The 72,089-nt window shown below is 43.1% G+C and overlaps 1 protein-coding gene across 3 annotated transcripts; it reads right to left on the reverse strand.

Moving 5' to 3' along the window:
• Window positions 1–30,667: 30,667 nt before the first annotated feature.
• vegfaa (vascular endothelial growth factor Aa) lies at window positions 30,668–44,371 on the reverse strand. 3 transcript variants are annotated; one of them, XM_020656175.3, is made up of 7 exons: window positions 43,738–44,371; window positions 42,106–42,148; window positions 39,959–40,155; window positions 39,523–39,599; window positions 39,397–39,429; window positions 36,217–36,348; window positions 30,668–33,575 (listed from the first exon to the last, which is right to left on the reverse strand). In XM_020656175.3, exons 1-7 carry the CDS (start codon window positions 43,798–43,800, stop codon window positions 33,554–33,556), a joined length of 567 nt encoding a protein of 188 aa, XP_020511831.1. In that variant the 5' UTR covers window positions 43,801–44,371; the 3' UTR covers window positions 30,668–33,553. The 3 variants fall into 3 exon arrangements, with proteins under 3 accessions (XP_020511831.1, XP_020511833.1, XP_065814067.1); XM_020656177.3 differs by lacking the exon at window positions 36,217–36,348 and having other exon boundaries at window positions 43,738–44,368; XM_065957995.1 differs by lacking the exon at window positions 30,668–33,575 and having other exon boundaries at window positions 36,334–36,348; window positions 39,393–39,429; window positions 43,738–44,369.
• Between the last annotated feature and the right edge of the window lie 27,718 nt (window positions 44,372–72,089).

A 72,089-nucleotide genomic window follows, 5' to 3' on the forward strand; every position in this document is an offset into this window, starting at 1 on the left:
CACTGAATGTGATTCTGTTTTCCATTTCAGTAAATCTGCTCCACCTGTTGCTCTGTCTGTGTGTACTTTGGCAGTCCTCTGCCGTGGAACAAACAGGACTCCATGTTAATGGAGGCATTAGTCTCCTTGGATCAACATGACGAGCACATTCATCTTTCTGCTGTCCTGGAAACTAATACGCTATCAGTTATTCTGGGCTGCAAATAGCCTGTAATAAGCAGGAAATGAAGCATGTCTGATTAGTGGGACAGGACGCCCCTGAGCCAACCTCAGACCACAGACTGACCAGACTGTGCCCACGTGGTCGATAATGTCTGTAAGAGACGGAGGTGACAGTGTGTGAAGATTCAAGAGATCTTTAACACACAACTATTTAACTACACAATTATAAATCAAGTGAATAAAACAATGAATATTGAAACAGCTCGTGAAACACATTGAACTCTTTTCATTAAGTCCCAGGTCTAAATGCAGTCCTTAAAAATGAAAAAAAATAAATGTTTAAAATTAGATTGATCATCAAGTTGAGCTTTAAAAATAAAAGTGACACACAAAAATTGATTTACATTTTAACTGACATTTCAAGGACAATTTATGTTACAGTGATGATTTTTTTTGCTCTGTTCAATGACTCCTACGCCTCCATTAGAGACAAGACAGTGGATCGAGTTGGAATCAGGGAGAGAGAGAGTGGGGACTGACATGCGGCAAAGGAACCACAGGTCAGATTCCAATCCGTGTGTTCCCATTTTGAGGACTACAGCCTCTATGCATCGCTTTCTCGTGAAGTCTCCTGTTTGTTAAATGAATAAAATGTTAAATTGCCAATATGTCTTGTTTTTTCAGACTTAAATCATCCAATCCACTAAACGACACCAAACAAGAGTCAACAGCAGAATAAGATGTTTGGGATTGGCAGAGAAGATTTGACGAGTTTTTAATTGGCGCAACCCGCATACTCAGCTCTGCTGCTCATCACACAAATGCATGTTCCTTAAAAATGTGGCACCATTTAAAAGGGGCATAAACAGGCTTTCCAACAGTATAACATTTATGGCCAAGAAGCATTGTAACAACAAAGAAATAACCTACCAAACACAAATTTCCTTACTTTTTGTGCAATGTTTATAAGGCAATTCTTGGTCTGCCTCCTCACTCTCTGTGTTTTTATCATGCAGAAAAGTACTGGACAGTATTCTTTGCGTTCTCAGGACCTCTTTATGTTCTCTCACACAGAAACTGGGAAAAGGGCTTTTGGGTGTTCTGCATCCTCAGCCTGGAATCTGTTGCATAATGACCTAAAACTCAAGGAGCTGGTGTCCTTAAATGTTTTTAAATCTAAAATGAAAGACATAGAAGCAGATTCTACAGGATGTCGATGTTTTTATATGTTTAACTCATAGATGGTTGTATTTTAATGCAAAATTAAGTATTTTGTAAAACTGTCTGCAACTTTGTATTTTTGCTGCTTCCTGTCTTGGCCAGGTCTCCCCTGAAAAAGAGGTTCTTAATCTGAATGGGACCAACCTGGTTAAATAAAAGTTTTAAAAAAAATTACAGCAGTTTAAGGAAGACTGACCTCTGTGATATTGTTTCCGTGAGCATGACTTCATGTATGATGATTGACAGCTCATGTGGAGACAGACTGTTCATCTGGTCTCCACATTTGACCTTCTGTGTAGTTGATTCCACTGACCAAAAATATGACATGTTGAGGATGATTTAATATGATTCTTTTTAGGTTAATGGCTCTCTCATGCAGGGTTTTCTGTCTTTATATAATCTTTGTCCTTTGCTTCTATTTCAAAACCTGTTGGATCAATTTCAAAACACATTCTAGTCAAAGAAGGACTGTCGAAAAAAAATATATTTCAACAGCAAAAAACGGGCAACTCCAGTTTAAAGTGGCAGATTGTAGTTTTATAACTGTTAGTATAAAACATAGAGGTAAATGAGGTTCAGAATAGCAGAAGTGAAACACATTTCTTCTCATCAGAAAAAAAACCCTAACACAGCTTTAATGTTACAGTCCAGTTTGTGCTGACACGTCAGTCGTTAGATCTTTGTGGGGCGGTTATGATGACTGAACTCAAAGCGTTAAAGCGCTTGATGTGGATCAGTCGACCTCCATCATGGTTCCTGTCAGAGCGGAAACACCTGCAACACAAATGGCTGCTGTCAAACCGAGGACATGATGTCAGGAAGGGCAGCGTTGAACATTCAGATTTAACAAAAACATTTATTCAACGGGATGAGGGGGGGATAAACAACATGTCCATTCTGACCCCCACCCCCCAGCAGGTCTGTCCAGTGACTATGACAGGGGACATGGTGTGTGTGGGAATATATAGTACATGTCAGCAAATTTTACCCACGCTGGGAGAGAATACGTTGCCCCTGCTGGTGTGGGTAAGCAACTGGGTAAGCATGTGTAATCATACAATAGGGAGTCTGTGTGTGTGTGTGTGTGTGTGTGTGTGTGTGTGTGTGTGTGTGTGTGTGTGTGTGTGTGTCTGTCAGATTGATGGACCCTGGCTCCAGCGCTGCCCTCTCTAAACGATGTGTTTCCCTGCCAAAAGCAGCATGTCAGCCTGTATCAGATGTCCGTCCTCCCTGTGTTTCCCAGACATCATGTGGAGCTGCTGGCTATAAATGGACGCTGTTCAGCACATCGGTTTGCAGCGGTAAAGATTCAGGCCACACAGTAAAGGTAAAAACTGTTGGCATGGCTGCTGGTATGATCACCTCCTCGTATTTGATCCTGAATGATTAGCTTTGATGCTAAACAAAGACTGACCTCGAGGGTCTGCAGTACTCTCTGTCTCTTTATCACCTTTCCTGATGACCATCACACGGCCCTCATATGGCTGCAAATAAGGCAATGAAGATCTTCACAAAGCATGTGATGACATGTGTCCCCCAACAGTCATGTTGGAAGCCCACTGCTATAAACAACAGCTTACAGCATATAGACATCAAGGAGCTTTAATTTACAATAATCATAAACATTTAATGACATTTAATATTACAAAAGGTAAGGTCTAGAAATGCTCTTTTGTAAATAGTTTTGAGATAACATTTGTTGTGAATTGGTGCTATACAAATAAAGATTGATTGATTGAAACATGGCTGCAAGGTGGTGCAGGAGGTTGCCTCACAGTGAGGAGGTTCCTGGTTCGAATCCCTGTCAGACAGGGCCTCTCTGTGTGGAGTTTGCATGTTTTCCCCTGCCTCTCGCCCAAAGGCCGCTGAGATCGGCTCCAGCCCCCGCCACCCCAAATGGGAAAAAGCGGTAAAGAAATGGATGGATGGATGATTGAAACATTCAGTGTTATGCAGATGATATTCAGTTGTACTTACCAAAAAAGCCAGACATAACCAATCATTAAACTAAACATAAAGCATGAATTAAGGATATTAAATTCTGGTTCCAGATTCAGGTTGTTTCCCTCTGGGAAGGCATTTAATGTTAGTGGTGCAAAAACTCCTATATTAGAAATGATGTTTAAACTTGGCTACGATTGAACTTACATAACTGGTCATCAGGACAAATGTTCAGCTAGGCATAAACTCAACTTCATAGTTCAGCCTTCTGGCCTAGTAAGTCATTTTTTTTTACTCTCTAGTTCTACTTTTGGTGTTTACCAAGTACTATGAATAATATCCATTTGTGAGATTCACTAAATGCTCCACTTACAACATGATACAATCATAGAATGTAAATAATAGTGGATGAAGCCTGAGTTGGTTTCTGAAGCGTGTTTTGGAAGCCTATCGGTTGTCTTTTTGGAATTGCTGACTCTATCAAACTTTCAGCCAACTTTACAACTGGCAAAGATCTGCAACTGAGACATGCCTAAGCTTCTTGACAAACCACAACAACGTGGCCGCTTGCAGTCAGATCTGTCACACCCCTAATTATGCTAAACAGACATTTTAATATAGGGTGTGTGTGTGACTTCTGGGTCTTTCGGAGCCGACCTCAAGTACACACTTGAGGAACATCAGTGTTTTTGCAATTCAGCATTGGCTTCATGTTTCAATTCCACTTGGATACGATACAATATGATAAGAAGCGATACACTTAAACATCACCTTGGGAATATTTGTCTTGAACTCCAGTTCTGCTCACTTTTAGCTGCTTCCTCAGTAGAATAAAAACATTTTAAAAAGTATTTGGATAAATAGCTAAGATAAAAATAACACATGAAAATCACTTGGTGCTATTAGTGTATATCTAGTAGGCGCAGAGAACTCAACCAACACACTGTAAAGGTTATCCCGACAGCAGGTAAAACAAGAAATAAGAAATAAACGGACATGAGTCATGTAAAAATCAATACAGTGAACAGTTAATAACCCTGCAAATCTACAAAACAGAAGAAGAGTCAAAGTGAACACTGAAGAGAGCACAGTATGTGATCCAGTGTTTATAGACTGGTGAATTGAAAAACCACATGGAGAATCTTGGGTTGATTACCTGGTTAAATAAAAAATGAAAAAAACAGTTGCAGAAAACCTCAACGGGAGCTGCAGTGATTCCTGAATTTGAATGCACCCCACCATCGATAAAACATCCTGCTAGGGTTCTGAAGCCATTTTTGCATATGCACCCCTGAAAATTACTACAAAATTTCCAGCATGCCCCTGAACTCTCTTCTTTTATTGGAAGAAATAAATATTTCAAATCAATCCCATAATGTCAGAGTTATAACTTTGTCTCATGTATTTCTTTGGTAATTATTGACTTTTGGTTGTTATACCTTATCAGGAGGTGGAAGTAGTCCACAGCAGATTAATAATTAATTTAAAATAAATATATTCAATGTTAAATGATGGGAACTAACTTGTTTAAAAGTGCAAAGAAAATGAGGATTGATTGATTTACTGAGTGATTGATATATTGATTGATATTGTGTTATCAGTCGACTTTAATTTCAGCTACTACAAAGCAGTTTGACACAGAAAGCAGTGATGCTCTTGCAAAGCGCCTGAAAAATGTTGAACTACTAATGCTGCTATTTGCGTTGCTTGCAGCAAACCAGATATCATGAATAAAATACCTAGGCCAGCTAAAAATACTGAAAATAAAGGATGGAACATTGAGCAGCGGCAACAGCCATGAGCAGAACATGAGCAGAGAAATGATTATTCCACATGTCAGAAAAAGAGCCTTCACATTTGGACAGACACACAGGAACCACTGCAGACAAATTATTAAGTTTACATCCAAACACTGAGATCCACACATAAGAACTATTATCAAGCGGTCCAACAAAGACAATAAAAGTCGTCTGATGAAACTGTGTGAACGTCAGTAACGTTATGTTCTGAATGACCACGACGAGGCTTGTTAAGTTCACATTGATCTTGATGGTTGATTAATGATTTTTGATGAATAAAGATTTGATAGCAGAAAGAACTCCTTTAAAGAAGGACTCGTCTAACTTTGTATTGAAAGAAAAAGGAAGACACGGCCCAAGCAGCTTGTACTGGATCATTAATCCAAAGAGGACATTTTAACCACATCCATTAGATGATTCATGCTGTGGTGACTCAACACTTAAGACAATTCATGCTTATTAAATTGATTTAAGATCCATGACTTCAAAGGGCTGAATCAATCCGTCTCTGTGAAAGTTGATGGGTCTCAAATACTAATTTAAGGTTAGTGAGTTAAACTGAGTTTTCAGTATGTTGATAGTGATTCACTTCTTACCCGAGTAGAGCAACATGGTAACTTGTGCTTAGCACTTATCCCACTCTGGAGCAGGTTCTGTTGGGGGTAAGAGATCATTTTGTAGAAAAAAACATCAGCTGACCGATCAAGAGTTGTTACCAATCACTTTTTATCTGTGCTTACTGATATCATGTCATAACAGAGACTCAAAAGAAAACTCCGGAGCCTTGCAGTTATTGTACCCATGTGTGGGAAAACAAGTCAAAGGTCAAAGTCTGAGGTACCTTTATTGTCCACACAGGCAAATTGGTTTGCAGCTGGATACATACAAATACAAAACATTAATAGAAAATCCCCAAACAAGCTCTACCTTTCTAAGAGCACCGTAAAGATTATCGAACATCTAGTGAAAAGTGCAAAAAAATGTAACTGCTCTACAACAAACAAACAAAAAGCGGCAGGTACAAAGGAGACTCAATGCTTTTTCCCCTTCACCTCAGGCACTCTCCTTAACCTGAGGGTAGAAGAGTGTATTGAGACAGTGATCTGGTCACTGCAGGAGAGAAGTTGCCTTTCTTTTTATGCTTTTAAGAGAATGGACACTGGAAAGTGTCAGAAACCCAGGCAGAGAGCGAGTGAGGAACGACCTACAGGAAAGGAGTACCAGGCCGGATTCAAACCCCAGCCGTCTTCTCTTGAGGACTTAAGCCTCTGTTCATGGGGCACGCACACTCACCTGTGCGCGCTGAGCTCGCCGCCGAGTAGGGCGCAGAGCAAAAGGGGAGAGCGCACACGAGCAAAAAGGTAGGTGACCGAAACAAAAGTCGGGGAAAGTAACTTCTGCCACAGCACTATGTTGGCCTATGTGTGTCCACTATTGAGAAAAAAGCCCTGACGAGCAGCACAGAAAAAGAGGGTGTGTGTTGATGAAGTCCTCAGAGCACATCAGGATGTGGGAGAGTTTAGGCTCGTCCGGGAGCTGCAGTGCTGAAACGACTGCTTTACGAGCTTTTGACACACATTACTGCTCTGTTTTAAACACAAACTGTTTTTCAAAACAAGAGCTTTTCTGGCCGATGTCCCGGTAGAACTTTAAACTAGAGCTCAGAAAAGTGAGACACCGTTTGTTGTGATCTGAGCTACCCTCCTATTGGACGCGCGGAGGTGACGTCGGGGAGCGCTGCGCTCAAGTAGAAAATGTTTCAACATTGCGCAAGAACGGCAAATGGGACCCTGCGCTGCGCTCCACTCAGCGCTCTTGCGGCGGGCAAAACAATACACAATGAACAGGCTTGACAGCGGCGTGCAGCGCCCACCGCATCTGAAAGACCCTTTAGGCTACCATCGCCCTAAGAAGTAGCCTTTCTGACCACCTGCCTGCTGTAGAGGTCAATAAGATGGACTTGATTCCTCCTACAAATATCGCTTGAAAGTTTTTTCTGTGTTTGTTTTCATTTTTTTCAGATCCATGGAGTTCCTTTTGGTAGCGTCAGGGTTGCAGCTAATGATGGTTCATGTTGAACTCACATGTTCTCACATGTTGACATTGTTGTCCTCTGTGATGGTTCAGGTTAATGTTGTTGTCGTCTGCGATCACACACATGATAAAGTGTGTGTTGTTATTGGTCAGTGTTGCGTCAGTGCAGTGACCCCCCCCCCCCCCTCTCCTGAGTTTACTGGCAGACGTCAGAGATGTTTTCCGTGGTCAGCTGGCCAGCGACCTCACAGAGCGTGTGATTCCCATACAGCTCTGAGAATAGGACCCTGCCCCCCCACCCCCCCCCACCCCCCATATAAACATCCCAGGAGGTCACAGAGGGGTGGACCACACCGCCACTGTGTGCACTGGCACTGACTCTGTTTGTGTGTTTGTTCTATGTTCTCTTAGTATTGCAGGTTTTCTTCCTCCACCTTGTCAAACAGGGTCCTGGGTTTAAATCCCGGAGAGGACAGGGCCTCTCTGAGGGGAGTTAGCTTGTTCCTCTTGTGCTGGCTTCCTTCACGAAGTCATGGGTTCATGTCTTCCTATAACAGAGAATTAATTTCTTCCGAGGGGATCAAGTGAAACATTTGATTTGATTTAAAATGTCATGTTTATTCATGTCCATAAAGCGCAGCAAACATCAAGTGTATACACGTTATATAAATTATTCTTCTGTCCGGTTTGTTGACAACATGTGGAAGAGTTTATTGAGCCTGCTCTGTGAGGAAGACGATTTGCATATTGTTCCTTTGCACCATGCCCTGTTCACATCAGGTCAAACACACTCCTTCTCAACACACTTTACACAAACATACATATTCATATGCACACACACACACACACACACACACACACACTCAGCTGGTGCAGGATGTGGAACATTACCCTTTAGGTAAGGCTCAGCTTTATAGACAGTCCTGGTTCTGGATACATCTGGATCTACCTGAGGAGGTTAGAGAGTCTGGTCTCAGCGAGGAAGTCTGTAATCGTTGATTTAGCTCAGACACCCATCAATTCTACAATTCACTTAGCAGACACTTTTATCCAAAGCAACGTACATCAGAGAGTAAGAACAACACAAGCAAGGATCTAGAAAAAAGGGAACAATGTCAGTAAGAGCAAACGATCAGCTTTGAGTCTGATTGGACACACAGGTGCTGACAGGAAGTGACCAGAGGCAAAGCACAACATTGAGGGCAGTTCTTGAGAGCTCTAATCAGTATAGAAACCATCTTATAAGTCGTCGTTATCAAACAAAAACCATCGTCATTACCATCATCATCATCAATAATATGGAGACCATCATCATTAAGTTAGTAGGTATTCATGAAAGAGCTGGGTCTTTAGCTTTTTCTTAAAGGTGCAGAGGGACTCTGCAGATCACATGGAGTTTGGAAGTTCATTCCACCACCGGGGGGCGACATCTAGTCAGAGACTTAGGACCCTGTTGTGAAGGTTGGATCAGACGCCTTTCATTGGCAGAGCGTAGTGGCCGGGGGGGGGGGGGGAGTGTAGACCTGGATCAGAAAGTTAAAGTAAGGAGGAGCCGAGTTTTAAATTTGATGGGTCAGAGGGTCAGAGTACCTGACCGCCCTGTAGTCTGTGGTTAGAGTCCTGAAAAAGGGACCAACTGATGACTGGTCCTTTCTGAAAAGTCACAGTTCAGTATGGAGTGTAGACTTTTCAGTCGGGGGTTTCAGTAGGCTGAACCCTTGTGGTCATTCAGTGGGCATTTTTTGGGTCCACCTCAGTAGACTGAACATTTTAGCATGTATGCTAACTTCCTGGTTTTGTGCAGTATGGTTTGGATGCACCCTTTCAGGAAATGAATTGTATTTGGGGCTGTATAAAACAACACATCTTAGCATTGGGATCCATCAAGTTACCTGTAAGCAGAACAAGTTTTGCCAAAGACTGATAACATGAATAATAATGAAATAACTCTAAAATAAGAGTAACATCAGGACAGGCTCGTATAAAAGGATGTCCTAGAAAGAGATTTTAAACTGACTCAGCTGACCTCATGTTCTCTGGCATAGAAAAAGCTCTCCTTTAGTTTTCAGTCTGGTATTTGGAATGACCAGAGGACCTTTGCCTGAGGATCTCAGTGTACGCGTCGGCTCATACAGCGCTAAAAGGTCAGAGATGTAGCTTGGAGTAAAGCCATGGAGAGCTTTTAAAAGTAAAGATGCTGAAACTGGAGTGACGTCATGATGTCAGGTAGCGTCTGGAGTCAGGCAGGTAAAAAGAGATAAAAGTCAAATTGTCTGTGTCTTTAAAAGTTCAAATAGATCGACATACCTGAAATGAGATAAACATTCTGAGTAGCACATCGGTTTAGGGCTGACAGTTGGTTGTGGATCACTTTACTCTTGATGTTATTTCAGGAAAGGAGTGTATTAAGTAACAAACGTTAGGGGCTTGAGGTGAGCCGAGTCGTCTTGTTTGTTATGTCATTGCTCAAAGTTATCAGAGTAACTCCCCCTCCCTAAAGGTCAAACTGTCGGTCCTGGGGGGGGGACAGGTCCTTCTCCATTGCTGCTCCCACCCTCTGGAACTCCTCAAAACACATTTGAGACCCCCTCACACTCACCTCCTTCAAGAAATCCCTCAAAAACTCACCTCTTCAACATACAACCACTAACTCCCACCTCCTTACATCACTTCTTCATTGTACTGTTCAAGTCGTTTTTCTTTTTTTGGGGGGGGCTTTTTGTGCCTTTAATGGAGATATAGGACAGTGGATAGAGTTGGAAATCAGGGAGAAAGCCGCCCGCTTTGAGGACTACTAACCACTGAGCCACCAGCGCCCCGTCAATGCATCTTTGAGTATCCAGAAAAGCGCTTTATGTAAAACCACTTTATTATTATTATTATTATTATTATTATAATAGACGCTCCATGTGAGTATCTCTGAGCATGCTCAGTGGTGATCCTTTAGGTGCTGCTGATGACATCACACAGGTTACTTCTGTTCGTCAGGTGGGATTGTTCCTCTGACCCAAGGTGACTCCTGTGGATTCCCCTCAGGTCAGCGCTCACGCTGTCCCGTGACGTCCCGCTGCTCTCTATATTTAAACTACACACACACACACACACTCCACATGACACACTCTGTACCTGCCTCATGACACACACACACACATACGCACACTGTGTACCTGCCTGTGTTGTTCCTCTGAATGATGACCTCATTGTGTTTAGATGTGACCTCTAAACAGTGTTAGGACTAACCTGTAACTCCACTACTATTATTAGTTACTCTCCAGACTGAATAATTCCATTACAGTCACTGACATTTAGAAGCCCTCGTTACTCGTTGCTTTGTGTGAAACAGCCGACAACAAGCGGGCGATGTTAACGTCAGCACAGCAGCATCCTGGGAGAACGCAGCGGGCTGTAAACAAACACAGGCAGGTGATCATTCAGACGTCAGCTTTCTGTCTCTGAAATACCAACATTATTTTTTCCTGCTCGAGTTAAACAACAAGAATATAGATAGACAGACTCTTTTTTATTTTCATTGTATAAATGCCAACAAAGTTCCAACAGAACTTTGTTGGCAGCGATCCTGAACAGCAGCATTAACAAAAACAGTTCACTACTAAAGTAACGCTCAAGGGACTTAATTTAGAATATACAACCATTAAATGTGGAGTTTTTATCAGAGGATTAAAAAAAGGACAATGAGTTCACAGCGGAAAACAACAAAGAGCATGACAGATACTTTGTCTCTTATATTGAGTCATTTTAGTCAGACATGAAACTCTGGATTTCTCCATAATGAAGGCTGTACGGTACGGATGGCCAGTGTGACCGCGCCCTGAGGGGTGCGTGTAGGTGACTCACCCCAAAGATCCTCGTACGTGCCGCGACCAGCTCACTCGGACAGCCCCGTCCACAGAGTCACTCGGGTACGATCTCCTCCGCCAGCCCTCTCTTTCGTTACTTCAGATTCAGTCTCTCAGGTGTCTGCGTCCTCACGTCTCCCCCGTGACGTCTCTTTGACTCAAAACCAATTTCCACCAGCTCCTCCGCAGGTGCTGCTAATGAAGGTTACAGAGACAGAGCCACCACACCCCTCCCCCCCCCCCAGGTGTGTCATCAGTACTGACCCTGCTTCTCCTCCTACCAACCACACCTACCGCTAAAGACGCTGAAGTGAATCCTCCTCCTAACGCATTATCATAACATTAATCATCAATAACAAACTTCAGGAAAACAAATACCAGATTATGATTTTAAAGAGGTGCACAATGACTCTTGTAAATGTTGGGCCATGAAGGATAAACTGCATTGATGTTTGGTTAGCTGGGGAAAGAAGGACGCATTTGAAGAAAGCCTTTGAAATGGGAACGCCGTTGATGCAGCTTTTACATTTGGACATGTTGAAAAGTGAAATGTTTACAGTGGATGGTCAAAAAAGCATCAGGGTCATTAATTGCAAAGACAGTTTTTGCCTTTATCATTGCTAAGTGGAATTGGATTTCATCGCAGTGTAGACTAAGAGTGGTAAAGAACATGACGAGCAGAAGCAGCTTCATTACGTGCATGAAGATCGAACCTGTCGCTCAGCAATCACAGGATTTAAAAAGTCATCCCCCATGTCCTCGCTGATGAGGAATTTTGCATTATATTTCCTGCTGCATTCACACATCAGCTCAATTCGGCAAATCCGTTTGCATCCATACATGCTAACAACATTTGCAGGAGTTTTCTGCATGTGCAAAAAGACCAAGAATGTCCTGGATGAGAGTTTTTAGGTCAGGTTATGTGATTTCTGATGGCTGCTCCAGCTGAAGATTTTCTCACAGTTATATTAAGGCACAAAGTTAAACATAGACCTCACCAACACACACACACACACACACACACACACACACACACACACACACACACACACACACACACCTTCACTAACACACACACACACACACATCCCTCTGAGGAGCTGATAGAGTGTCAGCGAGTGCATCGCCTCATCATGCTCTGATCTCACATTACAAACCGACCGACGCTTCAGAGGTTATCATTGGGCAGAACATGACACACATACGCACGCCACACCGATGCAACATTTTCAGCGAATGTCACAAACCAATTTTTTTTAAAAACCTTCTAGGCTGTGTCATCATTTTTCTTATTCCCTTACATACAAGTGTGGAAAGTTACGTTGCTTGTCGGGGGTCCCTGATTGTAAGTGTGTGTTTTCTGTTCCTCAGGTTTGTGAGTGTGGGGTTCTTGGTGTGTCCTAGTTTTCCTCTCCTCCCTTTGCCCTCTGTCTCTCTTTCACTCTCAGCACTCCCTGCCCAGATCTCCAATCAGCACGCCCGTCCTGCCAGCGAGCACTCACTCATCTCCAGCATGAACCCTGCTCTGACTGGCAGTCCCTGCAGGATTGCCGTGTGTCATGTGGTTTGTGTATGCACTGCCTGTCGAGCTCCAGTTTAGCCTTTTTTCCCCCTGCCTGTATAACCTGTTTGTTTTGCCTGCCTGCCCCCCCTTGACTTACACCTGCCTGCCTGCCTACTTCCTTCCTCACTTGCATCCCTGCCCTGCCTGCTTTTTCTGGAGATCTTACCTCTTGTTTGTCTGCATCTGGAGTCATTATTTCACCATTTGATTTCATCAATGTCATTTTTCATTTGCAGGAAGCAAAGTAAGGACCGAGACCGTCCAATTTTCAAGCTCTGTGTCCCATAAAATATCTATAGAGCACTAATGTGTCCCGGTCTGGAACAGTCCCTGTCCCGGTTTTAACCAACCAGAACAATACACCACAAAACTGATTTGTCTGTACATATGGAGTTCATATCTTAACTTAAATTGGGGAGCAGGATCAGACCTATACAACACCTTCAATCACCTGACAAGACTACTACCACAGAGCGGTCTCACTCCTGAACACACTCCTCCCCCCCCCCCCCCACTGACTCTCTGCATCACAGGCATCACAGAAGCCCCCACCGTCCCTTCCTCCTCCACCTTCTGACTCTCTGCACCACACTGAAGCTCCCAATCCCTGGACTCAGAGCCCCCCCCCCCCGACTCTCAAAATACCCACTGGAGTCCTGTATAACTAAGTGCAATATATTTATTCTATACCTGTCACCTGCAAATTAATTGTATATTGTATACTATATCGTATTATTTAATTGTATTTCTTATTTGAATATTTGGTTTTAGTATTTGTATATTTGTATATTTCTGATATTAGGCATCTACAGGCTTGCTCCAACAATATTTCGTTGTACTTGTACAGTGACAATAAAGATATCTTATCTTATCTTATCTTATACCGAGTCCCACTCCACCCTGCTTGTCTCAGTTTTTTCGCCCCACCCTCCCTTCCTCTCATCAGTTCTCCCTCCTTCCTCATCCCTTCATCTTGTTTGTCTAATTCCCGGCACAGTCCGGGTCCGTGATCAGCTCGGGCAGAAGGAACCCCCATCCTGAGTCTCGCTCTGCCCTGCAGTCAGTCCATCCTCCCAGACCAGCCGACCGACAACATCCCTCTTCCATCATAATCATTATCTTAACATGCATTCATCTGTCTTATCATTCAAATGATCTATCATTAAATACCTAAAATAATTATTGTTGTGGCAAGTGAAATGTCAATCAATGGTGTTTCCAAGGCTGCTGCTGTTTTAACTAATAGAAAAAAATCACTAATGCACGATGATGAGTCAAACTTCTATATGATTTGTCTCTTCATGTGTCAATCAATCTCGTGTTTGTGTCTGTTGCTTAGCTAGCCTGGCTTATCATACTAACAGGACCTGCTGCTAACTGTCATACTGAAGGGTAAGTCTGGTACTTTTAAAAGAGCTGACTTTGAAAAGTACCAGACAATGAATTTGTTTTGTAGACACTGACCCTGCAAGTGATTTCAGTCGCCCACAGAGGAAATGTTGACATACAAATCCATATTAAAACGAGCAGACAAAGACGGTGGGTGCAGGCCGTTGAAAAACGTTCACCTTGTGTGACCATTTCAGGTCGATACATGTGGGTACGGTAAAACTGAAGTGTCCCGATTTGGAGGTTTGAAAATATGGTCACCCATAGATTACAGATACTGAGGCTTAATACAGGAAACATCTTCTGATGCTAACAGGTGTCTCTCCTGTTATTCTCCTACAACAGCAAATGAACAGCAGACATATTAAGTATGAACCAGCTGTCTTTTCTTTACATTTTGGATTGCACTTTCCATGTAAAGTTGCAGGAGACTGTTGGTCACCCAAACTGTAAAGAACGTAAAATGAACGCTGTGATGCAAAAACTTAAATGGCAAAAATTAAATTTTTCTGATTGCACTTGAAATTTGTCCTGTTGTTTACATGGTGGTGCAATAGTTTACTCTCTATTTACACAAGGGAGTGACACACATCTGAAAGTTTATTTAACCGATATCAGCAGTCAAACAGGAGATGAAACAGACAGAAGACACCCTGCGAGCTTTAATGGGCGGCGGGGGTCAGGTGTCATCATTCACCTTTTTTTAGTCGGGTAGGTAAGAGAAAGTTTATATGTACATTCAGAAGGTTTACTCGGACTCGGGTGTTACACCCATTGTAGACAGTCATGACTCACAGAGTTATTTTCAGAGGATTTACTTGATTTATATTACATTTAAGTGTGAAAAATCACATATAAAGCCTTTAAACCACAGCAGTAGCTCAAAATGTGCAAATTTGACATCAGGAAACCTCCTTATAGGGGCCCCTTCTGACAGCACTCACTCTCATTGCACTGCTCAGCACCACATGCGTCCCTGAAGGCAAAGAAACATTCAAACAGCGTTAAATGTGCGGAAATCTTTGAATTGTTCTCAGAATGCAGTTGCTATGAAAGTATCACAACAAAACAAACTGCTATATCAATGGAGTTGAACTTAAATGGCATCGTATAGAATCTGTTATTAAGCTACTTTTAACACGTTAACGTGCGCTCTCATAAAAACATCCGACTCTGGGTTACTAAGTAAGAATGCTGATGTGGATGTAAGCAGCGTTAACCTTCACATTAAAGGAGTAATCCAAAGTAAAGAAAGTCATGTGTGACAGCAGGAGAGGAGCGGGACATTTCCTGTACTACTGGTCAGGGTGTGTGTGTGGGTGTGTGTGTGTGTGTGTGTGAGTGTGTGTCACCTTGTTGTTGAACCTGAACCTGTTTATCACCTGGTCTTATATAAACCTGGTGCTGGTGGACCATGACTTCCCTCTGACCTGTTATATAACGGCTGCAGCTGCTCTCCATTCTGTTTACAGAGTTTGAGCTCGATATTGAAGTGTGATTAATGTCACACTGAGTAAGACATGGTGTGTGTGTGTGTGTGTGTGTGTGTGTGTGTGTGTGTGTGTGTGTTTCTTGGCCTCCTGTTTACCTTAATGTACCTTCAAGTTCTGAGAATGGCTCCTGGTTTTCCCATACCTGGAGAGAGGTGACCAGTGTTTGCTGTGACAATATGAGGGTACCGATCATGGAGCAGGCGGCGTTTTAAATCAAGCCGAGTGTCTCCTCCTCCGTCTAACGAGCTAACGTGAGCTGCACCTGGGTCTCCGTTGTCTGCAACTCTGACAGCTAGTTAACTAGAAGCTTGTTGTTGTTGTTTAGTTTCTTGTGGTCAAAGTTTTCTGCCCTGCACACAGATGACAACTCACTGCGATATTCTTGTCGTTTAACTCGAGCAGGAAAAAAGAAAAGTCGGACAGAAAGCTGACGGCTGAATGATCACCTGACTGTGTTTGTTTACAGTTTCTCTCCTTCCTCTCCTCTCGGGATCACCTCAGACCTCTGTGATCAAACAAAAATCTGATTGGTCAGTAGACAGATTCTCATTCAGCTTGATTTCTTAACCTAAACATGATCCTGAACATGAGTAGGTCAAACATTTAGCACAAGTTACCATGGTGATTAATCCTGCTAACAATTGAACCAGCTTCATAGTCCTGAAGAACCAGAGTTAATCTAGTAAAGTTAAGTTACCTCGATAGCTGTAAAGGATGGCACTATAATGCTTAGTCCACATTAGGCGGATATTTTTGAAAAAGTAGGTTTTTCTGTGTTTTGGCCTTTTGAAAACACTCTAACTGTGTTTTAGGTCACTGAAAACACACCTTTTGGAAAACTCCTTCCAGAGGGGAGATTTTCAGAAACTTTGTTGACAGTGAAAACTTGAGTTTTGGGCTTGTAGCGTCAGACTTTGCCGTTGTCACTTTGGTGTACATTTACTCTTCACCTGCCCAGTGACAACAGATTGATATGAGCTAGTTAGCTAAATCTGGTACAAAGCTTCTCTTCTCTTATGTTTTTCTTTCTGTTGTACTCTCTCCCTGATTCAAATAAACTAATAAACAAAACAAAAAAATCAGATGAGTGCATGTTAAGGACATCGTTTGTGACTTGCTGTCACAGTGGGTTTTGCGTTTTCATGGACTAAGATATTTTTGAGAACTGAGCATGTGTGAACGGGATTTATTATTATTTTTTTTTTAAATAGAGATGGAAAACCTTTATTTTAGACAATACCCGCCTTGGTTTGGGCTATGCTGCATTCACACTGCGAGCCTTAATGCTCAGCTCTGATTCCTTTTTGTTCAGATCTGATGTTTTAATTTGCCTGTATCAGACTCCTGTGAGAATCCACATGTGAAATCGCCTCGTGCTGTCCACATTGTCATGAAACAAAAACAGATTCAGGTCACTTTTACCTGCAGTGTGAGTCCAGCAGGAGGTGGTCGATCATCAGTTACGCTTTTTATGGAATATATCTCTCTTCTTCTACGTGTTTGTTTGTTGTTGTTTTGCTGACATTGGTCAGTTCAGGACTTTGACCGGTTCACACAGACGTCTGCTACAGGCCACATTCAAAAAGTCATGTGAAAAACCAAACCAAAATATGAGATCTGAACAAAAATGTGAAAATGAACATTAAGGCTTGCTGTCTGATCGTAGCCTAAGAGGTGTGTGAGCAATGTCCAGAGCGTCCCACAGTGAATCACATCCACACCTGGTACCTGCAGCTGAGGAGCTTTTGGACCCCCTCAGAGACTTCAGACAAATCTGTTCAGTCTGCTGAGGAGCTGAACTCTGATCAGGAGAATCCTTAGGGGTTTAAAAGTGAATTGACCAAACTTGTGTGCTTTCAACTGATTATACAGTAATTTTACTGATAAAAAAATAAACTATACCCTTTCTATATAAAGAATTCTTACTGAGTCTGATGTGAACCCTTCAAACGGAGAGCGTGAGACACAGACACTGAGGTAATGAGAGTGCAGTGAAGCACACAGAGAGAACGAGCAGTTTTAAAGGTCTGCTGCTATATTCAGATCCTGCTGCTTTATGATGCAGGTCTGCAGGATGGATGACTGTACACCTGACGATGGTGAACCCACTCGCTTGGCTCTGAGTCAGCACACACACACACACACACACACACACACATCACGAGTCAGGCGAGGTGAATACTACAGCGGCTCCACATACCAGCAGAGTCTCAGAGATAAATGTCTCACAGCTTTAATGTGGTGTCAAAATGTCCTCTGCATAACTGACATCACACAGAGAGCAGTCAGAAAGGACACAGAGAAGACAAACAGAGATGAGACAGACAGACAGGGAGGACATAGAGAGGAGACAGACAAGAGAGGAGGCAGACAGAGAACACAAAGAAAGGACAAAAGACAGGATGTAGAGGAGACATAAAGGCAGCTGGAAAAAAGGACAGATAAAAAGGACGAGGACAATGAGGCGAGAGAGAGAGAGAGAGGAAACATGCAGGGGGAGAGGAAACAGACAGAAAGAGAGGGCATAGACAGACAGAGAGGACACACACACACACACACACACACACACACACTCACACACACACACACACACACACACACTCATACACACAGAACAGAGACACACAGTGTGTCACTGTTGTTGTTTGTTTGTCTGGGAGTGTGTGCTCTGTCTCTGTGAGGATCTTTGAGTGTCAACATGCAGGTGACACGTCTCTCATTGGCTGAATTCATGGGTTTGTCTGGGGGAGTGTCTCCTGCTGATTGGTCCGTTTAACTGCGAGAACACAGACCTGACAGCAGTTTGTCATGACATGAGGAAACTCACAGATGAGCTCAGGTTAACTCCGTGAAGACTCTGAGGAAAAGGAACTATTTATTTATGTACAGGGATGTAGATTATTTAGTTTTAAAGTTTGGTCCTCTCTGAGGGATTTCTTCAGTTTACTGTCACACATTCACTTGACAGATTCATGAGATAATAAAGAACCCTGCCCCCCCCCCCCCCCCACCACCACCACCACCACACACACCAGAAATGTATCTGTCTTCATGTGATGTCATAAACAGCTGTTTCTGCATGGAGGTTCTCATATTGCTGTAGACTGATTTACATTGGAGTGAGTTAAACCCTGAGTCTCAAACAGTCACTAAAGGGTACCTTATGGGTCTGCATGAGACCCCCGAGGGACAACAAGATTTAATGGGTCATATATGAATAACGGTAGATAACCGTATTTTATAAATTATTAGTGTTAGTTACTGTAATTCCACTATTATGTGCAGTAACGCGTAGTGTATCTAGTTACTTTTCAAATTCACTAATGCCGCTATAATTACAGAAAAGAACTTCACTTGGCATCAATTTAACAACAAGAATGCAGCAGTGAGTTGCAGTCAGTGTGCAGGAAGGAAACGTTGTCCACCACCAAGAAGAGCGATTTGAATCTCCGAGCAAAACGACACGCTTCTACTAAACTAGCTGTCAGAGAGTCCAGCGCCGCAAACACCAGTTAGCTCTGCAGACCAAGGAGGAGACACTTCATACAAGCAGAGAAGGCTCGATTTTAAATTAGCGCCAGCTCCACGACCTGTAAGTCAGGACTAAACAGACTGATATACAGGTATCTTGTTGATAACATGCCTCATATTGCCTGTTGAGTCTGCTGCCTTTAGAGAACGTGTTAGCAAAATACCTGCATCATGAAAAATGCTGCAATGCTATATGAACTGTTCGAGTTGTACACTATTATGGTTTTATTGAAGCAAAAATAAGTAATGCTAAAGAAACGTTTCCAGGTAACTTCTTACTTTTGCCAACTGAGTCTTCAGTCTCACTTTATTGTGTTTTGAAAAAGGCTATAGCAACAATACTTGCAACCAACACAAGCGCGCGCGCACAAACACACACACACACACACACACACACACACACACACACACACAGTTACTGAAACAAAATACTTGCCACAGCAGCAGTATAATACATCCGTTGCCTGCTTTTGTGCTAAATAAACAAACACTAACTGCACAGCGGCAGTGGAATAAACCCATGTTTTATCTTGATTCAGGTACGTTTTAAATTTTCTCTACCTAAAATGCAATACCTGCAGCCGGCCCCAGGGGGGCTGCAGCCCCTGCAGTACCCCCCTTCCAGTGCGTCTGGACCTGACTCGTATGTCTCTCTCTCTCCCTGATTTTTGACTCTATCCACTACATCTCAAAATCAAAAAAAAAAAGAACAAATCAAAAATAAGAAAACGGTGCGTATGTCAGAATCGTCTTTAGATCTGCGTAAACAAGTTTTAAGAAATGTCTTCCAGAGAAAGTTTGGTTGAATGAGGTCCATTGTTGTCATCTGCAGTAATCTGGGATTATGTGTGTGGTGTGTTTTTTTTGTGTGCAGAAACAACAGCTGAGATTAGTGAAAGATGAAGCCAACATGAACTCTGCTGAGGGTCAACGACCTGAAGAGACAAAAAAGGCTTCATGTTCGGTGACCTGCATTAACCAGCAGATCATCACAGGTGAGCTTTGAAAGCCCGAGCTCCGCCATCACGCCGCCTTTGTACTTTTACAATGGCTCAGAAAACATTTTAATGTTGCCGTCTCGGTGGGTGTTTTTGTTTTACTGCTTTACACACTTGCGCAAAACTCCTGAAAACTTCCCCACAACTTCTCATGAAAAGCTGCAGGCTTGAACCAAACCAGCCAAACGTTTTACTCCCACCTTCCCTGGAATTTGTCCTGCAAGCCCCAAGCACGAACATTTTCCATGTGGCGTCAGGGTGAGCTGATGTGAGAACACAGCGGGGAGTATTCCTGAAAATTAACCCTGCAGAAGTGGGAGGGGGTGATGACGTTTGTGCCCTGCGACGGGCTCACTACCAAAGTCTGTATGCGTGCATCATGGTGCCATCTCCGTGCACAAAATGTTGAACTACGCGTACTTACATACTTTATAAAGGCATACCTTTTCATAATAGCGTTGCATTCTTTCCGCATGAAGTCAGAGTTAGCTGAAGAAAGAACGCATGAGGAAATAATCAGGAGAATTCCCCTATAACAGGTCGGAGGGGGTGGTGACGTTTGTTACCTGTGATCAGTGCACGATCAAAGACTGTATGCATGTGACAGTTGTAAGAATCAGAATCAGAGGGGGGAAATTCGGTGGGTAGGAAATAAAATAGAATAGAGATAATAAAATAAATAATAAGTACCAAGTAGGGCTAAAATAATAGGATATACTGTATACCAGATAAATCAATATTTAAACAGATACTGCACATTGAAAAGATGTAAATATATTGCACAGTGTATTGACCAGTTTGCAGACAGATTGCACAGTTTCAGAGTTAAATAAATATGTCCAGGTTAATAATTCAGTCTCCGGGTGTGTGATTCTTAGAGGGAGGAGTTATAAAGTCTGATGGCCACAGGCAGGAATGACCTCCGGTGTCGTTCTGTTGTGATCTCCCTGCACGTGATTAAATGGCTGCATTACATTTTCTGTTCCCCAGAATGTTCTTTTCCGCTCTTTTCGTTGATATTGGGATTCTGTCGAAGGCAAATATAGTCATTTGCGTCGCATAGCGGACTACTGAAGTGTCTTTTTTTTACGTCCTATCCTGTGTCCTGAGACACCTGACAGCGATAGTCTCTCGCTGTGAGGTGCATATGTGAGCAAGCATGCAAAGATGATTTCAGGGACAGAACATCTGACATTTTCTTTATTCAAAAAGCAGCAAAAGTCCTCTAAAGAGAAGCCAGCTTCATCGTTTACAGTGACGCTGTCTCAGCCCTGTTACTACCTCTGATCACAGCTCAGTGGTGAAACGACTTTTGTCCCAACATTTTGCCTATACGTGTAATTTACACTGGATGCGAGTAGCAGCAGAAGGAGGAACAGTCGATGTGAAAGTAGCTCTGAAAAGGTCAGACAGACAGACAGCTGAGTGTCGTCACAGTCCATTTTTAACAGCCGACCGCGGCTCCTCCGTGCTGGTCTGAATGTGCTCAGCAGGTTGTGATGTGGCAGCGTAATGAGCGGCTCTCAGTCTGCTCTGTTTACAGCTGTGAGGGTGTGTCTGCTGATCCAGGACCAGTTTCATGTCAGACTTTTGCTGAGTCATTACTGGAAAAAATTTCATCAGAAAGTTGTCAACTTCCTGAATGTTTTGTTTCATTTGACTGCTGAGATACCCTCTGAAGGATTATCTTAAATCTTTACATATGAACACTTGTTTGAATCTTTAATATTTAAAATAATGACATTTATATTATAATATTATAAAGAAAGCATCATGATCATCCATTCTTTGAAAAGCTTGTGTATTTCCTCAACATGCTTTCCTGTGAACACTCAGATTTCACTTTGTGTTAGTCATCACTCGCTCTGCTTCACCAACATCCTTTAGTGCTCTTCAGTGGAAATGTCCCAGGACAGGAGCTGCACTACAGTGTTTCCTCAGGCAGGTTAAGTCTTGCAGTAAGCTCATCGTGTCAGTTTATTTTTTTCTCAGGTATTTCTCACCTAACCGCCCCTGAAGGAGATCCGGTTCTTTTGAAGTGAAATATGACTCAGACTCTTTCATTAAGCCCTTCTTTGTTAATGAGCGGATCATTTTAGATGTTGTGTTTGGTGTGGATACTACACCCATCAAAGTTTACCTTTTACACTCGTTGAAAACACTTCTGTTAAAACAAAATTATAATGTCAGTGATGTGTCAGAATCTAAATCCTGCGATTAATGTCTGTAGTGAACTCCAAAGATCGGACCTTGAGGCTTTAGTAAACAACAAGACAATGAAGGGCTCCCTCACCCCCTGCCTCCACACCAGCAGGATATTCTGACCTGACCCACAGGGACCCTCCTCCTCACTCAGGCTTTGTGCTTAATCTAAGAATCTAAGGGTGCGGTCACACTGGCCATCCGTACCGTGCTGTACTCAAGCATGATTGCCCCCCCCCCCTGCTGCGTCATTCCCACAATGGCCATCACGGCCCGCGGTCACACTGGCCAGGACTAACCGTGCCTAAAAGCACGATTACCTCTTGTACATAACATTGTAATACAACACATGCACGCTTTATGTTATTATGAAGCGTGCTCAGTTTACAAACAGACAGACAAGAGAGAGAGAGAGAGAGAGAGAGAGAGAGAGAGAGAGCGAGAGAGAGACGAGCAGTCGAGTAAGTGTCTGCACATCAGAGACAAACACAGAGCATGACAGCTACTTTAATGACTTTGCAGCTATTTTAATCAGACACAGCAATAAATAAATAAATAAAATAGATGCGCAGCCGAGTCCGCGGGCGAGTCCGCGCCCGCACATCAGAGAACAACACAGAGACCATGACAGATACTTTGTGTCTTATATTGAGTCATTTTAGTCAGATACAGACATGAAACTCTGGATTTCTCCATAATATAGGCTGTCAGCCTGTAAAATTAAATGGTTTAGATTGTCATGGTGAGATCCATATGTGAAGTTTGGAGTTTAACTATATTGTTTGAGGGATTTAACGAAGTGGGATTTTGAGGAAGAAAAATTAAAAAAAAGGGAACTTAATGAATTTGATGACGTTGACTCTGAGGCTTTGATTCGGATACCACAAGCTTGACTCAACACCCCAATCTCATCATCAGAACGCTTCCTTACTTATGCGTGGTGTTCAATTGAACTCTGCCGAATGGTACCAAGACTTCCCGTCGAGTTCTTTCGGATCAGGAATGCCAGTGGCCCACGATAACCGCCGTAACAGGTCCGGTCGGAGTCGACAATGAGATGGGTTTGAAGAAAAACACAGCGGTCCAAGCGGTTATCCGGGGGTCCTTCTCTCAGCGGCTCAAAGAGTCTTAATTAACGTTCGTCAGGATTGACGCTCGATTGTCGCAAAGAGTTTCGCGTCGGCAAAACTTGAAGGAACAACGTGGTTCGAGAAAAGAATTAACGAGAGACGTCTAAAGAGGGAAGAAAGAGTTTCAGAATAAAATTTGCAAGAAGAGAAAAAACAAAAAAAAACAAAAGAGAAAAAAAGCCCTGAGCTCCTGAGAGACGAGCTACTTATCCTGAGGATGACTTTACGAGGGGGCGGGGCCTAATATCTAACCCGCCTCCGTTTGTTTTAACTTTTAATTTAATCCACTCCGAGTTCTTTACTTATTAAGAGCATAAATAAGAACTTTGATCATATGAACATCACCATGTCAATATTCGTATGTAGGATTATTTTCGACATTAAGCATTTCAGACAATTATGCAATGAAATAGACATTACGTCCAACCTGAAGACAGTTAGACGATTTCCGCCTGTATGGGAATGAAATCAGCATTATACCATTCAACATTCAAAACAAAACACATTAATATAATATGAAGGGTATAGAATCATATCTTACAATACTAAATTTATAACTATGACAAAATCACATAGTAACTATCGTACTTCCTCCGTCCTGAAACTCAGGTCGGTACAGCGCTCCTGCCACTAGGGGGCAGTAGTGCAGAGTTCATCAGGTAATGTGATTTAGTTTTCCAATATCTAAGTTCGTCATAAATGATCGTAGCAGAATCTAACTTGCATGAAAGTGTTAGTCTTGATGTCATGGATACATATATCCGATTTAGGGATTGAACCGAAATTCTTTTATAACAGAAATGGATTATGTTGGTGAAGGCAGTTTGTTCAACGGGTCTAAAAGCTATTAAGTCCGTTTGAGAAAGTCCAGATCACATCAAAGGCCTCCCCTGCCGTGTTGATTAACTCGGCAGACGGCGGTCTTCCTGGGTTTGTTTATTCAGAGATTCGTTCGCGTGTACCCAAGTGGTCTGGTTCCCCAACTTGGATTAAAGGCTTACTGTTTTTTTTATGATGTCCTGTTCTTCACATTCCGATGTAAAGTGTCTTTCACAGTTAATCACATGAATGGCTTTTGTTATCAATAAACAGGAAGAGCGGGGCTTTTCATTCATGTCCTGTGAGTTTTGGGTTGATTTCAGGTTAATATGTTACACACACCTCTCCGAAGTGTGCCAAAGCCAAGGAAGTGTACCGTGCCTGAGCACGATACGGAGCGGTCACACTGGTCAAACGAACTGGACTTTAGCGTTGAAGCGTGCTTGGGCACGGTACGGATGGCCAGTGTGACCGCGCCCTCAGTGTTTCTTCTGCTGCTTCTTCAGAACCTGGGCTTGTTGTCCGGAGTGACAAAAACTGGGTCAGAAACTCGGTCTGTTCTCCTCCATTAGGGTCTATCCATCATTGGAGAACCTCTTTGCCCCAGACTTCTGGTCCCTGTGAATCCACCTCAAAGTCATCTAGGTGTCAGAAAAAAGCAACAATTCTATCCTCTGTTTTTTTTGTTAAAGTGACTCGATCAACAGGAAAAGCAGATTAACTGCAGCAGTCTGAGACTTCCTGGCCACAGGTCAGCCATCTTTGGTAATTCCACTCGCAGCCTGTTGCAACATTGCCAAAGTTGTCCCACTTCTGACCGGGCAAATAGCCAGTGATAGTTTGAAATTGTGCCCCATGTACAGAGGCTACATTCCTTCAAGTGGGTAGCCTGGTTTCTGATGGCAGAGGTTGCTATGTAAAGTGCTTATCAGACAGAATGAACTATTCCAATTCATAAACATATATATGCTGTCAACGAATCAGCGCGAGCAATTTGGGGTTAAGTTTATTGTCTGTGAGGCTGCAGGAGCTGGGGAACCCACAACCTTCCAATTGAGAGATGACAGACCGTACCACATGAGCCCTCTTTCAGCACAGGTTGTATGATCTGAAGGCAAAACCAGCAGCAGCTAGATTAAACCTGATAGCTTTCTGTCAACAGCAGCATGCTAGCTAATGTTAGCCTCAAGGCTCGAGTATTTATTGTTTCTATCTGCTCTGCCTGCTCTCTCATCGGGCGCCGGTATCACCCAGATTTTAACTTTCTAAACATCTTTTGAAATCATCACGACCTCTTTATCTTAGCTGATAGGTCACTGTGTTAACGACATGTCAATCACAGGAAGTCCCGCCCCTAATCATCCTGCTTTGTGATCTATTTGCCTCTAAATAGGACGATAAACTCATTAGGAGAATGTTTACTGAATGAATAAATCATGTGAGAAGTAGGACCATTTTCTCATAGACTTCTATACAATCAGAATAATTTAAACACCCTGCTGGACGTTAGACAGAATGCAGGTTTAACACACTTCTTATAAACAGCTGCAGGGCTTTCATGTAAACGTCACCGCAGGAGCATCCTCTGGTTCAGTGTCCATTCAGAGACACTTCACTGTTTTGACATTTGGAGTCAGTCACAACTCTGGAGCTCCTGAGCCACAGTGGCTGTCACCTCATCCACACAAACACAGTTTGGTAAAGATTAACATCAGCTCAGAGCGCTCTGTCTGTCCAGGACACATCCTGTTCTATCTGTCCGTTCATTATTAAAGGTGCGACGATGAATATGGTGGAATCTGTGACTAAATAAAAAGCTACAGGCTGCATTGATTCAGTCTCCAAGTGTCAGTTACATGAACTCTCTTCTCTGTTCTCTGTATCAAAGGTTTAGTTTATGCACAGTCAGGATAAGTACAGGATGTTCTGTGATATGTTCCGATCCTGAGCCCGAAGTGTCCAATAAGCTTTTAATTATTTATCACTGACACAGTTTAGGGGCTCTTAAAGGATAGAGGGCCGAGTCATTCTGTAACCCCCCCCCCCGCCTCGTCCTCTGATCCTCCTATATCAGGCTCACTTTACTGTGTGATGAAGACATGTCACTGTAGAAGGCGCCCTGAAATGCCCCTGATGCATTATGGGTCAGAAACTGAAGAAGATTATCTGCACATAGCTCCAACCTGTGATGGTCCACAAAGTGGTTACAGAGTGAGGAAAACAGCGTGTGTGTGTGTGTGTGTGTGTGTGTGTGTGTGTGTGTGTGTGTGATTGTTAGCATTGATCATACATACTGCACAGCCAACTGCAGCTTATCTCCCACGTTGCAGACACATTTACCCCCCATACCTAATTACTATAACTCCCAGCATGCACTGTGTGCCAAGCCTCACACACACACACACACACACACATCTCACTTTGTTTAAGAATAAGAATCAGAGCGCCAGAGGTTCGTGTGAGCTTAGTTCCTTATCTATGTTTCTTCAGCTTCCCCTCACTTTATCTCCACAGAACACCTCACACTTCAAACTGCCAACTCGCCAGGCTTCACGTGCACATTATGAGACTTTACATGCACACTATGAGACTTCACGTGCACACCCTTAGGCTTCACATGCACTCTGAAAGTTCATATGCACTACCTTCTTTCTCTCTGCGCTGCTTCATAGCGTGTCTTTTTTAGTATCTTGCATCTAAATTCCACTGACTTTATTCCTTTCATGACCACATTTGAGCGGGAGGATGAGCTGGAGAGAAGGGAGCAAACACTAAAAGTTTGAAAGCCCAACAACAACAGTCTGTGTCCGTGGCCGATTCATCAGCTGCTAACGAGCTAGTTAGCGCTGGTGTTTCCCACAGCAGCGAGTCTATTTGTGGTTTTGAATGAATGAATGACATGCGGACTTTTCCTGCTGATGTCATCAAAATGGTTCCAGGCTGTATCAGATGCTGCAACATAGTTCAAGACATATAATCAGCACGAGTGCTCCTCATATTATCATCAATCGAGATGACACATTTAGAGGGGAGGTGAGGTGACTGTGGGGGGACGGTTGGATGTGACCAACTTGCAAGTCTACATCCGGTTTCTCATTTTGGCAGGAGGGTCAAAAGGTGAAGAATTCTGACAGGGAGATATTTCCATTCACTGTGAAATTCCATGTTCTCACGTGCCAAACGTTTTTCATGTCAGAGACACAAGGCAGGGCCGACGAGACAGAGAGAGACTTACGTACACTAATGCAGGATGTATGGGATTCAGTGGGTTCAGTGATTACCCTTGTTTTACAATCTAAGCCCTCATGTGATTTTGGATGAATGTCTGGGTGTGTTTTGTGGATTCTGTCCTTTCAGATAACAAGAAAATATGTCAGGTGTCAAAATATGGAGAGCATGTGATGCACAGTCCAGCTATATGAAAAGTCGTTTGGGCATTTACTTGATATCCTTGATGTACATCTTCAGTGTCCTGCAACAGTGCGATCTTTGTCAGCAATAATTCAGGAGTTGATCGCAAAAAGCTTTACTAGTTAACGAGTAGACATCAGAAACTTCTCATTATAAACTAGTAAGGTCCAAAATATGTACTAATTAACAAGTAATATATATTTTGAGCCTACTAGTTGAAGGTAGAATGTGCGACTTTTTGATCCAGTAGATGTCGCCCTTGAGCACCAGCATGAAACTAAAACAAACTGCTGTTTGGTGACACCTCCTCCAACCCCTCTCACATGGAGGAGTGATCAATTAGAACGCACCATAATTAAGCACCATTAAGTGCAAGCTGCTAATGTTAGCGCTCTTTAGTTAGCTTCATATTGCACATTCATTGACACAGAATGAGACATGCTCTAAAGACGCTTACATTACATTCAAACAATCACTGAGTATGTTCTTCTTCTTTTCTCTAGTCCTTGACTAAAACAGATTTATACACAACGTCGTCCCGTCCATGTAAACATGATGTAAACATGATGTAAACACAGCTCTGACAACAGGAGAGAGAGACTCATACTTCTCACTCATTGTAGACAGTCATGACTCAGAGAGACATTTACACAGGATATACTTCATTTCTGCTCTATTTGTGTTTAAAATGTCACACATTCTGCCTTTAACTAGTACGCCCAAAAAATGTTCACTAGTCACCTATAAAGATCCAAAATATCTAGTTAACCAGTAACACAAACATTTACCCTAAAAGTTAACTAGTCAGGCTTCAATTGGCACAAATTGATAATGAGGAAGTGAGGAATAAATGTGGATTAAGGCTTTCTTTGGCTCTCAAAATCAAAATAGTGCAGAAAACTGAGGATTGACATCAAGGATATCGTATAAAATCTGAAATGGCTTTCCATACAGCGATTCCTGGGATCTGCAGGTGTACATCGATAAAAAAACAAATTTGGGGAAGCACCTTAAACACCAAGGTTTCTTTTTCCTTAGTCCAATGATAGGTGTTCTGGATGTTTCAGGGGATGGGTCGGGGGGGGTTATGTAGACCAAGTGACCTCGTTCCGACTATTTTCTTCAGTTCAGTCAGCAGGAGGAAATTTTCCCAACGTCTACTTTCCACTGAAATAACCTGAGAGGACGATCACACGGGTTTCACAACAGGAGCTGGGGGGGGGGGAGCGGAAAATATCATCTGTTAATTCTCTCACTCCTCCTCCCGACTGTTACAGTGGAAACACAAGCGCACACACACACACACATACACACACACGCTCACGGCGCTATCAGATATTTTCTATCTTCCTTGTTCCATCTTCTCAGTGATCTCAATCATCTGCCGTTTAAAGGAAACTTGTTCTTCCTTTTGACTGATTGCACAATCCCTTTGGAATGTTTTTCACATGTATTTCCTCTCCGCAGGTATCGAATGATTACCCCGTAAACCCCCTGTGGTGTAAGTCTGAATGGAGAGCTTATTGCCGGGATTAAACATGAGAATATATTTGCAGTCCTTCCTCCTGGATCAGGTCTTGCAGCATGTTTCTGAGGTTTTTTTTTACATTTTGGGGGATTTTTGATTCAAACATTTCCGATGTATCATCATGACATCAGGCAGTGGTGTAAGGTAGTCAGAGATGGGCCCTAGTGCACGCACACCTGAAGGATGTTGAAGCATGGGCCGAACTGCTGCTACTGCTAGAAAGGGGCAGGGGGTCAACGGTGGGCTTTCCTCACAGGCCCCCCCCCCCCCTTCCCCCCCCACTCCATGTGCTGTAGTGCGACTGCACTGTTTATTTTTACGCCATTGACATCCAGGGAATCTGTCACATATTTTAAAGGGAATGTTTTCAAACCCGCTTTATACACAAACGACACAAATCACAGCTAGTATCATTGCATTTTAAATATTTGACTTTGTTGTGAACACGCCTTCAGGTGTGTGTGTGTGTGTGTGTGTGTGTGTGTGTGTGTGTGTGTGTGTGTGTGTGTGTGTGTGTGTGTGTGTGTGTCTGTGCATGTGTGTGTTTTATGGCTATGACTCAGGAGGTCATGTTACAGGTACGTTTCCACTCAGAAACAAAGTCCACACACCTGAAGCTCGGTTAAAACAGTTTGTATCTTCTTTTTTTTTGGGGGGGGGGGGGGGGGGGGGGGGGGGGTGTGGCGCTGGTGGAGCAGTGGTTAGTGCCCGACCCGGGCTCGAATTCGGCCTGTGGCTCCCTTCCCACATGTCATTCCCCACTCTCTCTCCCTCTCTCTCTGATTTCCAACTCTTTCCACTGTCGTATCTCTCAATTAAAGGCACAAATAGCCCAAAAAGAAATCTTAATTTTTTTTTTTTTTTAAAACACACTATGTATCTTTTCCACCAGAAAACAGAATCATGAAAGTCGGTTCAATGACTTTCAACGGGGAGGATTGTGTCTCGTCATGTCCACAGCACGCGCCCCGGTCGCCCGCTATAAGCCCTGTGTAACTTTGGCAGCGGGCTGTGGTCACATCGCGACAGGTGCCTGCTGCATGTGGACCCACCTGACTCCAACTGCTACCACTATTTATATCACTCTGACGTCTGTTATCATTATTATACATGTTAGAGCTAGTATCTGAGAGCTGCTGGACTTCAACAGCTTTCAAAACTAATATCAGTCGTCCAAATTCCATCATCATGACAGTTAATACGTCGATATTAGACCGATCTAAATCAGGCCCAAACTGGTTTGTGATTGGCAGAGAAAGCTGACAGAGAAAGACATAAAGCACCAATCATAGTTACTGTAGTGGATGGATATAACTGATGGCTAAAGTTCTGACCTATCTGTGATAGAGAGAAGTACGAGTTCATAACTGAAAAGCTGCAGATTTCCGATCAGACAGACGTGATTAACTTATTACTACTTACTCCATCTGTAATCCATTTGAAGAAAAACACAGGGAAGATCCATCAGAAGAATATCAAAAAATAATTTAGTGTTTTCAAACCCTTCATAATCTACAGATATGAATCATAATGGAGAAGTCTTAACACAAGAAAATAGACTTTAATAAATAGATAAGAAAAATGCATGTATTTTCAAAATAAATATGTTTTTAATAGTTACACTAGAAACAACAAAAAAGAGTATTAATATAGTAAAACATTTTACAGCACCAATAAATATATTAATGTGAAAATATACTAAAAATGTGTGGCTGTACAAACTCATTAAATACAAATCGAATGTTTTCATCAGCACTGAGACGGCAGCCGGGTCAGTGAACGCAACCCCAGGCCTCACACAGCACGGGGATGGGGTCAGTGAATGCATCATCAGGACCCCGAGTGAAGGGAAGAGTTAGAACAGAGGGACAGTGAACGCACCATCACTCACTCTCACACACATACACACACACACACACACACACAAGGTTTTACATTCACAGAGTGGTGTCTGTCTGATCTTGCCTTTAACCAGCTCTGACTGGAACTACAATCATTATTAACGCTCATTATTCATTGATTAAGTTTAAGTAAGAGTCCGATTTAAAGCAGTGGAGTAAGTCTGGTTCTGTCAGTCAGAGACGGAGTCTTTATGTGACTTCACTCCCTCAAATTAAAATCATTAAGTGGTTTTATTCTCTCACAGTTTACCCTGGGCGTTTCTCTCTCCACACACACTGCAGAGCACAATGTGTAATAGATCTCACTATTTATCTAACAATGCTGCACACAGTTAACGTCGCTTCACTTCGCTCTAAACATTTACTCACTTCTCTTAAAGGATTGTTAAGGCTACGTGTTACTAATTAAACCTTAAATCTTGCATAAACACTGTTTTATAACGCACTGGAGTTAAAGCTCCAGGATGTGCATCACAGTCAGCGTAACATTCTGTGTATGAGACATTCTGGTATGACCAATACTCTCATAGAAAATGGTATTTCATGGTGCTATTACTGATCTTAGGCTTAACGTTTGCCTCATTTATTGTGTGTTGCAAGCGGCTGCTTCGCTGCAGATCGTGTGCTCGGATACAGAGCGACACGGGGCCAGGCCCGCAGCGTCATAGGTCATCACGCTTTGAAGAGAATGGGGGTATGCTGTTGAGTAAATAAACATTGTGGAGTGCTGGTTTGATTTGACTTGAAGACAGGAGTGACAGCAGACTTCCCGACTATCAAAGTCATCGTAGGCTGAGGGATTAGTTAACGTTACCGGCGGCTAGCAGGACTGCAAACACAGATAGGGCAACTTAAATACCGGTTTCAGAATGTAGTTCCCTTTTAACTTCATTGTTTTAACTTTGAATCTTCATGTAATGATTCTGTTTCTGCTCAGGGTTTCTGCCCGTTAAAGTTTTTCTCACAGTGGATAAATGTTCGGTGTCTGTTAATAATAAAACAGAAGAGAACGCACGAGATCTGCTCGTCATGGAAAGAGACCTCGGGTAACGTTTGTTTGGATTTGTTAATATGTAAAATAAAATCGGGTTTGTGTCGTGACATGTTTCCTGATGAGTCTAAACCGAGACTGTGAGGTTCATGTTTGGTAAGAGAGAGGTGTCTCTGTGTGTGTGTGTCTGTGTGTTTGTGTGTGTCTTTGAGTATGTAAAAAGCTGCAGTAAAGACGTTATGTTAGCGCCCGGCTAACGTCAGAGAATCTCTGTGCCAGTCCCACACACACACACACACACACACACATAAACTTCTGTGATTGGTTGGTTTAAGACTAACCCAGGTCTGATCTGAGCAGCAGATTCAGACCACTTCAGTTCCCATGACGAGTCCAAGAGTTAAACCACATGTCCCCCTAACATCCCCCCCCCCCCCCCCCCCTCCTTAAATGATGAAAACCACCTGTGTTGGCGCATCATACTAACACATGTTGGTGCTGGGGTTACTATCGGTCACCCCTCCCCACCCCCCACCACCCCGGCTGCTGAGCTCAGTGCCGTTTAAACAGGAATGTCAAAGCTTCAGTCTCTCTCGCACACCAAGAGTCGACAGTCAAAACACAAACATAACACTGCATATAAATACTGAACATACTCTATAAATTAGACTGGGGTGGGGGGAGGGGGGGGGGGGGGTCGTCACGGGCGGCACACAGGTCGTTCTTTGGAACACAAAAGAGTTAAATAAGGAAGACGCTGATCTGGTCTGAGATCAGCCTGTCGGGTTTTTCTCTGTGTACACCTGCAGTGATTTCACCTCACACAGGGAAACAAAAAAAAAAAAAAACTGTGCACAAAAAACACAAATCTGTTGCCCCAAAAACAGGGAGGGGCTACATGAAGGGGGGCGGAGCCAGGATCAAGAAGTGGCTCTTTACCTGTAACCTTTTGACTCTCCAACATTAACCACATTAAAAACACTAACAGGAATCGGTTTTTTTTACCCCCCAAAAGGTAAGCTTCACATTTTCCGTCTCCATGGTAACCAATGTCCCCCCCATCACTTCTGAGAGTCAGTTTTTTTAGTGTTTTCTCATCCAGCAGAGACAAAACTTCACATCATGTCACAGAGGGAAAAAGTCTGTAACTTCAGCAGCTCCTCCTCCTCCTCCTCCTCCTCCTCCTCCTCCTCGTTCTCCGTCAGAGCCGGGAGGCGAGTCGTCTTATTAATATTTCCTCCTCTCTGCAGCGTCCAGCATCCAGTGAAATGTTACACTCAAATTACGGTTTTCTTCCACAGATGAGCAGGTCGCGTTCACACGCCGGCGGCGCACTCGTTTGCTTTAAATAGAGTCGTGTTTCATGTAGCAGCGATACACATTGTCGATGTACGTGTATATATATGTACATATATATTAATATCTTCAGGCGTCAGACAGACAGTTGGAGAGCCGCGTCCTCACAGTCCCTTCTCTCTCTCTCTCTCGCGCGTCGTCGTTTTTGTGTCTTTGCAGGGGAATGCATCGTCACGTTTCAAAGTGCTGTGCAGAGGAAAGTTCCTTTTATTACAGTGTGGCGGTCTCACCTCCGGGGGCGCTCACATCTGAGGAGGCAAAAAGAGGGAACATGTTGGTTAGAGAAAAGAAGAAAATCTGAAACACGAGCAGAGCGTCGGGTTTGAACAGATTCTCACACAACAGGATCTACAGGATGCACATGAACTCACTCCATGCACACAGAGGGGCTATTACAAGTGGGGAGGGGAGGCAGGGGGACAGCAGGGGGGTTGAGTGGGGGGGTATTGTCATATCTGCAGGTTCTGTGGATGTCGATGAAATAGTGCTTCTTTTTTTCCCCATATGTTTGTTTTCCTTTAATTCTCAGATTTCCATAAAACTGCAGCAGAGCTAGTTAAAGGGTTAATAGCCAACTTAGCCCGATTCCAAAGACCCCTCACTCTGAGGATAACCCCCCCCCCCCCCCAGCACACAAAAACACACTGTGTCTCCTGAACACTGAGCAGCCAATCAGAGACTGTGTTTGGGATCAGTCCACCGGCAGTGTGTGGCTCTGTGTGGGGGGTCTCTGAAGAGGGGTGGGGGGTCTTTTGAGGAGGGGGGTCTTCGGGGTCTTGCGGGGTCACTGAGGTGGGCGGGGTCAGATGAGGTTGCGACACCGGGCCTGGTTAAGTGGACGTGTCTGGATTTAGATTTAGTGGGTGAGTGTGACCTGGAGCTGATTTCACTCTCAAATCTGGAGGTGGACGCGTTCCAATTCTCATTTTTCCTCCTGATTCTGATTCAAATATGTGAACTATCATCCAAACCAAGACCAGTACAATAACAGTGTGATCAGAAATACACATAGTATTGTTGTAAAAACACTCATAGAGGACATTTCACTAACTTTAGCTGCACTGTTGATCATGTATCTAAAATTGGTAAATTTCTAATAAAGGTTAATAAATAAATAATAATCATAATCAAAGAATGGATTTGTGTATTGATTTACAGAAAACACAACTCAGTGATGACATGCATCAGGTGGTGAAAACTTGAATCAGCACACTGGTTTGTGAATGTTAAGAGGATTGTTTTTGCTTAGCGGAGCGTTTTGGTTTTCATCAGTTTTCAAGCGTTTGCTTTTTTATGAGTTCAGATCTGCGTCAAGATCGTGAATCCAGACCAGAACAGACTTCGTTTATTGTCAGATTCAGGAGTGAGACACCATCTCTGAGATTTCTAGTTTCCCACTACGACGATGACGGCTAACATCATGCTGATCACAACAGGTTAACCACCGTTCACCTTTATTCTACTCATGTAGCAGTGAGATGGTTTATTGGGGACCTGGGTGCATAAAACTAAACCTGACTTCAAAGCCAGATCACACAAGAGGAGTGCAAACATGCAGGTGAACTGATGCTCCTTTAAGCTCTCAGACGAAGTCTCGAACATGTTTTAAACTAAAGTAAGTGAGATATCAAGAAGAAGGTCATTCAGAGTCACAGCCATCGTGGAGATCTCGTGTTAATAAACTGTTTCTATATTAAACTGACTGAACAAACACACAGCTGATCGCACGGGGTCATGCACTCAGGATTAAAACATCAACACACACAACCTCAGACAGAGACAGAGACAGAGACAGGGACAGAGACAGAGACAGGACAGAGACAGAGACAGAGACAGAGACAGAGACAGAGACAGAGACAGAGACAGAGACAGGGCAGAGACAGAGACAGAGACAGAGACAGAGACAGAGACAGAGACAGAGACAGGACAGAGACAGGGCAGAGACAGAGACAGAGACAGAGACAGAGACAGGGCAGAGACAGAGACAGAGACAGAGACAGAGACAGAGACAGAGACAGAGACAGGGCAGAGACAGAGACAGAGACAGAGACAGAGACAGGGCAGAGACAGAGACAGGGACAGGGACAGAGACAGAGACAGGGCAGAGACAGAGACAGGGACAGGGACAGAGACAGAGACAGAGACAGGGCAGAGACAGAGACAGAGACAGAGACAGGGCAGAGACAGAGACAGAGACAGAGACAGAGACAGGGCAGAGACAGAGACAGAGACAGAGACAGAGACAGGGCAGAGACAGAGACAGAGACAGAGACAGGGCAGAGACAGAGACAGAGACAGAGACAGAGACAGGGCAGAGACAGAGACAGAGACAGAGACAGGGCAGAGACAGGGCAGAGACAGAGACAGAGACAGAGACAGAGACAGAGACAGAGACAGAGACAGGGCAGAGACAGAGACAGAGACAGGGCAGAGACAGAGACAGAGACAGAGACAGAGACAGAGACAGAGACAGAGACAGGGCAGAGACAGAGACAGAGACAGAGACAGAGGCAGAGGCAGAGACAGAGACAGAGACAGAGACAGGGCAGAGACAGAGACAGGGCAGAGACAGAGACAGAGACAGGCAGAGACAGAGACAGAGTGCTGTTCTCAGCTGAAAGACTGAGTGGGGAGAGACAGGAGGAGAGGGAGACAGGTGGATGGACATGAGGAGAGGCAGACACACAGACGGAGACCGGACAGCAGAGACAGAGACAAACAGTCCGGTAGAGAGAAAGATGGATGGACTGGCAGGAGACAAGACAAGGAGGAGGAGAGCGGGACAGAGATAAAGACAGGGTGGAGAGACAGACAGGTTCGAAATCAAAGCATGATGATTTTTTTTTTTTGATTTTTTTTTGTTCAAAGTGTATGAGAGGAAAAACAAACCTGCAAGTCCTCTCGTTTAACTCAAGCTGCCGTGACTTGCAGTCTAACTGTGTGAATTTGCAGGAGCATTGACAGGTGAGAGGATCCTGCACAAACAAGCGCCTCCTCCTTTCTGAGCAAGGTGCACAGTGGCTGCAAGAGAAGCAAAGAGAGGGAGACACAGAGAGAAAGAGAGAGAGAGAGAGAGAGAGAGAGAGAGAGAGAGAGACAGGGCTAAGCTACGGAGCAGAGAGGCTACACACACACACATACTCATGCAACACACAGATCTGACATCAATCATAACAAGATATTACGCTCACTTCTGTGTAACTTTCAACAGATATGTTTGATAAAGGCTGATGTGCTTTTTGAAATGTGTCAAACTGATTACATGAAAGTTTGTCCTATAGCAGCGAGGAGAAACGCAAAATAAAGTTTGCACGATATGTCAGACAATCTCTGCAGTGAACCTTTTGCACTCAGAGGTTAATTAAACAACGGCACGGCGCAGGGTCACCGAGATGAAAAAATAATCAAAGTTGGCGGCCCGAGGGCGACGCAGACACCACAAGTGTCTCGGTATCCTTTGAAGGTCGCAGAGGAGACACAACAATGACACAACAAGACATAAAAAGTGTGTCTTTAACTCTCACTCTGCTTTGTCTGTTGGGGATATCTGTTGTCTACACGGCAACAAACATCAACATCGGGGAGCGGTGAACACACACACACACACTTTCTGTATATAACTGTTTGTCATTAACAGAAGCATAAATTATCTCAAACAGGAAATAGATAAAAAAAAAAAAAAAAAAAACCTCCAACAGAAAGAAGGTTATCAATGCAGAGCAGCTTCCCCTGATAGCGTCCTCTCAGAGACTTACAAATGTCTTCACACATGGGCAGATGTGCTCACAGAAACAGATGTCCTCATAGGGACAGCTGTCAGAGACCGATGTCATCACGCAGACATGAGGACAGTTTTAACGCACAGAAACATGGCATGGTGAAGACGGATTTTTGCCCTCACAGAGACACGTCCTCAAGGAGACAAAGGTCCTCATAGATAACAATCCTGACAAAGGGCTGTGTCCTTAGAGAGACATGTTTCCTTACAAAGGGACATTTCGTCATAGAGACAGCAGTCCTTCTAGATAATGTTCTGACTGTGGGGCATGTCCTCACAGAGACAGAGGTCCCCACAGAGACAGAGGTCCTCACAGAGACAGAGGTCCTCACAGAGATAGAGGTCCTCACAGAGACAGAGGTCCTCACAGAGACAGAGGTCCTTAGAGACAAATGTCCTCACAGAGACAGAGGTCCCCACAGAGACACATGTCCTCACAGAGACGGAGGTCCTCACACAGAGGTCCTCACACAGAGGTCCTCACAGAGACAGAGGTCCCCACAGAGACAGAGGTCCTCACAGAGACAGAGGTCCTCACAGAGATAGAGGTCCTCACAGAGACAGAGGTCCTCACAGAGACAGAGGTCCTTAGAGACAAATGTCCTCACAGAGACAGAGGTCCCCACAGAGACACATGTCCTCACAGAGACGGAGGTCCTCACACAGAGGTCCTCACACAGAGGTCCTCACAGAGACAGAGGTCCCCACAGAGATACATGTCCTCACAGAGACGGAGGTCCTCACAGAGACAGAGGTCCCCATCGAGACAAATGTCCTCACAGAGACGGAGGTCCATAGAGACAAATGTCCTCACAGAGACAGAGGTCCTCACAGAGACAGAGGTCCTCACAGAGACAGAGGTCCTCACAAAGATAGAGGTGCTCACAGAGACTGAGGTCCTAACTGAGACACATGTCCTCACAGAGACTGAGGTCCTAACTGAGACACATGTCCTCACAGAGACATATGTCCTCACATGTCCTCACAGAGACATATGTCCTCACATGTCCTCACAGAGACATATGTCCTCACATGTCCCCACAGAGACATTTGGACAGATGTCCTGAGTGTTTCTATTTTAGAGAAATTATGTAAATATTGCAGCAGCTATGAAAAAGGTTCCAGGAAACAGAACAGAACTTGATCTTAAACTTTGTCTTTGTCTGTCTTTGGGGTCCGAGGAGAAAAGATGCTGAGTCACTATGAAGATTCACACAAGCTGCAGTCTCAGTATGACCCTGACTCACAGGTTGGATCAGCTGGTCAGTCTGCAGCAGCAGCATCGATATGAGATGAAGAGGGAACAGGACACGAGATCTGATCTCCTCATCGCAGGGAGCGGAGGGGGGGTTTATTGATCCTGAGGACTGGAGTGGATCAGGATCGTCCGCACGATCACGCACTTCCTCATTTTCCACCTCCTGGCTCCGCCCCCCTGCAGAGAGAGCTACGTGCACGCAGACACTGAGCTCAGTGTGACTCAGCTCACATGACCCTGCCTTCTCTGGCCATCAGTCAGCTTTAACCTGCGAGGCTCTGCACACGCTCAGTCTGCTAATGCAATTAAACACCCTGACCTGCTGCTGACACACATCAGTCAAACACACACACACATTCAGACACGTACACACATCTCACACACACACACACACAGGTCTGACAGTTCTGCTGCTGCGATCACAGCCTCTCTGATAAAAACAGGTTGCTGTGTGACTCCTGCTGCTAAGATTAGAACAGAAAGGGGGGGGGGGGGGGGGGGGTTGTCGAGGAGGTTTGTGAAACCAACACAAGTCAGAGTGTGTGGAGGGGGGGTGGGGTGGGGGGGGGGGTGGCTCTGCAGCAGGTGGGCTCCACCTCAAACACCCTGCTGGTGTATCCGCTTCATAAAACAGTAAAACCATAAAGAGTCTGGCTCAGAGTCTGAACCTCCAACATGGAGGGCACGAATGACGACAGGCTGTGAACTTATTAAACTGTCACATCATCATCGCACCATCCAGCACGCACTGTGAGGAAGATAAACTGAACATGTGCTGTTTAGAAAATCATCTAGAATCAGTGTCAGAAAAACTTTCAGTCTCCAAATGCAAAACGAGTCCATGACCTTCTGCATCACAACAGAAGTCTGATATCCCTTTCTTGTAAAGTTCTGCTTCTTCTATTATTTCAAACAATTATCTTACTCCGTTTGTTCTGTTATTTAGTAAAAGTGTCTCTCACTGTGTGTTCACTATAGTCTGAATCAGAGCGCTTTGACAGGTGATAAACAGAAAAACAGAACAAATACTTACTATTCTTTCTTTGCAGGGATGTCATGCTTCAGTCTGAAACACAAGAGAGAGAGAGAGAGACAGTTGAGAGACGTGTGTGTGTGTATATGTGTGTGTGCGTGTGTGTGTGTTGTGCGTCTGTCTTACCTGCATTCACACTTTTGGTGTTCTGTGAAGCTGAGATCGACGGGGTGCTGCGTCACCATCGGCCTGAAGCGCATCACCTGAGACAAACACAACGGACGGTCAGATTCAAGACTGCATGAATGTGAAGCTTCATTAACCTCCAGACTGAACACACACACACACACACACACACACACACACACACACACAGACAGGGCTGTAAACACAGTGTGTCGGGGTAAACAACATGTCTGAGATGCCTCTGCTCACCACTAACAGCCCTCTGTGCTCAGAGTGTGAGATCAACACCAGAAACTAAAATATGACCTGAAATTATTTTCATCCCTCATTTTAAACAGTTTGAACATTTTCCCAGATGTCAAATCCTCTGGGGGGTTATTGTTCAGGGTTCAGTGTGTGTGTGTGTGTGTGTGTGTGTGTGTGTTAATCAGCTGACCTGCAGCGTGACGTTGCCCGTCTCCGTCGGGACGCACTCCATGGCCTCGTCGCTGCAGCAGCCCCCGCAGCGTTTGAGGACGACGCAGGAGGGGAGGTAGGTGTGTTCAGTGTCCTCGGGGTACTCGGTGAAGATGTCCACCAGCAGCTCGCGGGGCTGACACATGCTCTTAATGATGACCTCGGTGAGAGGGATGACTGTGGGAAACAAAACAACAAGGACGGAGAGTCGTTACCCCACAAGAAAAATAATAATAATAATCTTAAATACTTATCAGTATCAGTCTGATATAAGTCAAGAGTGTCGATTAAAATGTGTCCGTCTTTGGTTATCTCTAAGTTCTGATCAGATTCTAGTAAATCCTGAAAGTTAAGAGGCAGGGACCAGAAAATCATTCCATTTCCTGTTTGAAGAAACAACTAAAACTAGAACTCCAGGATAAAGACCTCAGGAACCAAACGAAAACCAAAGAGAGGCTCCTGTGTGTGTGTGTGTGTGTGTGTGTGTGTGTGTGTGTGTGTGTGTGTGTGTGTGTGTGTGTGTGTGTGTGTGTGTGTGTGTGTGTGTGTGTGTGTGTGTGTGTGATCAGACCAGAATAATCCATCCCAGAGTCCATAAGTCCATTTCCCAGAGACCCCCCGGCTGACTCCTGACCCCCCAGCTCTGTGACCCCGGGCTCTGTGGCGCCAGGCGTCACCTATGACCTCTTACCAGAAAGAGCCCACCCCTGAGCTGCAGCCCCGCCCCCCCCCCAAAAAAAATCCTGCTACAGGCTTACTGTTAGCATGTTAGCTTTACGGACACGACTGAGTCTGTCTCTTCAGGTTAAACTCTCATTCATTAAGAGATGGGATCATGTTTGAAATTTTAGGGAAATTAAAACTTTAAATTACCCAGAATTTGCTGACTAGGACTTATGTATGTCTGTTGCCGTTGTGTGCAGCAGGTTACTGTTAGATTTGACTTATTATCGTCTTGAAGGTGAAACTGACTGGGCGGATCTGGTTCATGATGATGTCACACACCCAGCTGGTTCCTCCACCTGAGCAGGATGTCACCTGTGTTACATCATCCTGTCACATCAACACCTCGTATCTATAAATCATTAGCATACGACTGAGTTACTAACAGGTCCTGTGTGTGTGTGTGTGTGTGTGTGTGTGTGTGTGTGTGTGTGTGTGTGTGTGTGTGTGTGTGTGTGAGTGTGTGTGTGCATCACAGTCTGATTTATTATTTTTAAATGACATTCAAAACATAAACAGGACAAACTGTTACACGCAGGCCTGTTGACACACACTACAGTAAGATGTGTATTCATCCGCTGCAGAAAATAGTCCCCTTTCCCCGTGTTGTTGAATGGAATATTATATTATAAGTGTGTTCGTGGTGTGTGTTTGTTTTACTGCAGGTTTGATGAGAATATATATCACGTCGTATCACAAACAGTTTAGAGTAATCAGGCTTCGGTCTTATCTGTGTGTGTGTGTGTGTGTGTGTGTGTGTGTGTGTGTGACAGGATCTGACAGGTGCAGTGTGAAGGTCACAGCATGACATCCTGCTCCTCACACACACACACACACACACACATACAACAAACACTCAGAGTGTTTGTACTGACTCGTGTGTTTCCATCCATCGGAGACACACAGGTCCTACCATGGCCTCCACACACACACACACACACACACACACACACACACACACACACACACACACACACACACACACACACACACACACACACACACACACACACACACACACACACACACACACACACACACACACGCACAGTCTGACATTGAACCGAGGCTGTCTGTCTGCAGGCTCTAGCCGACTCTCTCTCTCACTCTTTACTCTTTTTTGAAATCTTCAGCAGGTTTTTATGAGGACTCCAAAGTCCTGGTTCAGACCTTTTGACCTGACTGAACTTTGTCTCCATGTCTGCTCGTTACTGGAAACACACCTGAGCTCAGACTGCTGAACAAACACACCATGTCACACACTTTCAAAGATTTCTACTTTAATAAAGAAACTAAACTCTTGAGGGTTAAGTGTATTAAAAAATGTTCATCACTCATCCACTAGGGGGCTCTGTGGTCGCCTTTGCTGCACACAGAGGAACAGAAGAAGTCTTTAAAACTTACCCTCATTCTTACTCTTGTCCAGGCCTTTGTTAATGCTGGCAGTCTGAAAGACAAGGAGAGTGTGTTTAATGTGTGTGCAGCTCAGACGCAGTGTCACCACAACAATACACTCCAACAGAAACACAATAAAACATTAACATCCACTGATTGAGAGAGGCTTTTTCCTTTTCAGAGCTCATGACATCTAACTTTGATCCACGTCAGCAGCATGAAGACACAGCTGAGGGTGATACTCATCTTCATTCATTATGAAGAGGACTTTCATACTCTGAACCTGCTGCTTCAATGTGGTTTTTTTTGTAACACACTGATGAGCTCTGTGCAGTCTCTAACAGGCTGATGTAATCTCCACGTTACAGCTCTGCAGCCTGCTTGCTCAGTGAATGTGTGGAAATACAAAATCAGGTCCTTTTGGAATTTAATTTCTTGCATGAAAAATGAAGCCTCAGTATGCATGCTTTACTAGAATATAATAAACCTGTGTTCATAGGCTGCTGATTTATTCTGTTCTAATCATGTGAGGCTGGAGCCTGCACAGAGAGCATGATGTGGAGGTAAATGTGCAGAATTTAAATCACAGGTGGGCTGCATTTAAAGAAATTGTATGTCTCTTAATCTTGTGTTTATCTTTTCAACATTTGGAGAGGAGCAGGTGCCTTTTAGAGCTTGCGTTCACCTTGCGTGGCTGCTGTAACGCGCGGAGGTATTGCGTGAGAAAAGCGGGGCAGCCTGTGTGGGCGCGCGGGGGGCATCCTGTGGAGGGGGGGAGGAGGGGGAGGGGGGCTGGAGGGATCGGGTCTCTGCTCCCATACGGTCCGGATCACCGTGAGAACAGAAACAGAACTGATCTAGACCCGAAAGGCTCCAGAGTTCTTGCCGCCCTCGCAGACTGAGGCGGGGGCACGCAGAACTCCATTCATAAATCTGATAGTTTAAAAAAAGACTGTCCTTACATTCTGACCAGGTGTTACTTTAATAATTATAACTGATTAGTTTGGGAACTTTAATAGTGCCTGTTTAATTCGGCATACATATAAACCAGCAAGCATTATTTATTAATCACAAATAAGAACTTTTAGGACTTTTCCCACTGGCTTAAGTTAGTGTGCTGTCCAAAAAGGAGCAACACAAATTGAAGCTTTATTTCTACTAATTTAACCATCAAAAATATATATGCCATATTGAATGGTTGTCCTTCAGAATAAAAGTCAATTTCTTCTGCATCTCCTGTTTTTATGTGCGTCATTTGAGCATGCGTGACTTTGCATTTCCATGGCAGGTCTTAAATTAGCAGACTTCTGAGTGGAGTCTGGCTCTGCAAAAGAGACGACGTGCGTGTTGACAAAAGGGATTAGTTAAAGACAAAAAAAAAGGGGTTAACAAAGAAACAGAAAATAAACAATGATTCTGCTCAGTTCGAAATTAACCTGAGTTTTTAGAATCAGTTCACATAACGGCTCCATATCTGCCTGCAGCTCTATGAACACTGCGCTGTCTTTGATAATAAATCCTTTAAATGTTTAATTACTGATGGCGTTAAGATATCTTATCTGGAAAGAGAATAGCCTGCCTGGCGTAATAATGGTCGATAAAATAGTGTATGATTAATCATGATGTTACAGAAGCACTCACCTTTACAGTGGATAGGTGAACCGCTGCCAAAAGGATTTGTACCAAAGTGACAACAAAGTTCATGGTTGTAATTCCGCAAGAGGAGTCCTGAATGTCTGCGCTCGTCCAAAAGTGAATAGATCTGACAGCAACTGACACACACAGTCAGAAGAGGAAAAAGGAATATTTTAAAAAACCGCGGCAAATCTTGGCTATAGCAAACGCAGATCCATTTCTCCAACGCGCATGTGGCACGTTCACAGTGAGTCCGGGCAGCGCTCCGCGTGAAGCCTTACCATCCACAGACAAAGACTTTATGATGGGCTGTAAGATCCAGACCGGGACCCGGAGCTCAGGGGAAAACCGCGATCCAATCACAAACCGTGGGTAACCGGGTAACGTCCACAGAGAAGAGCGCGGAGGACAACTTTACGCACCGGTGTGTCTGACGCTCATGGATTCCGCACTGTCACCGTCTGTCTGTGTGTGTGTGTGGTTCTGTGTGTTTGTGTGTGTGTGGAGGGGTATGCCGGTATTATAAAGTGATCCGTTTTTTTTTTCTTCTTCGTTTGTTTCTGGTTCACTGCCTCGGGTTTTTCCGCAGCAGTTCGTCCCGGATCAAGCTCGTCCCTCACGGTCTCTGGTCTCTGCTCCTCTTGGCGGCTGCTTCTCCTCATGCGGTATTAAAGGTTCCTGCCTGCTGCACACTCAGAGGGGGGGCGGGGCTGCCAGGAAAGGACCAATGACGGTACACGCACACACGCACGCACGCACGCTTACACATACACTCACTAACTATTTCATTTACAGTGGGAGCGTTTGTAAATTTTCCGCTTAGCTGTGACCGACAAATAATCATGAAATAATCAGAAGAAGAAGAAGAAGATAAAAAAAGAACCTTTAGTTGATTTGTTTGCATGTCACACAAAACATCAGCTCAAAGTTATGTTCAATTAGGACTAAATCAATTAGCATTCATATAACGAATACTCACAAAAGTTATCTGATGACACTTTCCCTTAAGAGCATTGATTCATCTTGAACAAAAACTTCACAGGCAGAAACTTTGAGCTGTCCTCCTTCAAGAGCAGACGTCTGCTGAGACAGGATGGACGGTCATGCTGTAGTGGAAGCCCATAGCAGCATGACTAGGAGCTGGTCCAAACCTGAGTCAGCCCTAAGCTTTATCAAAAAGGGAAAGTTTGAATCCTATATTAAAAGTACAGAGGGCGTCTGACTCCCCGACCCTGACTGATAGATGAGTCTAAAGGAGGGGGGCTTAATAACTGAAGGCTCTACCTCCCGTACTACATTTAGGCACCAAAAGCAGGCCTGCATTCTCCACGGTTTGTTTAGTACTATGACCTAATGGTGCCAGTTCAGAGAAACTAATGTAGAAGCAATGTGAAGTCAGGAGGCAAGACATGACACAATAAAGACGCCACGGCAGTTACAGGATGGAGGATAAGTCAGCAGAGACTCAGCCTGATGATGACAGTTTATTTCTCTTTATCAATACCACGTCTAATGGACGTATCGACATTATCAAGAACGAGCGCAAAAGAACACACTGGTGAACAAAAAGCAGCTTGATTATGTGTGTGATTTGTTATCACCCGTTATCTTGAATATCTTGTACTGGGTTCACACATCGGCTCAACCCGACTTCTTGTCTAAAACTTCTTGTGGAAAATATTACTTAAGCCCCGTTTCCAAGCGGTCCGGGTCAGTTCGGTTCAGTATCCATTTATTGACGTTTCCACCGTCAAAAGTTGTGAATGGTACCAAAATAAGGGATTCGTACCGTCCTACTTTTTTGGTACCCTTCTGTTGGGGCGCCAATGGTACCGCTCAGACGCTAAAGGGTCCCTTTTGTTTACTGTGTCCCGTTCTTCTTCTTTGTTTATGTTAATTAATAGCAGGGCTACACTGTGTTGGGCTGCTATGATGTCACATTCTTACATAGCTGACGCGACAATCTTCATCTGGTTTACCAAATAAGGGTACGGATGGCTGTGGAAATGCAAGATCAGGGTTTACCGTACCGAACTGAACCAAACTTTACTGAACCAGAAAGACGCTAACAGGAAAGAGACCCGGTAAAGTCAGGGTGAATAATCTGGCTGTTTGTGTTAACACACCCTGAAAGTTTCAGGTAATTTTCCTGAGCTCTGTGCAGTAGTGGAAAAGCTAATGGGCAGCATCTCAACCAGTGGAAGAGTGGGGTACACTGTATGATGTTTGTACGATTGACTAAAAGTCGTGGTGGAACGCTAGCTTACACTGTACGACTGAATCCTTTAAGACGTACAACGAGAGCTTGCGATTTATACGCTCACACTATACGAGTGACATCGGGACAGAGCGCTGACAATTAAAAAAGTTTCCTTTGCAAACTCCAACAGATGGAGGTTGGGGAAAGAGAAGGAAGTGGAAGTTATTTGTCAAGATAGTTAGGATAGTTGATGAAATTGTAGAAATATGGATCCAATGATTTAGAAACGTACTAGCCTGCTGATCAGTGGCGTCCTGGATATTGACTCGCAGGGAGACGAGGACTGTACGGTTTGCCTATTTGTCAGAGAACATTAGAGGTACGCTAGCTTCATTATACTTACGTCACTGGTTTGTTTATTAGCAGAAATCATGTAAATGCACTTTTCGGTCGTTATTAACTTGCTGACTTAATTTTAGGTTTTTAAGTATTTTTATTCTTGACGTATGTTCATGACAAAGCCATTTTAAGGGGTCAGCATCTCTTCATGCCTGGTTCGTAGTCTGAATAACTCCAGGAGATTAAGAGTTTAACATGTTAATGTTTTGTTGTCAGCAGATCTCAACTGCAGATCTTTGTAGTAATTCTTGTGACGCAAAATGTAAACTCTGAATGCTCTCTGAGGACACTCACACAAAAGTCCAAATAAAAACTTTTCAGCTTTTAAAACAAAGGCTAATCGGTCACTCTCAACAATAAATCCTTCTGCTAACTAAAGGTCCTCAATGTGTTCAGTAAACGCAGACTTGACACCCAGTCACCACGGCTTCCATCATTCATTAATGATGAGTTCTCTTATAAATTATTTTCACTGTAAGCAGAACTTCTCCTGAATTCTTTGTAAACAAACTGGGAGAAATTGTATCCTTAGAAGGTTTGACGAGATATTTATTTAAATATACTTCACCTATTGCAGATATTATAAATATTATATAACACATTTTGCAGGAGTTTCATTATTAGCAAAAAGCTTTTCCAATAAAATAAAATATATGTTCTTGAGAAAGTGAATAAATATCTTTCTGGAAATGTACATTTTAAAATGAATATGGATTGGACATATTTTTAATTATTCCTCATACATACAGTACAGTAGCTGGTGCATTTCTAACAGCTTGTAGTGATACTCACTACAATGAATATGAAGTGAAAATAAAAATCTCAGATTCTTCTTTTGAAGTTATGAAGTCTCTGAGGCGCTTCACGGTGATATTGAGCTTTAAATCTTTTTTTCCTTTTCTTTAAATAACATGATGGTCTCCTGTGACTATGACGTCTAAAAGATTAAAAAGATGTCTCACAGTTTTTCATGCAGCTCTGACAGACGTTTTTGAAGGTTGAAAGCTTTTTTACTCGGTCTAGTCTCGGTCTCTGACTGGGCAGAGGATTTTAAATCAAGACCGGTCAAGACTGTAAAAAAGGCCTGTTCAGGTTAGTCTTTTGTTCTGCAGAGACATGCCCAGACAAGTCTGGATTCAACTGAAAGGACTCTTGTATTTTCTAACGGACTTTTATTGTTACTGTGTGCGTCCGTGAGACAAGTGAGTTGAGTATTGCTGGAAATTAACGTCTATTGTATTGTTCATAGCAACTTTGCCCGTTCAATTTCTAAGCGCTGATGTTGATTTTCACTCTAAATGCATGCTAATTGCGAGCTAATTGATAACAGTAGCATAGCTTGTTAAGGTGCAAAAGTGCATTGAATGTGACACATTAGTCACATTCCTAATTGTCTTTCTTTTATTTATTTTTTATTATAGAACCACACACACACACACACACACATACATATACATAGGTTCAATTATTTCAAGAAAAAGAAAGGTCAAACTCATGCCTTGTACTGTTCACCTGAATTTTATATAAATAGTGTCCTGACCCGACACCCTGAGGTGATTCTTAATACCTCTCATACAAAGACCTCCACTGATTTCACTATGTCTCCCCGTCATTACTTCATTTGCAGTTAGATTTTTATCCCCCGATACGGCCGCCACCTCCCCGGTGTTATGCTCTGAGTGAAACGCCCCCTGCACACACGATGAGGATTTCTCAGTGATATTTCTGGGCTTGGTCTCATCTCGGTCTTTCCCTGCCCTGGTCTTGGTCTTGGCCTTGACTCGGACTTGATCCATAAATGTCTTGTTCTTGTTCTGGTCTCGGAGCACTCCTGTCTTGGTCTCGGTTTATCAGAGTGCCCCAAACAAAGAGCTCCATGAAGAGCAAACACTAAACCATAGATCCTTTATGACGGTTACATAACAAGAGGAAAAGAGATCAGAGTCAAAACACAGAATTTAAAAAATGATATAACATCTGTAAAGATAAAGACATTCTGTTAAAGATACACATATTACACTCATGTATGACTCATTTTTATTTCATGCATGAATTAAAACAGGATGTATCATAATGTGTAAATAAGGACCCCGTCTCTGTGATGTTTGTGATTACATCATCAATCAGTTATAATCGCTCAGTTCTGGTCTTAGCATATATTCTTTGATGCTGGATTCAGGTTACATAAAAACCTACGTCTGCCCCTGTATTTATTTATTTATTTATGTATATTTTATATAAACTATGCATTTGACAACTGGGAAAATCTCTGAGAGTTAATTCTGTTTAACTTCAACACACGAGTCTGAAATCAACTTTTATATTACTTTAATCTAGCTTTTTCTTTATGCACATCTCTGAATATATCAAATATGTGTGGAAATTCTTCTTCTGCTGATCTATTATAGTGTGAACTGTTGATTATTTACCGTACAGTTCTGACAGTAACTGGTGTAGCATCCTGTAATACCTCATGTATGAAATCATCACGAGTCAAACATGAGGTTAACTTAATTGTGACAGCAAACGAGAAGATTAAAGGACCCCAAGAGAGCCGAATTACTCTGACTTTTTATTTAATTACATACTCAAACAAACCAAGTGTTTCGACAGCATGGCTTTATCAGGTTTAATTGTGTTTAGTTCCCTTGTTGTGAAGAGTTTGCTCATTCTCTTTCCTTTATTAAGTTATTATTTGAATATCAACTGTGATCTGAAAACCTTCTCTCTCTCTTTATGTGATATGCAGTTCAGTAAAGACAAAATGTCAACATTAATACCTGAGTAGAAGCAGCAGTAGAATTAATATCTTGATCATTAAATAATATTTTCTTCCAGCCTACATCCGAGTACATTTTTCTAATTTTGTTTTAAGAAAATTACAGTCATGAGTAACTTGTATCGCAAGAGGTTCTTTGCCACTTACAGCCTCTAAAAATAATCTGTTTCGTCAAACGTAATTTAAAGACAGGGTTGGTAATTTCCTCCAGATACACTTTTTTAAGATTTTGGTTGAAATTGTCTTCAGGTCCTGACAGAAATTAATAACTCATGTTCTCTGAAAAAGGAACAAAGAAAATCCGTCATCTGTAACAGATGTAAGTCTGTAAAACTTCAACCAATGTCTGCCGCGAGGTACCAATCTGATGAACCAATCACACCCCTCCCTGTCTCCCTGCTCGCTCTCTACCTCTTGCATGCTCTAGCCCACACTCAAAGCTCGTCACAGACGACAGAGAATATAACATAAATCTTCTCTATTCAGCGTGTGCCATTAAAGACATGAGACATTTTAAACAAGCGGCAACCTCCAGTGTTGAAAAATGAAGCCGAAGCGGAATGTGCAAAATCCTGCAGTTCCTCGAGTGTCCACTAGAGGTTGGCTGCAGAAGCACTAGAAGTCCCATACAAACCCATTCAAAAAAGCCTGATTTTACAACAGAAATTAACATGTTTACATCCTGGTACAATGAGGTGTAACGGTTCGTCAAGAGGCTTAAAACCCGCCTCAGCTCCAGCTCTCAGCCTGTCGTTAGACAGACTGAAAGTTAGGAGTCCGCCATCGATCAGACTTCGAAGCCCCCTGCAGGAACAGATGGGTGACATCACTCAGGCTTCGTCCATTTATATTCACAGACTATGATTTTATCGTGGGCGTTAATGGGACCTCGAGGGCTTTTGCTTCCAGCCTCAAGTAGACACTTGAGAAACTGCAGGTTTTTGCCCTTCTGCATTGGCCTTGTGTTTCAACTCCGGGGTTGTGACTCATATCAAAGCTCTATGAATGTATGTGTTTGACACCAGGTTTAAAGAGAGAGACCTTTCCTTATTCATTCTTGTAGGACATTGTGTTTAGAGAGCAGACCTTCAGAGTGTACATGTTCAGATTAGACTCCCTGACCTCTTTTAAAAAGTCGTTATTTCACAGTGTTCAAGACTAACCTGGAAAAACACAGCAGACACAGCACACAGGTCACTTGACCGCAGCTCCAAGCTGGCTAATGTTTGATGACTGAAGGTGAGGCACACTCCATGGAAATGTGCACAGAGCTGCACATGAATGTAGCGCAGAACAGCAGTGCAGTCACATATAATATAACACTGAGTCAATGTGACACAGTTTGATATCAGGAGAGGGTTGCACCAGTTATGCATACATTTTTAAATATTTATGACGAGATACGCACTATTAACTTTGAGGGGGTTGCACAAGCTGATAAAGTCTAACTTGTTTCTTTATGAGGGTGTAGGACGTTTTTTTATCAGTTCTAATGGTTTAATGGCAAAACATAAATATTTAGACCAAAAAAAGTTTGGTTGAGATACTACTTGCTGCATTCTGCCATGTTAGAATTTCAAAATAAAATAAAAATGTTTCAAAGTTAAATCTGTGAATGTTCCTCCACATTCTCTCACATAGTTATTACATTTCTTCATTCAACTTAGCCCCTCCCTCTCTACCACGTCCACCTTCTCCCTGCTCTGGTGATCAGCTGATTTGGGGCGTTTACTCTTAAAGTCTTTATCTGTGATTTTTCACACTTAAATGTAGAAATCAAGTATATCCTCTGAAAATAACTCTGTGAGTCATGACTGTCTACAATGGGTGTAACACCCGAGTCCCACTGTCTGTGATGTTTTCAGAGTTTTCAGAGTCCTATCTTCACTTTGTTTACATCGCCAGGACGGCCGGCTGACTCCTCCCCTCGTGTATAAAAGTTGTTTAATTGAGGGACTAGAGAAAAGAAGAATAACATACTGTACTCACTGCTTAACTGTGTTTCTAGATCACGCTCATTTCAGGTAAATTTACATGCAGTGTGAAGATACCAGCATAATAAAGATCACTAGCATTAGCATGCTAACACAACAATGCACCGCAAGTTGTTTTGGTTTCATGCTGGTGCTCAAGGGCGACATCTGCTGGATCAAAAAAATCACATATAAAACCTTTAAAGTCATAATCCAACCCGACTCTGCCACAACCTCTCTCAACCAATCATCCTGCCGGGGTCAAATTTAAAAATTCTCTCTCTTTCACAGTCAGTGTGTCGACCCTCCTCCTCCGCCCCGATCACCTCCAGTCCAGCTCAGCAGAGTTCAGATACAGCCTCAGAAACCCACTCCTCATCACATCCTGCACTCACCACCAGGGTCTAAACTGCATCGCGGGGTATCCTACCCTGCTGTCGACCTCGCTACCCCTCTGAGTTCATGAAGTCGTCATGATGGAGTCTAATCTCAAAAGATTTTGCACATTTATTTCCTACATTGTTAAATAAATACAGTGTTCATTCTTAATTATGTCTCTTCTGATTGAACTGGTTTTAATATGATGGAACATCAATATTAACCTTAAAAGGTTGACTATTAATCACAGGTAATGCTAAATACTAAAATACCCATGATCCTTTTGTTATTATTGCCATGAAGATTTAAGCAGTCACAGACGAAATCCTCCAAAATTGTCTTCCTCTCACCTGCAGATGATTTTATTTGTTGTCTTCACGTCCATGTAAGTGATTAATCGGAAAAAAAAATCAAAGCTTGCTGATTGGTTATCTTCTAGAAAAAGAAAAATAACACCCTACTCAATATTGACTTTTGATATTTTCGTTCTGATGATGAGACCAGGACACCAGAGTTCATCCTTTACAAGATTCAGTACCACCTCATCTGTTTGAACAGACGTCACAGATGTGTTTGGGCTTCTTAAAATAATGTGTGAGTTCTATTAAAGCAACATTTAAAGATGAACACTCGGCTTTCTCCTCCTCACACCTGCACGTCAGGTTTCCCTGACTCAGTGTCCTCTGCAGAGATCTCACAGGTTGTCCTTTATTTAACTCTCCCTCCTGTCTCACCTCTGTGAGGACTAATGAGGCTGAACAGTGAGTGTGTGTCTTTCCGAGTTAATGAGTGTGTGAGCAGACTGTGTGTGTTGCTAAGCTGCGTCTAGGTGACCTGTATGAAAGAACATGTTCCTCCTCCCTCTGTTGGTCTCAGGTCTTTATCAGATCTATGTCTGCTGCAGGACTCAGATCTGCCTCCCTGAGTGTGTGTGCGTGTGTGTGTGTCTGTGTGTGTGTGTGTGTGTGTGTGCGTGTGTGTGTGTCTGTGTCTGTGTGGTGTACTAATATCAGTGTGTTACCCTAATCCTGTGATATGAATCTGATAACTTACTGTACAACATGTTACAGTCTGATATCAGGGTGTAACACACACACACACACACACACACACACACACACACACACACACACACACACACACACACACACACACACACACACACACACACACACACACACACACACACACACTCGTAGCTGTGATGGTCAGACTGAGGCTTGGGGACCTCTCACATGCTTCTTGACTAAATATTTAGTCTGGATCAGAGTTCTGAGGGAGTGTCAGTGATGATATAGAGGGAGATTACGGGGGGGGGGGGGGGGGGGGGGGGCGCTCTGCTGTGAACCTGTAAATGAAGGATGGAGAGGACAGAGACACACCTTCTTTCAATCAGTCCTTCAATTAATAATTATTCATGTAGTGCAAAAACACAAACGTTATGTTAACGGGACCTTCCATAAAGAGCAGGGTCAGTACTTTCCCGAGGTGTCGGCCTACAGTTGTAGAGGCCGACACCTCCTACAACCTACAGTTGGAGTTGTAGGAGGTGTCGGCCTACACGGTTGAGTTGTAGGGGGCCAGAAGTGGCCATGTGGTAGGGTAGGTAGTATCGGCTTTGTCACTGCCTGAAGCTCACATCACCTAGGTTTGTACGAAGGGCCGAAGAGTAGGTTATAGACCCAACATTAATTTATTAATTTACCTCATGATGTTTTCCCCGAGGTTAAGGTTAAGAGGATAGTGAAGGGGGATAGGAGGGACAATTCAGATGCACTTAGAGACTAAATTCAAGGGCCAATCAAACACAGATGAGACAAATTACACAGGTGAAGACAATGAGGGAAATCAAACTGTTACGGAAATACAAGACAAGAAACACTGGGGACAAGAACTACAAAGTACTAGGAAACACTAAGTACTAAACGAGGAAACCTTGAACCAAAACAAGAAAATGTAAACTCTGAAAATATACAAAACCAAATTAGGGTGTAGGACTGGAGGCTCATGGTTGAATGTTGAACCTGTAGGAACAATGCAGATACCGCCTTGTGGACCAACCCCCCCCCCCCCCCCCCCCCCAAAGACACTCCGGGTTGTGAATAACTTGGTGGAGTTTTCCTTCAACCTTGGTTTTGTCAAAACGTTTTAAGTCTCTAAAGTTTTTTGGAGGTGTAAAAGTTTTTTGGAGTCAGAGACAAAGGATTCTGAAAGTAGAATAAAATTAATTATTTGACATTTGTTTGGTGGACTAATCTCGAGATTATTCAACAACCTGTAAAACATCTGATCTCATTTTCATGTCCATTTTTATCTCCTGTCTCGCACATTAACACAAACATTTTGTGATAAGACTTTGAATCTTCTCTTGTTCCCATGAGCAGAATCAGGGCAGAGAGCACGGACATACCCTGTGGATGTAGGCGTTATGTAATGCATCATATATTAAAATACAGGATGTGATTATAAGAGCTGTGATGTATGGATTCATTGATGTGTAACATCTTGTGCTGCAGTTTCCTCCTGAAACAGACTCGTCTTTAAGCTCCCGTCTGCCTGCTGAGGGTCATGTGACCCATCAGAGGCGTCATAGTGATAAGTTGAAGAGCCGCACAGATACATAATCACGCTCACACACTCATGAACACACACATGTTATGTCTCAGAGCAGAGTTCTCATGCTGATATTATTAAAGTGTGCTCTGTGTGTGACCTTAAAGAGCTCCTCACAGATTCTTCACTGTGCTGCAGGTCACAGATACAGAACACACGACACACAGAGAGACTGAGATCTGACAGTCGCTCTACATTTAAAGGCCCTGACGCACCAAGGAGACCATCGGCCGTCCGTCGGTAAGCGGACATCGCCTTAGTTTTTGCAACGTGTCCAGCTCTGTCGCTACCCGTCAGCCCCAGTTGGCTCCTTTTTGGCAGATTCAACATGTTGAGCTGTTGTCGGCGCGGTTGGGGGTAGGAATCTCTCTGACTGGCTGTTCAGCGAAACAGGAAAGCCAGTGCACAGGAAGAAATGCGAAAGCACCTCTTCTAGTCTTGTTCCACTAAAAGACAACACCAGTGCCATTTTCTACTGTTTATCAGACATTATTCTCCATTAGAAGGACCTATATTACGAGTGGTGAGCGACAGCGGAGAGAAAATTGTCTTCTCGTATCACAACAACGGTTTATTTATTTGAGTTATTCCTCGTCCTCTTCCGGTTCCCCCTTTTTGGAATGACGATTACAGACTACCGCCCCCTGCTGGTATGGAGAGTTATTGCCTCTCACGCATGAGCAGAACGTACGTGGTGGTTGGCCGTCGGCTGTAGTCTTTGCGGTGTGTTCAAGTGCAACTTTTTGGCCAAGACAGAAGGCGATGTGTGTAGACTTGAATACAGTTCAAGATTCATGTGATTACTTTTAAAGCCTGGCATGGACAGGCACCGGCCTACGTCACAGAAGAGCAGATCTCTTCTGATCAGGTTTTTCTGTTGGTCCCAGACTCCAGACTGAAGACCAAGGGAGACTTTTGAGGTCATAGCACCAACACTTTGGAACGCTCTGCCCTTGGCTCTAAGATTTGTTGGCTCTGTTGACACTTTTAAAAAGCAACTTAAGACCTATTTGTTTAGAATTGCTTTAGCTTTATCTGTTTTGTATTTTGCTGATGTTTTTTTTGTTTGTTTTGTTTTTCATCCTTTTGTAAAGTACTTTGTGACTCTCTGTAAGAGGTGCTATATGAAAAAAGTTAGTTAGAGGAATCGATCGGCCGCCTGTATTTCTAAAGGCTAAGCAGCATGCCTGAAAACCGGCTTTATATGGGCAACAATATTTTTGAATACTGCATTGAAGATTGTCCAGAATATGTGAACAAAATCTCATTATTATACACTTAGTGAAATTCATGTAAGCAAATGATAGCATCACTTAATGACATATTAAGACTAGAGGAAAAACAAGATGGAAGCGACAAAAAATATCCGCCACAACAAAATAAATAAAAATCAAAGACCCAGAAGAGTTTGGAGCCTCCTACCTTTTTTATTTACGCTAAAGTAACTCCGTTTTTTTGCCATTTCCTCCATTGCAGAATGCTTTGCCACCCAGTCTGACTGAGGGGCTTGTTTGGTGGAAAAGTGACCGCAACGCATACCAGTGGTACTGAACTTGTCCAGACTCAGGACCCCCCGCCAACTCCATCATTAAAAAATTGCGTCCCAAATTTCAGGTATTATTCATCCCATCAGATTTCTTTAATGAAAAATTTCGCAATTTGGACCTCGGACGCTACAAACAGGTGGCAGAGCGCAGAAATGGAACAAAACAAACATGTTTAAAAACAGATTTTTTTTAAGTTACTCAAGAGATTTTTTTTTCTCCAGAGCACACAATAGCAACCCACTTTTGGGTTCCGACCCACCAATTGAGAATCACTGCTCTGTGTGAAAGTATAAATCTGATAGACGGAAAACTAGAGGACCAAGAATTCAACATTGCAGAGCACTGATGGATTTGGGTGCTTCTGATGACATTACTGTGGATGACTTTTCTGTGAAACATGTACTGTACTCTCTGATGTGGGATTTTTTGTTCTGATGTTAAGAAGAAAGGTTCATATCATCAGATGCTGATGAATCCCATCACAGCTTCAACAGATTTCAGTGAATAATCAAGTTATCAGTGCTGTGCCGCATCGCTCTCTCTCACTGATGTCCTGCACATTCCTGGATGAACAGAGACATCAAGCTCCATCTGCTCTTAAACCAAAAATCAAACAATCTGGGAGAGTTTTGGTCTAAATATATTCTGATGCGTTATTTTCCCATGGTTCAGTTGGTTTCTGTGAAGATTCAGCGACCGTCTTCTCGGAGCCAATCAGCTCAGAAGATCCAGCTGGGTGGTCCTCTGTCCCACCAAAGCCCAGACAGACGGGGATCCTGGCTTCCTGTGTCTGGATCGAAAGAGCAGCCCGAGGGAATACAGGGACTGTCCATGGCACCACATCCCACCCCCACCCATACCCACCCCGCCACCCCCCCCCCCCCCCCCCCCCCCCTTCCCCTAACAAACACTCGCACCATAAGATGTTTGTTCTCCTATAGTTGTGAGGACCCTGATTGATGGGAACAACAAACCAAAGATCAACATTTGGTCCGTATACATTAATGATTTTAATGTTTTGTACCAGATTTTGATTGAGTCCCTTTGACCTATGTGATTGGAAATGATTCCCTGATAAATTATATTGACTGATATCACGACTGAGGGGGGCAGGGAGGGAACTCCCCAATCTCATTTTATTACACTCTGCGGGGGCTCCCCCTTTTGGCTCCATCCTAGTCTTCCTCTCCTGTTCCCCTTTACTCAACCTGACCCTCATCCGTCACGCTTACTTCAACCACACACACCAATTTCAGTGCCTAACTCCAACCAGATCCTCATCTCCCTTACCCAAACAACATCTTATATTGCCCTCCCTAGCTTAAACCTCACTCAAATCCCCATGGCTTACTCAAACCACTGTTCTCCACCTGATCACCAACTCACCAATCAATCGCCCAAGGCCTGACCTGCTGAATAAAACAGAGAGATTTTATCACTACTATTGCTTGGTTGCCCTTGCCCTATGCACTTTGCAGGTAAAGCATCCTGGTCTGAACCAGAGGCAGTCACCTGTCCAGAACCCGGTCTTTAACTACAGCTGGTGAACATTCAGTGAATTTGCTCCCCAGGACTCCAGTTGATGAACCGTCTAACACCTTCCAGCCAAGCCTCAGATATCTAATACTGGCCACTTCTCCAGCATCACTCTGACAGGTATCCCATCAAACACCTTATCCCTCAACTCCAGAAGATCACAAATCCAGCACCCTTCTCTTATTGAACCAGTTACTCGTAAGAACCCTGTCGCGAACTCAATCTAGTCAATTGTCAAAATCTGCTGTCAGCCACAGGTCAAGTACCATACCCTGAACTCCTACCGATCACCCGTTCAGAAGCCTGTACCATCTTCTAGTTTCTTCCCCACCCTTCTGGTCTAGTTTGTGGACACCTCAAGCCTCCTGAGCAGACCAGCCTATATTCTAAAGGAGCCTTTTTGCCTCTATATTGTCCTGTGTGGGCATTCTCTGTTAACCTAACCTGACCTGCCTTGATGGGTGTCTGGAAGCCACCCATCAGGGGCTGCACATTGGTCATAATCCCTACTACCCTCCCACACTCTTGGAGACATATCCTCCACAAACAGTTAAAGATAAAGACTGTATAAAATGCTGGGGAAAACAGCCTCTTGCATGAAGACTGTGAGCAGGTTAACCAGCTGACCTTTGTCTGTCAACACCTCTAAAGCTCACTAATGAATATGTTCAGCAGGTTTGTTTAGTGTGATCACAATCAGAAGTGTAAAATTACCATTTTGTTTTATGGAGAGTTTATTGCTTGACTTATTCCACAACACACAATTAATTAATTTAATTTAATTTAATTTTATAACAACAAATGTAATACCCGAGTTGTGTCAGGGTTGCAGGGTCGGGACTCGTGTGCACAGCCTTACGACTCTGCAGAAGAGCTGGACAAGACTGCTGGACTGTTTGCTCACAGAGGGGAAACAAACAATACCATGGTAGCTGTTACCTCTTGTTTCCACTCTTTATGCTAAGTTAAACAACCGTAATCCTGAGCAAAATATTTCTACACAAACATGGGATCAAAAAAAGCAAATACAGCTTATCGTAAAGGTTTGAAAATCTCCAGCAGATCTTTTTCTTTTGGCTCATATTTTTTTGTTGCTCTGGAGTCCTTTCAGCTCTTTCAGAGGTCAAGGGCTATCCAACAAACACTTAAGATCATTAACTGGAATGGCAACACTTAAACTGGAGATGTTGCTGTTTGGAGGATCATATAGCATGCCTGCAGCAGGAGCCTCTTTCTGTGTCCTTCAGTTTGAGGGAAAGTCATAGAAGAGATGGAGATTGAAGGTGGAGGTTGCAGATGAAAGTCTGCTGAGTCATGGTCTTTTTGCTTTCAGGGAGTGTTGAAGCGATGAAGAAAAGTGAAAACAACCAAAGCTGCTGATGGTGTAGAAAGAAACAGGCCTGTCTGCAGAGCTGTTACTGACCCAGAACTGCATCCACTTGAAAGAAAGGTTAACGTTTGCACGTCACACTTAGCGAGATTGGACTGGACTGCCTGTATGAGATCCCTGTGAAATAACACAGATGGAAACAGTATGTTTGGCACATGATTGGCTGATGGGAAAAGTGTCTGACTTGATGTTGCAGTGTGATAGTCTTTCAGCAAGATGCAAATAACAGAGATTCAAGAGAAAAACCTGACAAATCCTTTTTTCTTCTTAAGTTTGCAAAATTGAAAAATCAGCTATAGGAAAGATTTTGATGAAGATCACTCATCATATCTTTCAAAATCATCACTCGGAGGGCTCAACTGTCTGCCCAGTAAATGTGGATTGAACAGAATCCTTGGCTCGGTATCATTTGTCAAAAATCTTTGGTTTGGTATCTTCACAGGCAGTTAATACCTGACAACACTTCAGTCGTAGCTGTATGTTAGTTAGAAGACACTACTGGTCGTACACAATGTTACATTTGCATTAACTTCTAAAAGCTTTTAGTATGTTGACCTGAGTGAAACATCCTACTCTCTGGCTACAAACTGAGTCCGTGCATCCCCTCCCCTCCCCCGCTCCTGTTCTGAAGTGGAGTGCCTTCATTTCCATACATCCTGCTCTTCATTTGTACAGCTGGAGATTGGCTGAAGCAATTCAACCAAATTGCTTTTTCACCCAAATGGAGCAGACTAGGAGACTGTGGATGTGGGTGAGGTTCTCTAACTATCGACACCTATCGTGAGGACCGAGCAGAGAAAAACACAATCATTAAATATGAGCCGGTCATTTGTAACGGCAGGCCCCCAGACCAAAGTGGAAACAGGTTTGATGTATGGTCAGATCAGGTAACACAGAGCTGGAGCTGCTAATGAGGTGTTTTTTTTTTTCAGAGTGCTGATGGTTCCTCCCGCTCTTTTTATTCACTTACACATGCCAACACGCACACACCTCCAGGAAACATTCAACATGCAGCTTGGGCACTTCCCATAACCAGTTCCACCTATTTCACCGCTGCTATAAAACACTTTCAACTCCTTATGGGACAAAACAGTGCACAGCTGAACTTTACTTCACCACCGCATCTTCAACACACCAGATTTCCAAACCATCCTATCACTGACCTGCACAGAAATTCAACCTCTGAAGGACTTCACAACACAAACAAAATCTGAGAATAAACTTTCCGTTACTGGACTTCTTGGTTTGTTTCTCATGGCGTTGTCATCGTATTCATATTTCTCAGGAGATATGGCATGAATGGATTACAAAGTTTCTTGAAATAAAGTTGTATATAAACAATCAGGGGAAACAACATCATACTTGACATGCCTTCAGGCTCTCTCCCAGCCTCCCCCCCCCCCCCTCGCTGTAAGACCCCAGGTCTCTGTTTGCATCCTGCAGTCCCAGAGTTCAGCCTGCAGCATCACAAAAGGAAGGCTCAGTAGTATTCAACTGTAACTAATTAATTTTTACACAGTTTGAATTTATAGATAATTGAAATCACAATTTGCATGAAACCAAGAGATGTGAGGGGTAAGTTTAGGATTTGAATTTGCATTTCTAAAATGTTGTCAACAGTTTGAACTTGGCGGTTTCCTGTCCCAGATATCGGCAAGATATGAATGACTGTGACACTGTGAAACAAATCCAACACCGTGAAGAATGGATTTCACGGTTTTTATCGAGCCCTGACCATGACTGGCTGAACCCGAACTGTGAACATGAACCTGACCTGATCACCCAACGCTCTACAAGACCCTGCTGAAAGTTTCATGTCCAGTTTCAATCCTCACCAGGATGCAACCCTCAAGAAGGAAACATTAAGATTTCATTTTGGGGTTTTTTATGCTTTACTTGGAGAGGCAGGACAGTGGATAGAGTGGGAAATCAGGGACAGCGAGAGTGGGGAATGACGGGGAAGGAGCCACAGGTCGGATACAACCCCCAGCCACTCGCCCGGGCCACAAGCGCACCAACAATTACGCCACCACAACCCCAACTTGTTGATAAGCTAGTTAATGAATAACTTGCAGGCACATGTTGTATAGCTATGATGGTTTAGCATTTAGTGGCATGCTAACCATTTGCTCCCCTGCAGTATCTCCAAAAAACAACTTGACCAAAAGGGTTAGGGTAGTTTAAAACAGCAGACAAGGGCGCTGGTTAGCCTTGCGGTTATTAGCCTAGTGGGCCGTTTGCTGCATGTCAACTCTCTCCGCCCAACATTTCCTGTCTCTCTTCTGCTCTCCAATTCATTGAATGCAAAATGGCCGAGAAAATATCTAAACAAAAACAGAAGCCCATAAAGAACGACACAGATGGGTCCACCCCTTAGGCTAAATTAAGAATTAGTATTTTTGACATAAAGAAGCCGTCCTGAGTGTTGTCTCCCGCCTCTTTTCCATATTTAATACTGACTACATCGTAAACTACATAACGAAGAGCGAAAATCTCTTAGCACTGATCAGCTTTGATAGGGGGCTAGCTTAAAGCTAATGACAGCGCTGCTATTGAAGGCACGACATGTTCCCGTGGCAACCCTGGATGTTACATCAAAGACCACTAAGCGGAAGCTGCTGCTGAAAGCTGCTGTACTGTTGCTGTGCTCAAAGCGTATCGTAAATTAAACTTGACTCGTCGGTGAACATGTTCTCTTTCTCAGGTTTGTTTTGCCTGTTTGTCTTGACTACGGACAACTGGGAGTTGGTTTTCATCGGGGGGTGGGGTGGAGTAGCAGAGAGAATTAGTCCCATGATTCACCGATTCGACGTCATCTTTTGTTATTGCTTTGATTGAGAGACCCCTGGTGGTGGAATTTGTGTGTTTAAAAAGTAGAGATTTGCATATAAGTTGTATTTTAGGAGACAAGATGATACAATTCCTTGCAACCTGCAGATGATGTGAGCGGGGATGATCGTGGCTGCTGAGGGTTTTCGGGGGGTGGGGGGGGGGGGGGGGGGGGTGCTTGAGACAGGGGATTAAGGGGGCCAACAACATCACTGGGGTCATAAGATGGGCACCCTCCTTCCAAGGTGTTTCGACGACAGGCCCACAACACCTTCAGAGGGCTCTTTGTGCCCCCCCCCCCTACTCACCTCATGCCACGGCTGCTGTTTTAAGTAAGTAATATCTCTCTTCTTGGGCCAGAGCCAACTGCCCAAGAACGCAACTGGAGAGATCTTTGATGGCCAACTTCATGAAAAAGGAAATACACATTTTATAAAACATGTGTACAAAATCATCCAGCTGTTTGTGTTTTGATGTGGAAAAGTTTCTCTGTGCAGGACTCCCAGAGATGATGAACACACACACACACACACACACACACACACACACACACACACACACACACACACACACACACACACACATCTGGTTTTACTACAAGAGATTTCCAATGAGCTCCATTTCATTTTTTTTCCCACCATCGACTCTGACCCAGTAAACTTGGATCTTTTCCGAGGAGAAGTATTCATTCATAGCCATAAACATCAGCACACTGTTTCATTTGAAACGGTGTGCTTTGCCACAAACAGGGAGGTGAAAATGGAAAAGTCCAAGTACAGAGACAAACCCACCTGAGTCATCAGGTAATTATAGTTCCCACGCCTACACCTACAAAAGACGTTTGTTTGTTTACATGTTTTGCACCTGAGGCCATGTCAGGGAAAGGTGACTTTTCTACTCTTCTACTATTAACCTGCTCATGAGTCAACACGTGGCGTTCGTAAGAAATCACCGCCAATCATTCCTGAGCAGGAGACGGAGAAGAAAAACATTCCAGAATCTGATGAATGAATGAGTTCATGTTCAGTAAAATGCTCTCCTGTAAACTTTTGCATCATGTTGGCTTTTATCGTAGGCTACTGGGTTGGCCCTGTACACAGAGGAAGAACAACAAAAGCCACATTGTTGGGCTACATTGTTTAGCAACATGTGACTTCATTCAGGCCGCTCGTAAAAATAATTTGCATGTTGTTATTAGGAGTGCGTAAAATCTATTATGATAACCTGTTTCACATTCCACAGTTGAAGTGTTACTGTGCATGTTCCAGTCACACTGTGAAAACAAAGGTTATGTTTTCATGACTTGTGAATACAACAGTTTATGATGGAGAGGCACAAAATAATGTTTTATCTTTGGTATCTCACGCTTTACTTCTGCTGTAGCACTCGTATCCCAGAGATGTACTCACTATGTAACCTTGTGTTCGCATCCCAGCCAGCTGCATCATGAGCGTAATAGTATAACTACTTGACTATGTGATTTGCATGTTACTAGAGGATACCTTTAGAGGGCGCACCAGAGAGCTCAGCCTGTATACAACCACCGGATGTGCAGGATGTAAACAAAAGGAGATGGCAACACTTGAAGAGGTGAATATTATTACATCAGATTTTATATAATAGTAACATCAATTCTACAATTCACTTAACAGACGTTTTTATCCAAAGCGACGTACATCAGAGAGTAAGAACAACACAAGCAAGGATCTAGAAAAAAAGGGAACAATGTCAGTAAGAGCAAACGATCAGCTTTGAGTCTGATTGGACACACAGGTGCTGACAGGAAGTGACCAGAGGCAAAGCACAACATTGAGGGCAGTTCTTGAGAGCTCTAATCAGTATAGAAACCATCTTATAAGTCGTCGTTATCAAACAAAAACCATCGTCATTACCATCATCATCATCAATAATATGGAGACCATCATCATTAAGTTAGTAGGTATTCATGAAAGAGCTGGGTCTTTAGCGTTTTCTTAAAGGTGTAGAGGGACTCTGCAGATCGAATGGAGTTTGGGAGTTCATTCCACCACCGGGGGGCAACAGATGACCAATAACCAAAATCCATAACCATTATGTTGTGAGCTCAGCATAGCAACTTTAGTCGCTTTCCACACTTCAATTTATCAACAAGCTGTGAACGACTTATCGGATATACTGCAAGATGAGACCAGAGTATTTAAAAAGCCAAGAGCAAAGTGTACGTCTGAAATCAAATGGGTTGTTGAAGCTATCATTAGCTTTCTGGATGATAACATACTAAAAGTTAGGAACATGGTGGGAATTGTTACTGATGGACAAAGCAGCCACACAGCTCTGCTCCGCTCCAAATACACAACGAGTCTATTTTCATTGGAGCCTGTTACAAGCCTCAAACTGAATAAAGCAGATAAACTTGGACAGGAAGTCAAACAAGGGAAAGCATAGAGTATCCTGAAAATGTCTAAATGAATGACAGAACAATGCACAGTACCCTCACTCTCGATTGCAGTGGTGTAAGATAGTAACAACGAGCCCCAGTGCAGGCTGTGATGACGCACCCTCGGGCTTGGTAGTTAAGAAGCACACATACACACACAAGATATTCACACACACTTAGGTGTATACATGTATATATACAATTCAGTGTATACGACCAACCATGTTAGATTTCACAGCTGAATGTGTAACCTGTTGCATTGGCAAAGTACAGCGGTCAAAGAGGAAGCTATCAGAACCATGGATAGCGGCATAGCGCTGTGACAGTCAAGGCTCTAAAAAGTGACAACTAACAGCTGAGAGCAGAGGAGCTGTCCATTCCCTGTGGTGACCTCAGACTGATATTTTAAATACAATAACCTCATGACTCACAACAATCCCACATTGTTATGATGGTATCATGGTGTGAATAAGTTGGAAGTGTTTTGGAAACAATTTGTTTAGAAACATTGTTGTCACGTTGCTGCTTAGGGCCGCTTACGATCAGGCAAGGTCTGCTGATGTCACAGTCCCCAATATTGCACGGTAACCAGTGCAGCCGCACTGTCTGCACTGGCTATAGTTACGCCCCGATCAGAAACAAGCGCTGACAGGCAGCACACAGAGGCAGAATACTTGTTCTTAAGAGTTCTAATCAGCATCAAAACCATACTAAATTTCATCATCATCATCATCAACATCATTACATGCATATGCATTCATGAAAGAGCTGGGTCTTTAGCTTTTTCTTAAAGGTGCAAATGGACTCTGCAGATCAAATGGAGTTTGGTAGTACGTTTCCACCACCGGGGGGCGACACAAGAGAAGAGTCTAGCTAGAGACAGGCTGATGTAAAGATTGGATCCCACCAATTAGTGTAAAGCCTGATCGCAAGTATACTTGCTTACTTGCAAGTAAGCAAGTATACTGTATATCTCTAACCAAGAATGTCACCTTGTTAATGTGTTTGAGTTTACAGCTTTAAAATTTACTGTGCACCTCCCTGGGCCTGCTGTTTATTACACTGTTAATTAAGATGATCATCTCTCTGTATGAATAGTTCTTCAGTAAGTTTAGAGACACTGAATAAACACACACTGGCCCACACTGCTGCGTAAGATGAAACATGTGATGCCGGGGTTTGCGTACTGCATATGTGGGGCTCTCAGTGATGAACACATCAGAGATAATGCACTTTAATGGAAGTCTGAGTGGACCCGGGGGAGGGGGTCAAACCTCCAGCACTCCTCTGAAGGAGACCTCAAACTGTGCATGATGAGCCTCATGTCAGCTGAACAGAGCTGTAAGCTGCTGCTCTGTTTGTATGCAGAGAGGGAATCGCATCCCAAATTTTTCTGCCTCCAATGTTTCTGCATCAAAAGACATGCGGCTTAACTTTTGAATCAACACAAACGTGACGCATCTGGTCCACGTTAGCATAATGTCTGTTTCAACAAAAGAAAACCAGCTCTCAGCTGATCTTTAAAGCTAACCGCTCTGTGTTGATAACGTGACCTATTTAGAGGGAAAATTAGACTAACAGAAAACAGGCATTAGAGGGCAGACAAAAAAATGTCCCAAGAGCCATCTATCTTACAGTCTCATGTAGTCAGCTTTTCAGCTCTGCCAGGCCTCAGCACGGGACTGAGAGGAACAGAGTCAGACAGCTAACAACTACAAGATGTTTTGTGCTACAATAACATACTACACAAAATGTTCTTCAGTCCACAGTGGACTTTTCTCTGTTCTTGTCCTGTTCGATCTTATATCGTGTCCCAGCAACATGTGACATGAGCGAACGTCAGCGACAAAATCCTCTTGATTCCTACTGAAGTGTTCAGTGTATAGTGAAGCCGTGGTTGTACCCCAAAGCATCATTTCTATTTTCCCTTCTGTCCCTCTATATTGACGAGAAACTAGAAAAAAGGAAGCTTGACGCGCAATGGAAGTGTCCTATAGGAAAAATTATCCTGACTTTTCATGCCGTAAGGACATGCTGTTAGTGCTGGATCTGACTCAATTGACCATCACACACTATTCAAAAGACTAGAACAATTAATGGGCATTACAGGAACCACATATCAGATCGATGTTTGTTTGTAAAGCTAGTCATGGAGTTCCACAAGGTTCTGTACACGGGCTGATTCTTTCACCTTGAAAATGTCCTTCTCTGGGTAATATTATAAGGAAACACTCCAGAAATGTTCAGTGTTATGCAGATGATACTCACTTATACATGTGAATAAAGTCAGATGACAGCAATCAGTTAATTAAACTACAAGTTAAGGTCATTAAGGCCTGAATAATTAACTAACTCACACAGAAGACAGAAGTTAATGTGCTTGGCCTCAAACACGTCAGAGAGACTTTTTCCATTGATAGAAATGCTTTATGGTGCTTTCACACCTGCACAAAACTACTGAAAACTTCCTGAAATTTTAAATAGTGAGCTGTATATGTGAATGCAAACAGCCACATTTTCTTATCCTGACTTTACCCAGACTATTTCCTGCCAGCTCTGTTGTAAATGTTCCATGTGAAGTCTTGGTAAGCAGATGTGAGAAAGCTGCATTAAAATATTCTCCAAGAATTTATAGTTCGCTTGGGGTGTTGACGTTTGTGTACAATGACCGGTGCACAGTCATAGACTGTATAGCAGGCAATTGATGTGATGTCTGTGCATTGTTTACTCTCCGCTTGTATTATCTTCTCTGTTTTTTTGCTGACATGAATAGATCAAACTACACATAGTGTATGGAACATGAGTAAAAAACCCACATCACAGCCGGATGCCAGATGGCTCGGGAGACTGACGGTCATGTTGTGTGCCCCCTGGATGGAGACTATTGTCCAAATCACAGTGGGCTCGAGTCAAATACCGGCCCATTGCTGATTGTCATCCCCCGCTTACTCTTCCCAACATTTCCTTCATCTCTTCAGCTGTCCTATCCTATAAGGGTTCAGAAGATAACTTGAAAGGAATAGAGGAGGCAGGGTTTATAAACTATAATACAGCCAGTCATTAGGGGAAGCTTTAAAATGTTGGCTTCACTCCCAGGCAGCTGTTGCTTCATCCATCTTAATATAGTCTATTCATGAGACAGGTGAATAAACTTGCATACATTGGGTTATTCCGTACACAAGTAACATGTATTGCATCACAGAAATGACCACTGCATACAGATTGATATTGCATAGCACAGATTGATGTTTGCTCAAACTGAAGAAGCTGGAAACAAAAAAAGTGAAGAACATAAGAAACAAATCTTAAATCGACTGACCACAGAACAGTGTTGTCTTTGTGGACTCAATGTTTATTTTTTTTGGCCTCTCAAACTCTGACCCCATCCATCAGTCTCTACACAGCACTTTCTTCCTCATCTACTGTACACGATCGGATTCTCTCATCCCTGAAAGACTCCACATTAAACTTCACACAGCCTCTCTGTATTCGTTGATCACATGCTCTTTGTGTTTGAACACAACACACGCACGAACACACACAGTGTCAGCATGGCGTTTGTGTGTGTGTGTGTGTTTGGCTGCGGGCCCAGGAGGGTGTATCTCTGCAGAGTGAGGCTGTTTGTACACATGTGAGCTTCAGAGTGGAGACATCCTGCTGTCATTAGTGTTACACTTTCTTTGATTTTAGTGTCTCTGTTAATCACTCGTCACTGTGTGTGTTTGTGTGCGTGTATTTGTGTGTGTGAGTGCATGATTATTTGCCTTATCCAGCTATATCCTGGTATTTCTTCCTTGATAGGACTAATTTTCCCATCACGACCCACCAAAATGACACTCTAGCCTTGAACAACTAGAAGACGAGGACATTTATGGAGTACAAATCTGTAATCGACCATGAAGCTCAAGTGTTGTTAATTTGCACATCCACATGAGGCTGAGAGGTAAGACAGGTACCTGGATGAAGTACAGCCAGAGATGTACTCGCTTTCTAACCTTATATATTTGCGTACAAAACCACCTGTGTCATGGCAACGCAATTGTAGTACTTGGCCATTCACTATATGCGATGCGTTTCTTACCAGGCCAGTAGGGGACCTCAAAGGCTTTATCGATAAAGGGGATTTTTCACACTTAAATATAATAGAAATCAAATATATCCTCTGAAAATAACTCTGTGAGTCATGACTGTCTACAATGGGTGTAACACCCGAGTCCCACTGTCTGTGATGTTTTCAGAGTTTTCAGAGTCCTATCTTCACTTTGTTTACATCGCCGGAACGGCCGGCTGACTCCTCCCCTCGCGTATAACTTTCTTTAATTAAGGGACTAGAGAAAAGAAGAATAACATACTGTACTCACTGCTTAACTGTGTTTCTAGATCACGCTCATTTTCGGGTAAATTTACATGCAGTGTGAAGATACCAGCATAATAAAGAATGCTAGCATTAGCATGCTAACACAACAATGCACCGCAAATTGTTTTGGTTTCATGCTGGTGCTCAAGGGCGACATCTGCTGGATCAAAAAAATTGCATATAAAACCTTTAAAGTGTCTACAAAGTATAAACCACAGCAGTGGCTCAAAATGTGCAAATTTTTGTGATGACCGTAGGAAACCTCCTTAAGGGGGGCCCATCTTGACAACATCATATTATATTGCACCATTTGGCTTCTGTATCTGCTTCTTTATGGTCACACTAAATTAAAGCAGCAAAACAATTGACAACATAAAGTCATAAAGCAACATAGTTGAACTGAGTCCAGGTGTTTTTTCGATTAATCATCGACCAACATTTATTTCACAATATATTGTTTAATGAGGAACGCTTCAAACAAGAAGGTAACACTGAGTGACCTACGATTCCTGTGTTGACTGAGTTTCTTATCAGAACACGCGAGAACATGGTAAATAATTTATTTGTAAAGCTATTATGTCTGTTCTGTTAAATGTTTACTCTTAAGAAACAAATCCTCTGTTCAGAGGAGGGAGTAGAGTTGAGACCTAAGAGTTTGCTTACAATCAACACTTATAATCGTTGAGTTCAGATTGATAATCTGTTTGTTATTTTCCGTTCAGCTGCTTTTTTTAAAATGCGGTATTTACACATTCTTCTATGCACTAATAAGCAGAGTCTGTTACGATTGGTTCTATGAAACTGAACACATGCACTAAGACTCTGCTTTTTTCAGAGATCGTGACCCGAGAAGCATCTTGGGCATGAATCAGACTCGATCTAAATGTTGAGCTGAATGGAAGCATTTGGTTTTCCTGTACAGATTCTTCAAGGTGAACTCTGGGAAACTGAAGGCATATAGATGCAAGAGGCCGTTTTGTCAATTATCCTGGGGTCTGAGTCAGGTATGATAAAATATGGTGATGACTTGTCCAGTTGTAGATGGCTGAACTCTGGATTATATACAATTTTAGGAAGTGCTCAAAATTCAGATTTTATACAAGTCACATATAAAACATGTAAAAAGTTTACAAGGGCTTCATATGACGATCTTTTTCCCTTTAATATATCGTATTCTGTAAACTGAGATCTAATGTTTGTGACCTGCACAGGAACTGAGCATGACAATCAGGAACACTGTAATCTCCAATCCCCCCCCCCCCCATATTGCAATTGTGCAACAGCACCATAACAATGTTCTGCTGCCATAACATCTTCATAATTTCATTTTTGATTCCACAACAGTAAAATATCGGTGTCCCAGTGTGTGCAATCACATTGTGTTAGAGAGTTGCAGAAGCACAACCTGTAAAGAAACAGCAGTGGGCTCCACATTCACACATAGCGCTGTGCTCCTCTGCTGGTTCCTCAGGCTTACGTTGAGCCCAGTGAGCGCCTCTGTTAGTGCTTTCTATGGGGCTACATAGGAGTGAAATGTTAGTCCCCTCTACTTCTGTGACATTCATATTGAAGGTGAGACGTCACAGGGGCGTCGTAAGCAATCTATGTAAGGTTATTGCCTGTTTTCCTAATCTTTAAAAATGTTGATTCACAGTGTTATGCTGTATTAGGAGCAGCTATGAGATCCAGGGCCTAATCGTTAAAACGTAATCTGTATCAGGATCATCTGCACTGGAAATTCCCAACTTCTGCTTTTCAAATCCAGCAAGACTGTGAGAGGCAGTAAGAACTGTGTCTTAACCCAGAGGGAGCTATCCATAATGGTTTTGCATTCAGCTCCTGCTGCTGCTGTAGGTCAAAGTTTGACGAACCTAACAGAATCACATCATCTGCAAAAAGCATACGTTCAATTCAGAGGTCTCCAAACCAGACACACTTCGTTCCCGCCTTGAGATCCTGTCCATGAAAACCATAAACAGAATCAATGACGACGGATAGCCCTGGTGAAGGCCAACACCAACTGATGTGCTGTGGACACAACTTTCACTTTGTGTATACCGAGATCAGGCAACTCAAACACAGCCAGATGCCCAATTTCACACCAACAGGACCCTCTGGGGGACGTTTTCATAGGTCCTCAAAACAGATTTGGACTTGTGCCTCCACAGCAGCCATGCAAGAGTGAAGAGCTGTTTCACTGCTGCACATCCAGAGAGGGATCCACAATGTACCTCCTGTATGAAGTTTGATGATTACCCAAAGGCCTCTTTCCAGCACCCTAGTCAGCTGGGTGGTTGGTTGGAAAGTGTGATACATCGATTATGATAAGCACATGCTCCGGTCCTGCTTTGAAAAATTATGAACCTCCACCTGGTCTGCAATTCCACAGGCACTGTCCCAGAAATCCACTTGAGTCTTGAGAGTCATGTCACCCAAGTGAGCTAAACCATGTCAATAGCTTCGGGCATTTTAGCACAAATCTCGCTCATACCTGGTACCTGCCACTGACGAGCTTCTTGACTGTCTCAGGTACCTCTGGTGAGGATATAAGTGAGTTTTCCCACACATGCTGGGTGTCTTTCATCCTGGGCAACCCTCAAAAGAGGAGAGTCCAGAACCCCTCTCCAGAGGGTCCAGAACAGTCTGGTTCCAGAAACAATGTGTGTATGAATATGTATCCATCTAGTTTAAAAATGCTTCATCCCAGCTCTTGATCTTTTACCACCAAAGAGGTGACGTTCCACATTCCAAGACTCAGCATGTGATGTCAGGTATCAATGCACCAAAACCGACCCATTTGTCTTTCACTGCGGGGGGTTGACCCAAAGAGGAAATCAAGTAGAAATATAAACAGATGTTTCAAGTTCTGACAAACCCGTTTTTGCATAAGTACTTAAAATGTCAAGCAGACTGCACCTTAAATCTTCCTGACTTTCTTGTTCACACATGCAGCTCACAGAAAGAGGCTTTCCCTGAGGGATGGGGAGGAGGAGGGAGGTGGGGAGGTCTCAGGAAGCAGCATATTACATCAAAAGAACGACACAGAAGTGGGAGATGAAGCAACAGAATCTGATGCTGTGCAGGAAAATGTGCCTTATATCCAAGAATATCACCGCTAAGTGTGTTACCGTATTCATAGTATCGACAAAAGAGCGGAGAAGAACATGCTGGCAAACAGGAAACATTATTATGTTTTTGCAACTTTGTGTTTATTGGGCAATCCAAACATAGTTAATTTATCCGAACATAGTTAATTTCTAAAATCATCATTCTTTTTTTCTTTTTTTCTAATGTTATACAAAACAATAATTGAATGCAGAAGAAGAAAACAAAATGGTTATAATAATATCTTAGTTTGCCCACATTTGTTTTGTAATAGAGAAAAATAAAGCAACAAAAAACAAGCAACCCATATAAAAAAAAACCCACACACACACACACACACACCCAAAACAAAATAGAACAAAACAAAAAAGTGACACACACATCACCGATGACATAACCATGATTTAATTTCAGTTTTTGCAACCAATAGTGTTTCCATACATCCCCTATTCAGTATATATTTTAATAAATTAAGATATCACCACATTTCCTCTTGCCCGCCTGTATCTAAACATCCTCCATCACTTGTTGCAACAGGAAACATTATGAAGAAGTTTCATTTGTGCTCAGTGATCGCATCAAATGTGTGCATACAGTCTGTGTTCATGTGTCAGTGCCAGGATGTAAATGTCATGCAGCTCACCCTGACTTCACATGGAATATGCACAAGGGGGCTTGCAGGACAAATTCAGGGTAGAGTTAAGGTGATTAAGATTTGTAAGATTTGTTTGTTTGCATTCACACATGCAGCTCAAAGTGTTAAATTTGAGGAGATTTTCAGGATTTTAATGCATGTGTGAATTTTTTTGTTCAAATATAATTCCATCCAATCAAAA

Source organism: Labrus bergylta, chromosome 8 (assembly GCF_963930695.1).
Source record: "Labrus bergylta chromosome 8, fLabBer1.1, whole genome shotgun sequence".
Lineage (NCBI taxonomy): Eukaryota > Metazoa > Chordata > Actinopteri > Labriformes > Labridae > Labrus > Labrus bergylta.

Bases quoted from the DNA above. Each gene is read 5' to 3' on its own strand.
- vegfaa (XM_020656175.3), bottom strand. From the start codon at position 43,800: ATGAACTTTGTTGTCACTTTGGTACAAATCCTTTTGGCAGCGGTTCAC. The intron at 42,149-43,737 runs GTGAGTGCTTCT...CTTGTCTTTCAG, and splicing joins TTCACCTATCCACTGTAAAG to ACTGCCAGCATTAACAAAGG. The intron at 36,349-39,396 runs GTAAGTATTTGT...CTTCTCTTGCAG, and splicing joins ATCCCTGCAAAGAAAGAATA to CCACTGTGCACCTTGCTCAG.